Raw genomic sequence first — 72,089 nt, 5'->3', positions numbered from 1 at the left:
CAGCGCAGGAATGCTGAAACAAAGGAACATGCAGAAATTACTTTTAGGGGATTATTTGGGCAAAACCGTTTGAGACATTTTAGAAGATGATTTGGGCAAAACAGTTTGAGGCATTTTAGAAGATGATTTGGGCGAAACAGTTTGAGACATTTTAGAAGATGATTTAGAAGATGATTTGGGGTGAAACTCTGTGGTTGTTATAATACACAAGTTCCATTTGAACAATGTAGTGAGGTCCCCTACCCCCAACCCCAAAGGGCCCCACCCCCTCCGGGCCCCTAAAGGCCCCCGAGCCTCTCAAAGGGGCCCCCTCCCCCCGGGGCACCCAAAGGGCCCCCGGGCCCCCAACCCATTTTTAATACTTTTTTTTGCGCACTTGAGACACAGAAGGGCCCCCACATTTCAAAAGGCTTTATTTTATCTTTTCAGAACAAGTTCCTTTCTTAATATCCCTCTTAAATCCCATTTACAAGTTGAAGCACTCATCTTTTTTCACTCCCAACATTACTTTACAGCTTTTTGAACACCCCAACACCAAGCAATACTTTTCAAAGGCTTTATTATATCTTTTCAGAACAAGTTATTTACGTAATGTCCCTCTTAAACCCATTTTACAAGTTGAAGTACTCATCCTTTTTCACCCACAACTTTACCTTACGGCTTTTTGCATACCCCAACACCAAGCAATACTTTTCAAAACGGTATTATTATAATATTTCAGAACAAGTTCTTTTCTTAATGCCCCTCCTAAACCAATTTACAAGTTGAAGTACCGATCCTTTTCACCAACATATAACCAAAGAAAAACATGCACGTTATAAATTCAAATAAAGAAATAAATGCAAATCAGACATACAAACAGAGAAACATAGCTACTTCTGAAATAAAAAAAGGAATTAAAAACCCTATTAACATAACCACCAGCCAAAACAAACACTTCAGACAATTACAGAAATCAATACTGACGCAACAAACCTGAAAGCGTACAATTAACAATCCTTCAAACATAAAAAACAACAAAGACAAACACTTCAGACATACAAACCAACAAAGACAAACACTACAGACATACAAACAGAGAAAGACATGCACTTTAGACATACAAACCAACAAAGACAGACACTTCAGGCATACAAACCAACAAAGACAAACACTTTAGACATACAAACAGAGAAAGACAGGTACTTCAGACATACAAACCAACAAAACAGACACTTTAGACATACAAACAAACAAAGACACACTTTAGACATACAAACAAACAAAGACAGACACTTCAGACATACAGTCCAACAAAGACAAACACTTACAGACATACAAACTAACAACGACAGACACTTTAGACATAGAAACAGAGAAAGACAAACACATCAGACATGAAAACCAACAAATAGAGGCACTTCAGACATACAAACAGAGAAAGATAGACACTTTAGACATACAAACAGAGAAAGACAAGCACTTCAGACATACAAACAGAGAAAGACAGTCACTTTAGACATAAAAACCAACACAGACAGACACTTTAGACATACAAACAGAAAGAAAAGCACTTTAGACATACAAACAGAGAAAGACAAACACTTCAGACATACAAACAGAGAAAGACAGGCACTTTAGACATACAAACCAACAAAGACAGACACTTCAGACATACAAACCAACAAAGACAAACATTTCAGACATACAAACAGAGAAAGACAAACACTTCAGACATACAAACAGAGAAAGACAAGCACTTTAGACATACAAGCCAACAAAGACAAACACTTCAGACATACAAACAGAGAAAGACAGGCACTTTAGACATACAAACCAACAAAGACAGTCACTTCAGACATATAAACCAACAAAGACAGGCACTTTAGACATACAAACATTCAAAGACAAACACTTCATACATACAAACAAACAAAGACAAACACTTCAGACATACAAACAGACAAAGACAAACACTTAAGACATACACACAAACAAAGACACACACTTCATACATAAAAACCAACAAAGACAGGCACTTAAGACATACAAACATAGAAAGACAGGCACTTTAGACATACAAACCAACAAAGAAAGACACTTCAGACATACAAACCAACAAAGACAAACACTTCAGACATACAAACAGAGATAGACAGGCACTTCAGACATACAAACAAAAAAAGACAGGCACATCAGAAATTCAAGAAAGCAAAGATAGAAATTATTGACATACAAACATGCAAGGAATTAGGCTTCAGACATACAGACAAGCACAAACAAGTCCTTTCGACCAAAAAAAAGACAAAGGTAACCGAGACAAACACGCTAAACTAGAAATAAAGGTGTATTATACATGCAAAAAAATGAAAAAAGACACATTAGATAAACAAATAGAGAATATCAAGCGGTTAAGACGTAATAACCAACAACAATAGACACTATATACATGCAGTGCAGAAAAGACAAACGCTTTAAACTTACAAACATAAAAAGATAGGCACTTTAGACATACGAACCAACAAAGACAGACATTTCAGACATACAAACCAACAAACACAAACTCTTCAGACATACAAACAGAAAAAGACAGGCGCTTTAGACATACAAAACAACAAAGACAGGCACTTCAGACAAACACACCAACACAAAAAGACATTTCAAACATGCCATCAGAGAAAGTAAGTCCCTTCAAACGTACATACAACCAAAGACAGGCATTATAGACAAGAAATCAAGTCGTGAAAGACGCTTCAGCCTTAAAAACACGCAACGACAAAACATTTAGAAATACAAACCAACAGAGACAAACACTTTAGAAATACAAAAAGAGAAAGAAAGATACTTCAGACATACAAACCAACAAAGATAAACACTTCAGACATACAAAAAGATACGGACAAGCACTTTAGAGATACCAAACAACAAAGACAAACAATTCAGAAATTTAAACCAACAAAGACAAACACTTCAGACAATCACATAGAAAAAGACAGGCAATTTCGATATACAAACCAACAAAGACAGACACTTCATACATACAAACCAACAAAGACAAACACTTCAAACATACAAACAGAGAAAGACAAACACTAGAGACATACAAACAGAGAAAGACAGGTACTTTAGACAAACAAACCAACAAAGACATACACTTCTGACATACAAACCAACAAAGACAAACCCTTCAAAAATACAAACAGAGAAAGACATGCACTTTATACATATAAACCAACAAAGACAGACACTTCAGACATAAAAACCAACAAAGACAAACGCTTCAGACATACAAACAGAGAAACACAGACACTTTATACATACAAACCAACAAAGACATACACTTCAGACATACAAACAGTGAAAGACAGACACTTTAGACATACAAACCAATAAAGACAGGCTCTTTCGACATTCAAACATAGAAAGACAGGCACTATAGAAATACAAACCAACAAAGACAGACACTTCATACATACAAACCAACAAAGAAAAACACTTCACACATACAAACAGAGAAAGACAAGCACTTTAGACATACAAACAGAGAAAGACAGACACTTCAGACAAACAAACAAAGAAAGGCAAACACTTTAGACATACATACAGAGAAAGACAAACACTTTAGACATACAAACAGAGAAAGACAAACACTTTAGACATTCAAACAGAGAAAGACATACACTTCAGAGAAACAAAACAAAACAGACAGACATTTCAGACATACAAACCAACATAGACAAACACTTCAGACATACAAACAGACAAATACAAACACTTATGACATACAAACAAACAAAGACAGACACTTCAGACATATAAACCAACAAAGACAGGCACTTAAGACATACAAACAGAGAAAGATAGACACTTTAGACATACAAACCAACAAAGAAAGACACTTCAGACTTACAAACCTACAAAGACAAACACTTCAGACATACAAACCGAGAAAGACAGGCACTTTAGACATACAAACCAACAAAGACAGACACATCAGACATACTAACCAACAAAGACAAACACTTTATACATGCAAACAGACAAAGACAAACACTTCAGATATTCAGACCAACAAGGACATACACTTGAGTCATACAAAACAACATAGACAAACACTAGGAAAAAAAAAAGATAGAAAGACATGAAATTCACATATATAAACAAACAACGCAAAGTACATTAGACATGAAAGCAAACAAAAGAAACAACTTCAGACACGCAAAACTATAAAGAAAGACACATTATACGTGCAAACCGACAAAAAAAGATATTATAGACAATCAAGTCGACAGAAACAGTTGATTTAGACATTCACATAAACACCGAAAAGCACTTTAGACACACAGGCCAAAAAACACAAACACTTCAAACAAACAAACACGGAAAGAATAGGACTTCAGAAATAAAACCAAAAAAGACAGACACTTCAGACATACAAACCAACAAAGACAAACACTTCAGACATACAAACATAGAAAGACAGGCACTTTAGACATACAAACCAACAAAGACAGACATTTCAGACATTCAAACCAACAAAGACAAACACTTCAGATATACAAACAGAAAAAGACAGGCACTTTAGACATCAAACCAACAAAGACAGACGCTTCAGACATACAAACCAACAAAAAAAAACACTTCAAATATAAAAATACAGAAAGACAGGTACTTTAGACATACAAACCAACAAAGACAGACACTTCAGCCATACAAACCAACAAAGACAAACACTTCAGACATACAAACAGACAGACGAACACTTTTGACATACAAACAGAGAAAGACAGATACTTCATACATACACACCAACAAAGACAAACACTTCAGAAATACAAACAGAGAAAGACAGGCACTTTAGACATACAAACCAACAAAGACAGACACTTCAGACATTCAAACAAACACTTCAAACATACAAACAGAGAAAGATAGGCACTTTAGACATGCAAACCAACAAAGACAGACACTTCAAACATACAAACCAACAAAGACAAACACTTCAAACATACAAACAGAGAAAGACAAACACTTCAAACATACAAACAGAGAAAGACATCTACTTTAGACATACAAAACAACAAAGACAGACACTTCAGACATACAAACCAACAAAGACAAACACTTCATACATACAAACAGAGAAAGACAGTCACTTTATACATATAAACCAACAAAGACAAACACTTCAGACATACAAACCAACAAAGACAAACACTTCAGACATACAAACAGAGAAAGACAGACACTTTAGACATACAAACCAACAAAGACAAATACTTCATACATAAAAACAGTGGAAGACAGGCACTTAAGACGTAGAAACCAACAAAGATAGGCACTTCAGACCTGACAACAGACAAAGAAAGGCACTACAGACTCAAAAACCAATAAAGACATAAGCCTCAAACATACAAACCAACAAAGACAGACACTTCAAACACACAAATAGACAAAGACAAGCACTTTAGACATACAAACAGAGAAAGACAAACACTTCAGACAAACAAACAGAGAAAGGCAAACACTTTAGACATACAAACAGAAAAAGACAAACACTTCAGACATACAAACAGAGAAAGACAAACACTTTAGACATACAAACAGAGAAAGACAAACACTTTAGACATACAAACAGCGAAAGACAAGCACGTCAGACATTTGACATACAAGCCAACCAAGAAAAACACTTCAGACATACAAACATAGAAAGACAAGCACTTCAGACATACAAACAGAGAAAGACAGACGCTTAAGACACACAAACCAACAAAGACAAACACTTCACACATACAAACAGAGAAAGACTAGCACTTTAGACATAGACACCATCAAAGACAAATACTTCAGACATACAAACCAACAAAGACAGGCACTTCAGACATACAAACCAACAAAGAAAAACACTTCAGACATACAAACCAACAAAGACAGACAGTTCAGACATACAAACAGACAAAGACAGGCACTGCAGACATACAAACCAACAAAGACAGACACTTCAGACATACAAACCAACAAAGACAGACACTTCAGACATAAAAACAGAGAAAGACATGCACTTTAGACATACAAACCAACCTAGACAGACAGTGGGATGTGCAAACACCCGCCCAGACACACAAGCAAAAAGAGTGAGAGTCACATTAAACATATAGATTCAAACATACAAACCGAGAAAGACAAACACTTCAGATATACAAACCAACAAAGACAAACACTGGGACATGCAAACACCAACCCTGACAAACATACAAATAGAGTGAGAGATACATACAAATACATAAATTCAGACATACAAACCGAGAAAGACAGGCAGTTGGACAAGGAAACACACGCCCAAACACACACAGGCAAATAGAGTGAGAAACACATATAAATACATAGATTCAGACATACAAACCGAGAAAGACAGGCACTGGGATAAGCAAACACCTGTCCGCACACACCGGCAAAGAGAGTGAGAAATATACAAATACATAGATTCAGACACACAAACCGAGAAAGACATGCACTGGAATGCACATGAAACTGCAAAATGTTTGGTTAATTTAAGTTAACATAGGCAAATACAAAAAGTTGGGTTAATTTAGGTTAACTTAGTGTGGCGCGCCACTCTAAGTTAACCTACACTTCAAACAGACACTTCAGACATACAAACAGGGAAAGACAGAGAAAGACAACTTCAGACATACAAACAGAGAAAGACAAGCACTTTAGACATACAAGCCAACAAAGACAAGCACTTCAAACATACAAACAGAGAAAGACAAGCACTTTAGACATACAAACCAACAAAGACAGACACCTCAGACATACAAACCAACAAAGTCAAACACTTCAGACATACAAACAGAGAAAGACAGACACTTTAGACATACAAAACAACAAAGACAGACATTTCAGACATATAAGCCAACAATGACGAACACTTCAGACATACAAACCAACAAAGACAGGCACTTCAGACATACAAACCAACAATGACAAACACTTCAGACATACAAACCAACAAAGACAAACACTTCAGACATACAAACCAACAAAGACACACAGAGAAAGACAAACACTTTAGATATAAAAACCAACAAAGACAGGCACTTCAGACATACAAACCAACAAAGATAGACACTTCAGACATACAAACCAACAAAGATAGACACTTCAGACATACAAACAGAGAAAGACAAGCACTTCAGACATACAAACAGAGAATGACAAGCACTTTAGACATTCAAACAGAGAAAGACAGGCACTTTAGACATACAAACCAACAAAGACGTAAACTTCAGACATACAAACCAACAAAGAAAAACATTTCAGACATGCACACATAGAAAGACAAACACTTCAAACATATAAACCGACGAAAACAAACGCTTCAAACATACAAATAGAGAAAGACAGACACTTTAGACATACAAACAAAGAAGGACAGGCACTTTAGACATACAAACCAACAAAAACAAACACTTCAGACATACAAACAGAGAAAGACAAGCACTTTAGACATACAAACCAACAACATACTTTCCTACTAACGTCCTGCAGAAAAGATTCAACAAAAAAAAATTGTTTCTGAAATGGCCGAGAAGAAGGGCAATGATGTATCTAATCCATTGACTCATAAATGCTGCTACACAGCATGCATACGTGCATCCTTAAGTTGGTATAGCCTGTTCTCAAACTCAAATTAAGTTTAGTGAGAGGGGACTTTTAAATGTTACTGAAGACCTCCGAAAGATCTCGGCTGTATAAAATGCTTTCGAGGTTTATAGGCCATGCTCATATAACAGAGAGTTGGCTTTTTATGCTGATTCCAAATATGTAAGATTCATTTAGTTTTATGTTCCCACCAAAGACATGAGTCTGAGAAACTTTGCATGATTTTTGAAAAAGGGGAGAAAACCCCAAAAAGTCAAGGGATCTTAATGAAAAGTTTACCATCAGTTTAGCATATCATGGAACCCGACTTGCTTAGATTTTAACCTCTCTCTCTGCAAAATTGTGGAATTTTTTTTTTGTCAGAAAAAAGATCTCGGATACGTGTTTATCTATTCTTTTTTTGTTTAATTTTTAGCCTGGATGATCACATCAAAATAATGGCCCAAGAATATTAAAAAAGGGCTCGTTTGAACGAAAATTAAAGTTTTAGTGCCTTCTTAAAGTGACCCAAAATATTGGTGGGAAACTAGCCCCCTCCCACGTCCTTTTCCCCCGAGGTCATCTGATCCAAATTTTGAGATATCTATTTTGTTCACAATTGCTTGAAGATCAAATAACTGTGTCTCCAAAGATAACTTGATCCCCCCCCACAACCTGCGGAAAGGGCTCAAAGTTATCAAATTCATAACGTTCCAAAAAAATTGGGATGTGGTGGTTATATCTCTGAGACTCAAATTCATGGGAATAAGGATTTGGGAATAGGCATGGGAATAGGCAAGGGAGAGATCTGCCTTATTAGCTGGATCAAACAAAAGGTTCACTTCTGGGTAGTGGTTAGCCCAGGATGGTATCTCGGGGTATTTTTGGAATAAAGAAGATGAAGGCATCGGGAAGGTCATCTGGGTGGCTGCAAATTCCCATGCAAGGTGCCTAAAAGCGCCAGGGTTTCTTAGCCAATCATGTAATCTATGGGAGCTATAACCTTCATTTTTGTAAAGTAGTGGGCAAGTAGGTTTTCTCTACATGTAGCAATAGAGGTGAGACCACTTTTGCTGAGGAGGAAGTTGGTTTTGGTGTGATTCCTGAGGCCAAGTATAGCACGGATCATAGTATTTTGGACAGTCTCCAGACTGCATAAGAGGATTTTTGAGGATGAGCTGTAGACAAGTAGTCCATAATCAATCTAAGATCTGATATAAAGTCTTATAGATAGTTATTAGTTTTTTCATGGCAACCCCAAGGTGTATTAAGTTGTCTTTGTAAGATGTGCATTTTTCTGAGGCATTTTATTCTCATATTTTCAATATGGTGCCTGAAAGTTCGTTTTTGATCTAGAGTGAGGCCTAGATATTTGACATGTTGTTGCTCTTGGATGACACCCTATTTAGGGTTAATAGGGTAGATTGGGGCTTTTTCTTATTATGGAACTGTACTATATCTGATTTTGATAGGGTGTTGGGTAGGCATGAATTGTTGGTGAAACGTTCAAAGGAATAAGGCAAATTTTGTAACTTAGATTGAGCTAGTTCTAAGTTATTTGAGGTAGACCATAGGACTATATTATATGCAAACTGAATATTTTTATGGGATAAATTCAGATCCCATAAATATAGCAAAAACAGGAGACAGCTGAGGACAGCACCTTGAGGAAAGACTTTTGAGACAGACTTTTTAGAAGAGATGCAGGAATTTACTTGGAGAATAAAAGAGTGTTTCGATAGGCAACTTTTAAAGAAATTCACTACAGGTAGCAGAAAACCCATTTTTTATAATTTTTGCAGTAGAAGTGGATGTTAAATATTATCATATCCATTTTGGAAGTCCAAGAAGGCAGCAACTAGGATTCGGTTATCTTTCAGACACTCAGGTATCGCATTGGTTAAGCAAACAAATGCGTAAGTGGAAGATTGATATTTCCTAAATATCAATTTAGTTTGGGTATGTGGGATAAGGTGGTTAGACTCAGCAAACCAATACAATTGGGAGTGAATTATCTTCTCTTATAATTTTCCCAGAACTGGGGTAATCATAAAGGGTCTAAAAGAGTGGGGTCATCTTTAGGTTTATTTTGCTTTAATATAGGGACAATGAGTAATGTTTTCCAGGTGGATGGGGAGGAGGAATTACTCCAAGCATTGTTGAAGAGAGAAAAAGTGCTTTTTTAAAGTCAATTGGAAGGTGTTGGAGCAAAGATGGATAGATCTGGTTTGGGCTACAAAATAATTTGGGTTTAATTGAATTGATTGCTTTATCTAGCTCAAGAATTTAAACTTACCTCCTATTTACATATGAAATAAAGTTTTGTCCCCCCCCCCTTATGTGGAAATATATACCCTGAATTGGTATATATATAGGGATGGGGGTTATACTCATTTTTAACAAAAATGATTATTATATTTGGCAAGAACATAAAAAAAGACATCAGGTAGCATGTTTACTTTCTTTGTAAGTCAATAATATGATTTTCAAAAAATTTACACAGAGTTGTTTTTGCATCTTCACAGCCTGCTTGAATAGATATTAAAATTGAACCATCTCTATTGATGTTGAGGTTGAAATAAATTTTCAGAATTCTGAAGAGGTAAAGTCAAATTGTTTGGATGGTTTTTATTTGGAAAGTGGTTTCAGGAGAAATGGGCAGAATGTGGATGAAGTGCTCTTCTTCCAAAATAGGGTAAAAATTTAGGATTGTGGCCCCTGATAAGGAGACATGTTAAGAAAACAATTCTTACTTTAAAATATATATAATGATCCTAGTTAACATATTATCCATGGGGAGAGCTTTTATCATCAAATCTTTCCTCTGTTTTCCTTCTTTTTCTAACTTAAAAGAAAAAATTACAATTTACGCCACACTCTCAATGTAATTTTTCAATCTTTTGAAACTACTGCTGCAAATTGTTCTTATAGATAGCATTCATCCTGGTCATTGTTAATTACATTTTTTTAATGACAGATAAAGCAGTGGCAAAAATACAAAATATTGCTATAAATATCCATATATATATACAGAGTATATACCCCCACCCTCCCCAATGTGCAAATATATAACAAAAATTGCATTCTGAACCTAAATATAACCAAATGACCTGTACCCCAACCCCAAAATATATCAGAATTTGGGAGGTTTTGCTGCACTTATTTGATGTTAGCGTTTTAACAAAAAGGGTGGCAAATAACTTAGCTTTTTCATTATCATTGTCATAATGGGTATTATTATGTATAAGCTGATACAGGAGTGGGTTGGGGGAAGTTTTTTTCCCACAGATGGGGCTTATGACTTTATGTATAATTGGCTCATTTGTTTTTCTGGAGAGATTATTTGCAAAGTTATTCCAGTAGTTATATTTAGCATTTATTATAGTCCTTTTTAGATTAGATTCTGCTTGTAATTTTCTTAAATACGTAGTAGGTGATGGTTTTTTGTAGAAATGTTCTCCTAGCTAATTTTTTCGTTCTCCATTGCTTTTGACACTCATTTGTCCACCATGCTTTGGGAATGTGTTTGGGGAACGTTTTCCTGGGTGTTGTCCTGGGGATAGCATGATTAGCTGTATTTAATACTAAGGATGCCAAAACTTCAGCATTTGTGTCAGCTGTTGCATTTGAAATGCATGAATTTTGGGTGAAACTTGTAATTTCATCATTTTGCTTATTTTGAAACATAGGCCAATTTGCTTTAGTGTTAATATATTTGGACGTATGTGATAGAGTATCAGCAGGTTCATTTAGGGAGCAAACTATGGTAAAGTGGTCTGTACATAGACTATCAATTTTATTTATATGTATTTTATTTAAAATATTTAATGACACAATTTGTAGGTCAATTGTAGAGAAACTGCCACTTTTGGGGTTGAAATATGTATTCAGGTTTGTAGGGGTAACAACAGCTAATTCATTATTATTTGAAATCATATGCTCAATGAACTTACCAGCTTTATCTGCTGGTTGCTTCCACCACAAAAGGCTGTGGGCATTAAAGTCTCCACAAATAATGATATATTTCAACATATTAGAATTATTTATGTAACTGAAGAAATCCATGGCATCTGTAGTTTGGCCATTGGGGTTATACAAGCTTATTATGAAAGTTATAAAAGCTTATTATGTAAGCTTCCATAGCTGCAAAAGGGTATGCTATTTGGAGTGTTAGTGCTCTTTTCTTATTTATTGGTAGATTCATGTGGGCCTTTGCAATTGATAAATGTAGGCTGAGTGTTGTTGCAAGTTGTCAACTCTTTAGCATGGGATTCTTTACAATTACTACAGGCTAGGAGAATTTCGCTGCATTTCTTTGTTGTGTGTCCCAGTTTGAGACACTTCTGGCATTGAATAGGCTTTGGCTTGTAAGCCTTGTGTGGTTTGATTCGCCCCAACAGGAATAACTTTTCTGGGATAATAATTTTTTCCTTCAGTGTAAATAACAAAGATCTACTTGTTTTTACGCCATTAGAGTTGGGTGACATCTTCAACAGGGATTGTGTTGCCAGCCCTATCTGAGAGCCCTTCTTTTAACTCCTGAATAGGTATTTCTGGGGGAACATTGTACACTACTATCTTTGTTGGGAATTGTTGTGGGTTCCATTTAGAAGAATTAATTGGGATATTCAGTAGAGGTTTTAGATTAATTATTGTATCTGCTGCTTTTTGATATGGGACTGCTATTTGCAAAGATCTATCACGGTGAATGTTAAGAGAGAACGCTGATTTTAACAGTTTGAAGATTGCAACCCAATTTGAAGCTTGACCAGCCAGGATGTGGCATAAATGGATCAATTTCATTAGTATTTGGGGTGGAATCCAGGGAGACTTTTTTTAGGGGGAGTTCTTTGCATTGTCTATTGGAATAAGCTTCAAGCCAAACTAGAAAAAGATACCACTATGATAACAGACCGTCTGCACTCTACTGTGGTGAAAACTTGACCATCCACAAAGAAAACCCCACCGTATGGCCCTGAGGAGGGTTTTGAGCACGATTGGTTTGGTTAACTGCTGATATACCAAGAAAAATAATTCACAGGAAATTTAATTTTAAATTCCTTGAAATGTTGCTGCTGTGGTTTTATACAACCACCCTTGAAAAAATACATTTTCTTCCTTAAAATTGTAACCTATTTAGATTGTTTGTGGCCAGAAATGTCAATATACTAGTTTTACAAAGAAACAAAAACTAAGTAGCCAATATTCAGGCCAAGCTTTGGTACAGCTGCACAGCAAATTTGTTTGTAGTGATTCTCTTTGTTGCTTGTCTTCAAACTAAAGACAATTTGAGACTCTTCTTAATGTCTTTGGATAACTGTTCAATACAACCACCCAGGGGGATTCCACCCTATATCCCACCCTGGGGAAAATAGCCTGCAACATTTTGTTAGTGTGGAAGATTGTGATTGTGTTCTTATGTAATATTTCTCTCTTCTTCAGTTTTGTTTTTGACTTGTTCTGATGTTTGCTGTAGCTTGTCTTCTAACAGCAAAATTCTTTCTTCCCTTCACTTTTATATGTTCTGATACTTGCTTTCTTGATATTGTTTGTAATTCTTATGGCCCCTTATCTTCTTACCACATATTACTTTGTTCTTGCTGTGGCATATATTTTAACCACATATTCTTTTGTGCTTCAGTTTCGTTTTCAATTTTTTTTAGTTCTCACTCTCACATGTCTTTTAAAAAAATATATCTTTGTTGTTCACTTTTTTTTACTTTTTGTAATTGTTGCCAACACAAGTATTCTAACTGCCTATTTCTTTGTGTTTCATTCTTGTTTATCATTACTTTAGACATTTTCCCATACCTTTTACCTTAACTGTTGGGATTAGTCTTATCACATTTAATGATTAAGGCTGTTGCTTTGTTCTCTAGGAATTATGAAAATTGCTTAAAACCTCTTCTGTAAATAGACTCATTACGCTTCGTGTTTTATTCTTAGCTATTTTCCTTTTCTGATGTTGCATGCATCAGATATTTCAAACTTACTTTACTTACTTTTAGTGGAAACCAGAGTATGATCCATCCTGCCCAGCACCAATGGACAATGGAATGACTGACATAGTCCAACACAATCTGTCAGCAGAAGCCTATCCTGCAATCTTCAGCCAATCTTTATCCCAACGACGTCTGTCGGCAGAAGCCACTCCAAGGATACAGGTGATTCTTGAATGTCTGCCAGAGATTCTTTCTTTTCCACCTGGTCTCCATTTCAAAGTTGAAAGGGGGTTGAAGGTGAGGACATTGCGGGATATGGTTCTAGCTGGTTTTTGTAGTGTGTGTCCCAGGAATTTCAGTTGTTGTTGTTTTATGATTACCAAAAGAGGGGCCTTCTGGGCACAGCGCCTTGAAACCTCAGCGTTTCAGATATGAAACCATTGGTTGATCCGTAGTTTATGTCTCATGCAGCAATGGTTGAAGACTTCTAGTTGAATACTTTTGGTGAATATGTTTCTTTGGCCTTTAAAAGCCAAGTTTCACTGGTGTACAGCAGGATCAATCATATAGCTGCCTCGTAGGCATTCATCTTTGTTTTGATACTAATTTCACGTCTATTCCAAAGCGACTTTTTCATGCTTGTGAAGACACCCCATGTCTTTTCTATTTGAGCTCTAATGTCAGGTTTTGGATCTCCAATTTGTGTTAGAATAGAACCAAGGTAGCAGAACTCTTCAACAGTCTCAGTGGTTTTGCCCTCTAGTTTGATATCTGCATGGTTTGGGGTGTCTACTTTCATGACTTTTGTTATAGACATACTGATCATGAGGCGCATCATGTGGGTGCAAAGCAAGTCAGTCATTATCCAGTCTATTATGTAATTGAACAGCTTGCAAAAGCAGGCCCTCCTGTTTGACCCCTGACTCAACGTCAAATTCCGTTGTTTTGCTGCTGGTAGTTTGGACTCTTATAATTGTAGACTCATAGACTTCTTTGAGTATCTCTATCAGTTTTGCTGGGACACTGTTTTCCACCATGATTTGCCAAGGCTTGATACTGATGAGGGAGTCAAGAGTGGCAACAAAATTAATGAAGGCAATGAAAGCAGACAGTTGAAATCTCTTGCTCTGCTGTAGGATGAGGCGGAGGGTAAGAATATGTTCTTACCGTTCTTACGTTCCGGGTAAACCGGGGTCCAGGAGGGGCAGTTGCTCCCCCTCCCTTTTGCCCCATAGCAAATAATGCTCCTGGTTTACACATAAACTGAACTGTGACGAAATCAAGAACCAGAATTTTTTTTATCTGAGGCTGTGGATGATAATTATCCGGCGGCAATTATATCTTTTTACATTAAAAAAGCTTTTGATGCAATAGACCTTGCAATTCTTCTTGACACTTTGGAAAATATAGAAATTTGTGAAATAGCCCCTGATTTATGAGATTGTATTTATCTGAAAGAAGTTTCAACGTCCAAGTTGGCAAGGAATCATCTCATATTTTCCCACTAGAAAATTTAGGGGTACCCTAGGGGCTGTTATTAGGCCAAAGTTATTTTCCATGAATTAATTAAAAAAAACTTTTTCCACAAAATAAGTTTTTCAAAGAAAAGTTAAGAACTCCATTTAACAAAAATGAGCAAAAATAAAGTCAAATAATCTACCAAGCTTGAAACTATCACAAATCAGCAACGATGAATAAATGAAATTCAAAACGAGAAGAAATTAGCCTAAGTTGGGCTTAAAACCCCTATGCCTTCCCAAGGCCAAAACATAATTTGCACTTTACTGAAAAATATATAAATGTTTTTACTTATATAACTTTAATAAATCAAATAATATTAACATTTTGATTGCTAAATATCCGTATATGTGTATCAAACTGACAATGCACATTCATTTGAATTTTTTTCAGTAAAGCGCAAATTATGTTCTGGCCTTGAGAAGGCATAGGGTTTTTGAACCCAACTTATGTTAATTTCTGCTCGTTTTGAGTTTGACTCGGTTATTTAATGTAATTTCTGTTCTTTTTGGGTTTCATTTATTTATTTTTTGGGTTCACGGTTGGTAGATTATTTTATTTTATTTTTGCTCATTTTTTTTTTAATGCAGCTATTTACTTTTCTTTGAAAAACTTATTTTGTAGAAACATTTTTTTAAATTAATTTGTGTTCGCTTTATATTGACTTAGTCTTTTCAGGGAAAAGAAAATAATACTTTAAATCCTTTCGTTTTTTTTAAGACTTTATAGTTTTGCCTGCTGTTTGTATACTGGAGAAAAATTTTCAGCAATTTTTAACAACTTACACCGTTTTAAAAATCTGGACACAAATAGTAGTGTTTAATTTAGTTTAATACCTTCTCTAGTTGACCTTAAATGGAAAACTTGATACTATTTGCAAAAAAATCTGTATAGTTTCTTTGGTACCTTGGATACACTTACGCTATTTTGATTTGGTTAAATTTTAGGAGCAGAAGTAGTCCCGAAAGTTTGAACATAATACCCTCTGTCGTTCTTGGGATACTTCTGACATGCCTTATTGGGAATTAGCATTAACACAGTACATTTTGATTTAATCTTAACGCAACATTTAGTTTTTAAACATAAAGGCAAATGGAAGGGTGGGAGTGGGAGGAGGATTGGTTTCCCTCAAATCACTTTTGACTATTAAAAAGGGCATCAGCCATTTTCTATTTTCAATCAAATGAGCCTTTTTCGAAGTTCCTACGACTAATCCTTCGATACGAAGTGCCCTGGTCTAAACAACAACAACAAAAAATAATACATTATACCCAAATCGATCTTTACTATAAAAATGTCCAGCCTTCCTTTCACTTTTGACTATTAAAAATGGCACTAGGCCTTTCGATTTCCAATTGAACGAGCCCTTTTTGAGTTTCTACAACAACGCTTTCTATAAACACCTTATATGCCCCCAGGGCATAAATTAAAACCCTTACATTAAGGGCTGTGAGGGTGGTTGACATCCTCTAGAACCTAGCTTCCAGAACTTTCAACTACGTTAAACAAAATGGCTATCTCAAAATTTTGGTTGGATGTGTTTGGGAAAATGGTGGGCGTGAGAGGGGCTTTAGTTGCTCTCCAATCACTTCCAACTATTAAAAAAGACCATAGCCCTTTCAAGTTCCGATCAAATGAGCCCTTTTGAAGTTTCTACGACAACGCTTTCAATAAAAACCTTATATGCCCCCAGGGTATAATTTACAACCCTTTCTCTAAGGACTGTGGAAGGGGGGGTGTCATCCTCAAAGACCTAATTTCCACAACTTTCTGCTACGTTGAACGAAATGGCATCTGAAAATTTTGATTGGATGTGTTTGGGGGAATAATGGGCGTGAGAGGGGGATTAGTTACCATCCAATCACTTTCGACTATTAAAAAGGGCACTAGCCCTCTCAATTTCCAATCAAATGAGCCCTTTTTGAAATTTCTACAACAACTTTCTATATAAACCTTTATTCCCTAGGGCATAACTTACAACCCTTGCACTGACGGCTCTGATGGGGTAATCTTCCTAAAAGACCTAATTTCCAGAACTTTTGACTACGTTGAGCAAAATGGATATCTCAAAATTTTGTTTGGAGGTTTTTGGGAAATAATGGGTGTAAGAGGAGGGTCAGTTGCCCTTCAATCACTTTCGACTATTAAAAGGGCAATAGTCCTTTCAATTTCCAATTGAATGGACCCTTTTTGAAGTTTCTACAAAATCGCTTTCTATAAAAACCTTATACACCCCCAGGGCATAACTTACAACCCTTGCTCTGGGGATTCTGGGGGGGGGGGGTTGTGATCTTTAAAGACGTAATTTCCAAATTTTAACTACGTTGAATAAAATGGGTATCTAAAAATTTTGATTGGATGTGTCTGGGGAAAAGGGGGTTTAGTTGCCCTCAAATTACTTTTGACTATTAACAAGGGCACCAGCCCTTTGAATTTCCAGTTGAATGTTTCAAGTTCCAGTTTCAAGTTTCTACAACAAGGATTTCCATAAAAACTTATATGCCCCCAAGGCATAACTTATAACCCTTTCCCTGAAGACTTCGGGGGGCGGGGATGTTCATATCAAAGGTATAATTTTCTGTACTTTAAACTACCTGGAAGAAAATTGCTATCTCAAAATTTTGATTGGATGTACTTGGGGAAATGGTGGGCGCGGAAGGGATGTTAGTTGCCTTCCAATAACTTTCGACTATTAAAAAGGGCACTAGCCATTTCAATTTACAATTGAATGAGCCCTTTATGAAATTTCTACGACAATACTTTCTATAAAAACTTATATGCCCCCAGGGCATAACTTACAACCCTTGCCCTGAGGGCTTTGGGGGGGTGTCTTCCTCAAAGACCTAATTTCCAGAACTTTCAACTATGTTGTAAAAAATGCCTATCTTAAAATTTTCATTGGATGTGTATAGGCAAAAGGTGGGCGTGGGAGGGGAGTTAGTTGCCCTCCGAACATTTTCGAATCTTAAAAAGGGCACTAGCCCATTCAATTTCCAATCAAAAGAGCCTTTTTTGAAGATCCTGTGACAATGCTATCTATAAAAACCTTATAATGCCCTCAGGGAATAACTTACAAATCTTGCCCTGAGGGCTTTGGGGGGTTGTCATCCTCAAATACCTAATTTCCAGAACTTTCAACTACGTTGAACAAAATGCCTATCCTAAAATTTTGATTGGATGTGTTTAGGAAAATGGTGGGCGTAAGAGGGGAGTTAGTTACCCTCCAATCACTATCGACTATTAAAAAGGGCACTAGCCCTGTGAATTTCCAATCGAAAGAGCCTTTTTTAAGTTTCTACGACAAAGATTTCAATAAAAACTTATATGCCCCCAGGGCATAACTAATAATTCGTGCCCTGAAGACCGTTGGGAGAATCTCCTGCTCAAAGGTATAATATCCTAAACTCTAGACTGCGTGAAACAAAATGGCTATCTAAAAATTTTGATTGGATGTGTTTGGGGTGAAAGACTTGTCTTTCACCCCAAACACATGGTGGGCGTGGAAGGGGTGTTAGTTTGCCCTTTTTGAAGAGGTGAGCCCTTTTTGAAGTTTCTACGACAACGCGTTCTATAAAAAACCTCATATGGCCCCAGGGCATAACTTACAACCCTTGCCCTGAGGGGTAATGGGGTTGTCATTCCAAAAACTCAATTTCCAGAACTTTCAACTACGTTGAACGAAATGGCTATCTCAAGATATTGATTGGATGTGTTTGGGGAAAGGTTGGCGTGAGAGGTGGGTTAGTTGCCCTCCAATCACTTTCGAATATTAAAAAGGGCACTAGCCCTTTGAATTTCCAATCGAATGAGCTTTCTCTGAAGTTTCTACGACAACACTTTCTATAAAAACCTTATATGCCCCCATGGCATAACTTACAAGCCTTGCCCTGAGGGCTGTGGGGAGTTTCCTCCTCAAACATAATTTCTATCTGAAAATTAACTACGCTGAACAAAATGGCTGTCACAAAATTTTGATTGGATGTGTTTCGGGAAATGGTGGACTCGGAAGGGGTGTTAGTTGCCTTCCAATCACTTTCAACTATTAAAAAGGGCACAAGCCACTCCGATTTCCAATTGAATGAGCCCTTTTCGAAGTTTCCACGACAACGTCTTCGACACGAAGTACCCTGGTCTAAATGAAAAAAAAATGATACATTGTGCCAACATCGTTCTTATATGCCCCAAGGGCATAACTTAAAACCCTTGCCCCTACATCTATCTCAAAATTTCGATTGGATGTGTTTAAGGAAATGGTAGTCGTGGAAGGGGTGTAAGGTGCCTTTCAATAATTTTCGACTATTAAAAAGGGCACAAGTCACTCCAATTTCCAATTGAATGAGCCCTTTTCGAAGTTTCTGCGACAACTTCTTCGATGCGAAGTGCCCTGGTCTAAAGGAAAAAAATAATAAATAATACATGGTGCCAACATCGTTCTTATGGCCTCAGGGCATAACCTAAAAGCCTTGCCCTGGGGGTTGTGAGGAGTGACCTACTCAAAAACATATTTTCTGTCTGGAAATAAACTACACTGAACAAAATGGCTGTCTCAAAATTTTGATTGGATGTGTTTGGGGAAATGGTGGGCGTGGAAGCGGTGTTATTTGCCTTCCAATCACTTTTTTGACTATTAAAAAGGGCACTAGCCATTTCAATTTTCTATCGAATGAGCCCTTTTCAAACTTCTTCGATACGAAGTACCCTGGTATGGAAAAAAAAAAAAAAAATAATACATTGTGCCAACATTGTTCTTGACTTAGTCGCTGCCTATGATATAAATGATCTTCCGAATTGCATGCCTTTGGAAGAAGAATGACCGTTATTGTTTGCAAATGACACAACAATTAGTTTGAAGGTGGGAAATGAGAAGGACCTATGGTTGTCCCTCAAAATTGTTGCTTTGAATGTAAATTCTTCGTTTCATGCTAATTGACCAATACTTAACCTACAGAAGTAAGAATTTATTGTTTTTGAGAAAGCTTCGAGGTCAGTGAGGCATGTGTCATTTTGAACTTTAAAAACTGGAATTTCCGCCATAGGAAGAGCGAATTATTTAGATATTTAGGAATTTTATATATTCAGTTTTGTCGTTTAAAGCCCATATTAATAAACACGTGGCAACAGTGTCCAGGAATCTGGGTTGTTTGCATAGATTAAAGTTTCTGTTTCCAAACCAAATCTCGAGTGTTTTATATTTTTCATTAGTTGAATTTTTTTTCAACATTTCCCGCGTGTTTGGGATATTGATTTTTCCCTCACATTTACGAGGGCTCCATATAGTTCAAAATAAATCAATAACAATCCCGGACCCTTTTTTAACAGACCCTAGTAAGACTGAAAGTTTATCTGGAACTAAAACGTCTTTTTTATTTTTGTATATTCTTAATTTGCAACACAATTTTCACCTTAATTTGGGCATATGGTTCTTAAAAATGAAACCTATAGATTATTATTTTCATAGCATGACACTTCTGGTTGAAACTAAGCATCGCCATTTATCAAGGGCTACGAATAAATTGCTTTTTCTGTTTGTTAAAAATAAGATCTCAAGACTCAGATTAAGATCTCAACTTCCCCAGATTGCCAACAAATAAAAGCTTTTGTATTTAGCAAACGAATCATCATTACTATACACATAAAAAGAGATAAATAATTTCTGAGACCACACTGGCTAATCATGATAAACAAAAAATCGCGAAGAAAGGAAACGAGGACAATTAACAGCCAGTGAAAAAATTGAAAAAATTATGCAAATATTTCGGTCAAGACCTCCGCTTGACCGTCCTCAGTGCAGAATAAAACTGATAAAAATATAAAACCAAACCTTAAAATAAAAACACCAAACTAAAATTGGACGACCCTTTCCTAGTAACGGTGAAAGGGTAACTGAATAAAAAAAACAAGTCTAAATGGCATTTCAGAATTTCATTTTGCGTAAAGCACTTTTAAAGGCTGATCGCTTTCCAGTTTGATTGTTATCGGAGACTCTATTCGATTGCACAATATAACTTTGTGGATGTATGTAAAAACGATCAGAATTAATAATTTTGTCATAAATGGGACTTAGAAAAATTTCTCCAGTGTCTCTATTGAGAGCTACCTTTTGGTGAATGTGCTTTTTTATTTCAACTGCCTCCCTGAAAACTTGCGTGAGACCTTTAACGGGGGCAACGATCGAGGCCTCGTCAAACAAAATGAAATGGTGTGGATTCTCGTACACATGTTCCGCCAAGGCGGAATCAAAAACCTCAGGCCTTTGGCGTAACCTCATTGCCTTGTCGATTGAGGACTTGTGCTCAGATAACCTCTCCCCCAATTGCTGTTGGGTTCTGCCAACATAAAAACAGCCACAAGAACAAGGAATTCTATAAACACCACTGCCCAGAATGGGGCTGGTTTTATCTTTGCCGTTGTTAAAAAAGTTCTTTGTAATATTTGAATTTTTAAAGGCGACGCTCAGTTTTTGTTTTTCAAGGATTCTTTTCAATTTATCACTCAATTTTTGAATGTAGGGTAGAACAGTGAAAAGTTTCTTATCGTCCACCAATGGGACGGTATCTGCTGGGGCTTGTGGACCTGATGCACTCCCCTCTGCCTTTTTTCGTCTTCTGTCTATAATGGGCTCAAGTAATTTTATAGGGTAGCCATTGCAAAATAAAATGTCCTTAATATAGTTCAATTATGAGTCTATGTGAGACTCTGAGCATATTCTTATTACTCGGTCAACCAAAGAAATAACAACTCCTCTTTTTATGCAAGGAGAGTGGTTGGAGGAAAAATGCAAATACCTATCGTTATGCGTAGGCTTTCTATAAATAGAAAATTCAAGGCCAGGAGACTTATTGAAAATTAAAACATCTAGGAAAGGAAGTTTGTGGTTATGTTCTAGTTCTAAAGTGAACTGAAGGTTAGAGTCCAAAGTGTTTAGATGAGTTAAAAAGAAGTTAAGTGACTCTCCTCCATGCTCCCACAGAGAAATAACATCATCCACAAACCTACCCCAGAAACGGTGTTTCATGGGAAAATTTTCCAGAGCAGAGATTTCTATGAATTCCATATAAAAAGTTGCCAAAAATGGTGAAAGACTTGTACCCATGGGTAAACCCCTAATTTGGGTGAAAAATTGATTATTATATCGGAAATACGAGGAGGAACTATTGCAAAGGCGGACGAGGCGCATAATAGTTTCTATATCCAGTGTTTTGTAGTCTATTTGATCAATATTGTCTTCTAATTTCCTTTGAAGAGCTAGTTCACATTTTTTAATGTCGCAAGACGTATATATAGAAATGGCATCGAAACTGGCCAAAATTGTATCTTTTTTTATTTCAATGTCTTTTAATTTTTCAACAAGGTGAACTGAGTTTCTCATGTATGAAGTTTGTGTTTGCATAAGGGGGCGAAAAAGGGTTGACAACCATTTCCCCAATCTGGAAGTCGGAGAGCTATAAGAAGCCACAATTGGGCGTAGAGGGACTCCATCTTTGTGGATTTTTGGGAGCCCGTAAAATTTAGGAGCTGAACAACCTTTAGGGTAAAATAATTTATACATTTGTGGAGTAATAAGTCTTTCAGTTTGCAAAATTCCTAGCTCCTTTCGTACTAGACGTGTGAACTTATCGGTGGGGTCTGAATCTATGGGCTTGTAAGTATGGGTGTCTGATAAAATATCTGTAACTTTTGTATTATATGAAGTTTTATCAAGGATAACAATTTTATTTCCTTTATCAGCCCTGGTGATAATGATGTTTGGGTCTTTTTTTAAATTTTTGAGAGTTTGTGTTTCCTGATTTTTTAACCTTGGGGAATATGGAATGAAATCAAGAATATTCTTAACCACCTCTCCTCGAAGTAAATCTGGATTTTCCACAGCACCACGTGAACCAAATATAACGGGCTCCCAAAAATTGCATAATTTTTTTAATTTTTTCACTGGCTGTTAATTGTCCTCGTTTCCTTTCTTCGCGATTTTTTGTTTATAAAAAGAGATGGAAAGAGTTAGTCCTTTTTGCCTAAAGTAGTGGGGATTTAAAGCATATGTGACTTTTTATCACAATTTATTTAGTCACAATTTATCAATATTTTGTTGAAAGAAAAAAGAAAATTAAATTAGGGTGTGTGTGTATCTTCAACTTTAATTGCCACCGTGGCTTTAATTGCCACCGGCACATTCTTCTTCTAAAGGTTAAAAAAAAAAAAAATCAGATTTGTAATGCCCTTGACTGCTGACGGAGCTGGGCCTTTTCTTTCAATTATTTTTGTATAAAATCTGCTCTGCAGTGGTTAAAAGTCATTATTAGTAATCAATTCTTATTTCTTTTTTGTTTTAGGGCTCTCCTGACTAAAATCTGTGTTGTATCCAAGTTTTGATGATAGTATTATACTTCTCATAATTTGCATTAACTTTGTTACAAGGTCTTTCATGGACTTGCCACAAATTCCGAAAATGGCTGATCCCATCACAGTTTCTGAGAATTCTTTTATTAAAATCGGTAAGTTGAACAGTTAAATTTTCTGTTACAGAATTACAGAAAAGCTAAAGCCTTATTTTTAATAGACCGAAGATGGGGCATTTACAAGAATTATCTGAGTGAAAGATCATATGAAAACAAAACGAATGTAAAGGAAGCGGTGAAAGCGTTCGAATATGAACTAAGGAGGTGTGAAGTGGAGGCCATGAATAAAATTGCTGAGGGTTTAGAAGATGCAGCTAGACGGTATAATAGCAAAATGTTGTACTGGCATGTTAATAAATTGAGAGGGAGTAGTCAATCTGGACTTGTCCCAGTCAAGGATCGGAACAGGACCACAATTAGTGATAAGGAAAGGGTTAAAAAAAACATGTTGAGTTTGTGCTAAACCAAGATAGAGTTGCAGGAAAAGATAAAAAGGAAATTGAAATTTTTTTTATGCCTTAAACGTGAAGGAAGATTTCTTTTTGAGCAAGAGTTAGCGACAGTAGTAAAAGGATTAAAAAATAATAAAGCTCCGGATGCTGATACTTTGGTAAATGAGTTTCTTAAATATAGTGGCTCTGAGGTTAGAAATAAGGTACTGACGATTATGAATATGATGTTTTTTTAAATGGAAGTACCTAGCGAATTTAGGAAAATCTTAATTCACTGTTTAAGAAAGATGATAAGAATGACTTTGGTACTTATCAAGGCATTAGTCTAGCCTCTGTATGTAGCACTTAGTAATATGATAATTTGTAGACTTAGAGATCCTATAGACAAAGTTATAAGAGAAGAACGGTTTGGTTTTCGAAAGGGTAAGATGTGTTGACCAAATTTTTACTCTTAAGTTAATAATTGAGAAGTGCCTGAGTTATCAAACACCTTTGGTCCTCAGTTTTATAGATTATCAGCAATCGTTCCATTCTATTGATAGAAGAGCTTTAGCGAAGATCTTGTCTTTCTATGGTATACAAGACGAATACACAAAAGTGATCAGTGCTATATACGAAAGTAACACTGCTGTTGTCAAGATACGAAATGATGTTAGCCACTGGTTTTATGTTCAATCAGGAGTTAAGCAGAGTTGTGTTTTATCCTCCTTCATATGGATCATTTTGATGGACTTTGTCTTAAGAAGCATAGGAAAGAGAATGGGATAGCACGGAATCTAACGGGGAGGGAAAAAATCCATGGACTTAGATTAAGTTGACGATTTAAGCATCCTAGATGAAACTTTCAGCAAAATGAGTGAACTTTTAGAGATTTTGCGAGCTCAGGGATCAAAAATAGGTTCAAAAATTAATGTTAAAAAGGTTACTAACGCTTGGAATAAGTGAAAATGGAAAAGTGACGTTGAGTAACGAAAAGATTGTTCTCCTGGACAGCTTCACTTACCTTGGTAGTATTATTAGTAAAGACGGTGTTAAAAATAGAATAGCCAAGGCTAAGGATGTTTTTTCACAGTTAAAAAAAGTTTGGAAGAACAGGAAGATAAGTGCAAATAAGATTAGAACTTTGAAATCTACTGTGACGACAGTTGTCAGATATGGCTCTGAAGCATGGGTGCTCTGAAAAGTGGATGAAGATTTGCTAGATGTTGTCCAGAGAAATTACTTACTGATTGCTCTGAGTACCAGGCTGGCTCACTGTATTTCAAACCCTAGGCTGTACGAAAAGTGATTCTGATTTCTAGGTTTATAATTCGAGAAAGGTTGAGATGGCTAGGGCACGTTTTGCAGATGGATGACAGATTGCCGAAGATTGTTTTTTTGGCCAATCGTCTAAGGCTAAACAGAAAGCAGGTCGTCCGCGGTTAGGGTGAGGGGATGTCATAAAAAATATTTAAAGGAAATGGAAACTTCCAGGGAGGTTGTAAAGAGGGAAGCATTGAATAGATTGAGATCGAGGAGGAGCTTGTGAAGCTGTGTTGGTCTCTGGCGGCTAGGTGCTGCGGTGAGTTGTTAGTAGTAGTACGAGTTTATGCACTTAGATCTAACAATTAAGAGCTTAGGGATGATAAAAGCGACTTCTTTGTGACACAAAACACATTTTAATTTTTAAGTTTAGTAAGACAAGTAATCATCAGGTGGAGAAACTTTCTGTCAATCTTTTCTCTGTGCTGGTATGATGAGCAAAATATTTTTACCAAAACAGGGGTAGTTATGTGGGTTGAAATGGGAATATCTAAATATAATACATGTAAGAGAGGAATAAAGTCAGTTTAATTCAGCTGCTAAACTTTGGGAGGCTATATTTTGTATTTTATGTTTGCGGAACTAACACAGATCGATTGGTATTTTTTTTACTTTTAATTTTTTTTTTCATTGTCTAGCTGTAAAATGTTTTGTTTTTTTTATTCAATACGTTATCGTTCTGTAATCGTTCAGCAACTCGTTCTGTGCTATGAATATCAGGTTTTTCAATTCGTTCCATGTTAATGAATTTTTTGAATGTTTCTGGTTTTCTTCTGCTTTATAAAAAGTAAATCTTAAAAAAGATTTGTGAACCAAGATGCATATACATCTGATTTAATGTACACATGTAATTTTTACACGTAACTAAAAAGAAAAAGCTGTCAGCTTTGTTTAGTAAGCTTTACTATTAAATTTTTCTATGTATGTTAAATTTAGAATTTCCTTTTAGAAGTTGAAGATGCTTTACCAGGTGACTGCGTGAAGCCCTTTCATTTTCCAAACCATCATTTGTCACCAAAGCGGGAAGATGTTCCTTTGCTTAATTTACATAGCATTTCAGGACCACGTAAATTTGAATACGACACCCCGGAATCCAAATATTCTAACAATGAAGGTACATCTGAAATATTGTGTTTTTGTTGATTGAAATGTATTGGATAATATTTTATTAGACAAAAATATGGCATGGGACCTAATATTAAGATGGAACTTTTGTTTTATCCTATTCCAATATGCATATGTTTGCCAAACCGTTTAATATTCTTTCAAGAACATTTTCAAATTTTCACTCGAAAATTGTTTGGTAGGTTTCATTATTTTTCAATAAGCTTTGCCAGGTTTTTATTTTTCAATGTGTTTATTAATGCTTATTATTTTTCAATTTGTCATTTTGCCAGAAGAAAGATTACGGATGCTTGTTTATTTGTTTTCTTGTTTTTTTTTGTTTTGTTTTTCCCGGGGTGATCATATCGAACCATTGTTCTAAAAATATCTGGAGAGGGATCATTTGAATGGAAAAGTTCTAGGGCGCTTTTTGAGTGACCAAAAAGATTAGAGTGCAACTAATTCCCTTCCAAACCATTTTTTTCCGAAAGTGTCCGATCAAAATCTTGAGAAAGTCATTTTTTTAGCATAGTAGAGAGGTCCAGTAAATTTTCCTTTGGGGATGACTTGACCCCCACAGGTCCTGAGGGAAGGGCTGGAAGTTATGAATTTGGCCCATTGTTCTCATCTAATATTTGTTATTGGGATGCGTACAGACATTTTTTGAAGGATTTATGCTTGGTGGGATTTTCCACAGGGAGAATTTTCCGTGGGGAAGGAAGTTACTGGGGTTCAAATTCCCAGGGGGAATTCTGCAATGAAATCCATTTTATTTGTCTAAATTTTTTTTTATACCGACTCAACTTTACACACGGAGATGATTCGGAGGAATTTTACGGGGTAAATTTTCAGTGGGTTTGGAATTGTTTGAAACAAGTTTTTCAACTGAAATTAAGGGGCAACATTAAAACTTGATACTACTACTACTACTAACAACTCATCGCAGCACCAAGCCGCCTGAGGCCAACACCGATCCGCACGCTCCTCCACCACCCCACTCGCGTCACCGCCGCACTATTTACACCCGACCACAAAGGTCCCAGTTCCTTTAAATCTTTCTTTATGACGTCCGCCCACCCCAAACGGGGACGACCTGCCTTCCGTTTAGCCCTAGATGGTTGGCCGAAAAGAACAATCTTCGGCAATCTGTCATCCTTCATCCGAACAACATGCCCTAACCACCTCAACCTTTCTTTCATTATAGACCTAGAGAGCGGTATTGAACCACATTCTTCGTATAGCCTATTGTTTGAAATACGGTCAGTCAGCCGGGTACCCAGAACAATCCTTAAGCAATTTCTCTGGAAAACATCTAGCAAATCTTCATCCGCTTTTCGGAGCGTCTATGCTTCAGAGCCATATTTGACAACTGTCATCACTGTAGCTTCTAATATTCTAATCTTGGTTTGCAGACTTATCTTCCTATTCTTCCAGACTTTTTTTAACTGTGAAAAAACACCCTAAGCCTTGGCTATTCTATTTTTAACATCTTCACTGCTCCCACCATCTTTACTAATAATACTACCAAGGTAAGTGAAGCTTCCCACCTGATCGATCTTTTCATTACCCAACGTCACCTTTTCATCTTCACTTATTCCTAGCCTTAGTGACTTGGTCTTCCTAACATTAATTTTCAAACCAATACTAGCACCCTGAACTCGCAAAACTTCTAAAACTTCATTCATTTTGCTCACACTTTCATCTAGGATGCTTAAATCATCAGCATAATCCAAGTCCAGGAGACTTTTTCCTCCCCATTTGATTCCGTGGTCTCCCATTGCCTTTCCTGTGCTCCTTAAAACAAAGTCCATCAAAATAATCCATATAAAGGGGGATAGAACACAACCCTGCTTAACTCCTGATTTAATACAAAACCAGCTGCTAACTTCATTTACTACCTTAACCTCAGCAGTGTTATTCTCGTACATAACACTAATCAATTTAATGTATTTGTCTGGTATACCATACAAGTATAAAACCTTTACTAAAGCTCCTCTATCAACAGAATCGAACGCTTGCTAATAATATATAAAAATGATTACCAAAGGTTTTTGAAAACTTAGGCACTTCTCAATTATTAACCTACGAGTGAAAATTTGGTCAACACATCCTCTACATTGTCTAAAACCGCTCTGCTCTTCTCTTAAAACTTTGTCTACGGCATCTCTCAGTCTAAACAGTATCATATTACTAAGCAATTTGCTACCTACAGAGACCAGACTAGTGCCTCGATAATTACTACACTCACTTTTATCACCTTTTTTATAAAGTGGCTTAATTAAGGTTTTCCTAAAATCGTTAGGTACTTCCTCTTTTTCAAAAATCATATTCATAATCTCCAATAACTTATTTCTAACCACAGAGCCACCATATTTAAGAAACTCATTTACTACCCTATCAGCACCTGGAGCCTTATTATTCTTTAATTCTTTTAGTATTGTTTCTAATTCCGCCTCATAAAACAAATCTTCCTTCACATCCAAGGTATCACAAACTATTTCATTTTCCTCTATATTTTTTCCTGCAACTCTATCTCAGTTAAGCAAATTCTCAAAATGTTCGGCCCATCTCGCTTTAACTTTTGTCTTATCGCTAATTGCCACCCCATTCCTATCTTTAACTGGGACAAGTCCAGATTGACTACTACCTCTCAATTTGTTAACGTGCCAGTACAATATTTTACTATTATGTCGTCTAGCTGCATCTTCTAAATCCTCGGCAATTTTATCCATGGCCTCCACTTCACACCTCCTTAGTTCATATTTCAATGCTTTCTCCACTATCTTTACATTTCTTTTGTTTTCATGAGATCTATCACTCAGATAATTCTTGTATACAAGTCCTTTCTCCTTTCTATTAAACATAAAGCTTTTTCACTAATATTCTTAGCTGCAGTTCTAGCTTTCTTCCCTAATACACCTTCAGCAACTTCACAAATTATTTTTCTAAAATTATTCCAACCATCTTCCACATTATCAAATTTTAAACTCTCAAGTTTATTATTCAACTGTTCCTGGAAAGTTTCTCTCAAATTCTCATCCTGGAGTCTACTAACATCATAACTTCCCGGGAGGTAATTACCCTTCCGATATTTCAGCTTTAAATTAACCCTTGACACTACTAGATGGTGATCTTGACTTTTAACATCAATAACAGCACTCCTGTATACCCTAGTATCTTGTATTGATCCTACCAGTCTTCGATTTACTATAACATAATCAATAAGGTTTGCTGTCTTACCATCACGTGAATACCATGTTAGCTTATGAGCCATTTTATGACCAAACACCGTATTGGTTATAACTAGATTGTTATACCTACAAAATTGCAAAAGTCTGTATCCATTACTGTTTTCTTTTCCTACACCAAATTTACCTAAGCGGGGATACCATCTATCCTTATTTCTACCAGCCTGGGCGTTAAAATCTCCCAGCAATAACATCATATGTCTTTCTGGGACCTTGTCTTTGTGATCCTGTAACTGTAAGTAAAATTCATCTGAGTCACTACTATCTCCATCAGTCGTGTCTACAGGGGTGTACACTACTCTAACTGATACCTTAAACAATCTAGTCATAAAATTAGGACTTAGTATTATATTATTAATACCTTGCCAGCCTAAACAAGACTTAGCCACTTCCTTATTCATCATGAGCCCTACTCCCTGTCTATGTAACCCGCCCTTCCTGCCTGAGTAAACAAATTCTATATCACCTAACTTCACGCTTCCTACCCCTGGGATATGAGTTTCTGAAACTCCTAAAAGATCCAGGTCGCATTGTCTGAATTTATCAGTCAAAATGTCGATACGGTCGTTATTTTTTAATGTCGTAACATTCCAAGTTCCAATTTTCTTGTTATTTAAATCATTGAAATTTTTTTTCGCCTCAGAAAAATCAAGAATCCCGGATACCAGTGCAGGACGGGATCACTTATCTTCTCAAGTCTACACCAAATTGCTTAAGCCGGCGTAGAACCGGAGAGCAAGAAGTCCCTGGGACCTCCAAGAATGGAGGCTTTGTGCAATCCTGGGCACATCTTTGTCACAACATGGTTTTCAGCGCTTGGCGATGCTCTTCTATCAACAAGAGTCGAAATCCTGCACAGACAATCTCAATCCTATTACCTCCGACTCATTATATATTCATGCCTACAAATTTTATGCTACTACAGGGAGGCAACCCGTAATAGATAAATCAGCTAGGAAGAGGTTAAAACTTGATAAAACAGCATTAAAGCTTAATATTAAGCCTTAGAACTACCTGACTATATAGATTATACAATTCATATTTATAGTGTATATATTTCTTTATAAATTAATAGATAATTCTGACTAGACCCCGACACCGTGCCGGCGGATCGACCGAACGCCGCCGACAAGAGACCCGATCGAACGCCGCCGAAGTGTTGCAACTCTACCAGCGTGCCGCAAGCGCGCCGCCGCCGGCAAAGGTGGCGGTGTTCGGTCGACTTATAGATTAGTTTTGCGGCAATTCTTAATTGCGTCAACCGCAAAGTCGGAGTTTTTCCTTCTCGGATGGTTTAGTATTTCGATTTTCCTGATTAGAAATCAAGCAGGGCTTGCACTATCCCCGACTTTTCGAGTATTTTCCCGAAAATCTATGCGTCACCCCGAAAAAAAATTGGTTTCTCGAATCCCCGAAAATCACCCAATCACGATGTCAACCCTAGCGATTTATCACCAGTAACTTTCCCTGCTAAAAATTACTTTACATACCATAATTCTTCACTGCTCTCTTGTTAGTTGATTTTCGTCTCTTGTTACTTTGCATAAAAACCAGACAGATGCAATATGCAATTGCATTGCAAATATTGCAATATACACAGTTCTTCATATGTTGACAAAAAAAATATTGTCTTTATGAAATGAGTTTAAATCATTTCGAATCCAGTTTCCCACTTGCAATTCCTTACATTATTCGTTGTCAAGATTTTAGTTTCAAGTTGAATAGAATAATAGAACGCAACATTCACTACAGTTTGATTTTGAAGATCGAAGATCGTTTCTACAAGTGAATTGTATGTTTGCAGAATTTTTTTTTCTTTTGCTGTTTTTAGATAAGAATTTCTTAATGTTTAATACTAAATTTTTGAACGCCTGATAGATTAATGAAAATACAATCTTATGTCTGAAAATATTTTACCCCCCCCCCCCCAAAAAAAAAAAAAAACAACCTTCTATTGAGACAAAATTTAGCTATAGACTAAGCTATGTACAAGGTTGGGGAATTAAAGATTGAAAGGGAAGTTACCCCAAAAATATGATTCATAAAAAATTTTTAAATTATTGCCCATAGGGGGGGGGGATAGGAGGCTATCATTTTAAAATGATAATACCTCATTTTTTATATTGAAAGCAGGGATGCCAAAAAGATATTTATTTTTTTCATTTAAAGCGGAGATGGGAAAAATACTATCAAATTCCCTGCGAAACCATTGAAATATTTTGATAGACCCGGGGCCCCCCATTGGGACTTGTTCATTGTCTTTGGTATTTTGCTATTTCTCATAGGCTACTGGCCTAAATTGGCTTTTGTGTGTGCTCCCTTTTAATTAGATTCTTTGGATTTTATTGAATGCCACGGCGAATCTATGACTCATTTTTCCAATAGTTTGAGGTATATCTGAATAATTTCGCCTTTTTTGTTGTCACCTTCCTACCCCTTTACTCATACCCTCAATTTTTTTTCAAGGAGCACTAAGCTGTTTAACGTTATTTTGCGTGTTTGTTTGAACCATATAGTGACTTAGTTAATTATTAAATAAATTATTTTTTTTTATGTAAAGCTGAGACGGTATCCTAGCAAGGTGGTATCCAGAGGGGGGGGGGAGGTATTACATTTAAATAATAATAATATCTCGAATTTTTTTTAATGAAAGCAGGGATGCAGAAAAGTTATTTTTTTTTTATTTAAAGCAGAGACGGCATCCTATCAAGATGATGGTATCCATAGGGGGGGGGCATAGGGAGTTATTATATTTAAGTGATAGTACCTTCATATTTTTTTATTAAAAGTAGGGATGCCAAAAAGTTAATTATTTTTTTAATTTGAAGCAGAGAAGGTACCCTATCAAGTTGCATGGTATCCAGGGGGGGGGGGGGTAGAAAAGTATTATATTTAAATAATAATACCTTGGATTTTTTTTATTGAAAGCAGGGATGCCAAAAAGTTTTTTTTTTAATTTAAAGCAGAGACGGTATCCTATCAAGGTGGTATCCAGAGGGGGGGGGGGCAAAGGGAGGTATTATATTTAAGTGATAGTACTTTGATTTTTTTTTGTTGAAAGCAGGGATGCAAAAAAGTTTTGTTTTTTTTTATTTAAAGCAGAGACGGTATCCTACCAAGGTGGTATCCAGAGGGGGGGGGGGGTAGGGAATTATTATATTAAAATAATAAAATATTTAATTTTATTATTTAAAGCAGCCTCAGTTCAAACAAAGTTGAATAGTTGATTTTTATTCATGACAATTATAGCCACATCCTGCAGTTAGAATAGACTTCCAAGTTTTACTGAAGGAATTTTTTTCGACCAGTTGACCCCTAGATTTTTTGTCCCTCCACACTATCTTGAAAAATGCCTTTTTTTTACACTTACTAATATTTGGACTTTCATTAGTGTACCAGCTTACCCGTCACGCGTTGCCACGATCTCAAAAGAAAGGAAATTCAATGAGAATACCTCTGAAGAAAATTTCTAAACGTTCACTGTCTTAGTGAAAAGTTTCTAACGTCATAATTTTTTCATTTTAGTTTAATTATAACTGAGAAACATATTCGAATCATACAAGATGACGTTGAATTGCTATGCATGCTCTTCGAAAAGTGTTCAATTTTCTGGTATCGTCCATTATATAAATTCATTTAGGTTCGACCAAGCTAATTGGTTGAGACTAACACATTGATTGGAAATTAACTTCCATTTTCTTTCCAGTACTGAGGTTGTCGCCCATTTCAACTGTTTTAAAGGTGACAAAGCAGATATTGGCAAGGGGCATTATGAAAAAATTAAGCTTCTAAGTTCAAACTTATATTCAAAGTTTTTACCCAGATAACTGACGAATTTTGTGATACGGCATTTGAAGTTTTGTATGCAGTAATGCTCGATGAAAAAAACTACTAATTTTGATGATTATTTGTGTTAAGAATACATAGCTAATAGATACTTCAACTATTATGCAAAGGTTCTGAAACGCCACAGCCATTTTGTTTCTACCAGATTTCTACTTCTCTTGATGAATAACAAAGAAGACCAGTTTCCAGCCAGCGACTTGTGAAGTTTTGAACTCATGAATAGGCTCGAATCTGTTGTAAATTTAAGCTGTGATTTGAGAAAGACTGATGAAAACGTTAATGTTTGCGGTCAACATTGATCGTGCTGAAGGCGCTTCGCCCTGTTTTTGGCCCCGCCACCTCCGGTCTTCCCTCATCGCCGCGGCGCCGGGGTCTAATTCTGTCTATTATTTTGATTTCAAGTTGAATTTGAAAGAAGCAGAAAATTGGCTTTTTTATCTGAACTGTCTAGAAGCTAGATTGAACTGCCTATATAGCTAGAAGAAAATAGCCAGTCTGATTGGATTAAAAAAAAAAAAAAAAAAAAAAATGGCGAAAATACTGTTTTTCACAGGTCGTAAAAAATAGTTCAAATAGGGATAAATCCTTTTAATATACACTGAAAAACAATGAAAAAAAAACCTGATATTTGCTGACGACGCTATCACTGAATATGTGACTGAAATATCCAGAATTTTTTGTCATTTCTTTTCACTTTTTATTAAAAGGATTTATCCCTATTTAAACTGGTATTTTTAAGACCGGAGGAAAGAGTAACTTTCATTGTTTCTTTAATCCAAAGCTTTGCGGCTACCTTTCAAAAAATTACCTTCAACAAATGATGTGTATTATATTAGCTCTTCCTCATTTAGTTAAAATAAGTCCTAATATTTGTTGTAATATTTTCTGTCCTTCACTTATGATTTGGTTTACCCCTGGGTATACTTTTGATCGTTTATGGTTTCATTTTACTCATTTTGTTAAATTAGAAAAACTAATTTTAAAAGCTAGTTATAATATCACCTTGAGGGAGAGAAGAGGAATCGAAAATAAAATTAGTTGTTAAAACCTATTGAAAGATATACTGTTTTTTTTTAACTCTGTAGGCTGTTAGTTGTTAAAAGATATTGAAACACTTATGTTTTGTTTCGATTTTTTTTAGTTTAGTTATTTGATTTTATTCGTTTTTGTTTTACTGTGTAGACTTTTAAACGTATTGAAAGATGTGTTTTTTTTTTCTTTTCCGTATTTTGAGTTCTGATTTATTGTTTCATTTGTTTTTTTTAAATTCTATAGACTTTTTAATTTTAGGTCAAATTTCACCACACGAATTTGGGCTACACTTACAGGGAAATACCTCACTAGTTGTTTCAAAGAATCCCTCTTCAAGCGGTTTTTCAAATGGATGTGCATCAGAATCGGAAGGAAAAGGCTTAGAAAATCAGAAAAGAGGTTTGATAAGTTGCCTACAAAGTAAAAAGTATGATGTTTGTGACCAAACTTTTTCTCTAGCAGAACAGTTGAAACCACATCAAAGAATTCATAAGGGTGAGAAACTGTTTAGATGTGATATATGTGACAAGACCTTTTCTCAAGTGCATGATTTAAAACGACACCAAAGATTGCATACAGGTGAGAAACCGTTTAAGTGTGATGTTTGTGACCAAAGTTTTTCTCAAGCATGACATTTGAAACCACATCAAAGAATTCATACGGGTGAGAAACCGTTTACGTGTGATGTATGTTACAATACCTTTTCTCTCGCTCATAATTTGAACGTACATCAAATAATTCATACGGGTGAAAAACCATTTAAATGTGAGTTATGTGACAAGACCTTTTCACGAGTGGACACTTTGAACCGGCACCAGAGAGTACATACGGGAGAGAAACCATTCAAGTGTTATGTTTGTAACAAAACTTTTTCTGACTCATCAAGTTTGAATAAACACCAAAGCGTTCATACGAGTGAGAAACCGTTTAAGTGTGAAGTATGTGACAAGACCTTTTCTCAGTCATCACATTTGAACACACATCGAAGAATTCATACGGGTGAGAAACCGTATAAGTGTGCTGTTTGTGACAAGACCTTTGCTCAGTCATCAGATTTGAACAAACATCAAAGAATTCATACGGGTTAGAAACCGTTTAAGTGTGATGTTTGTGACAAGACCTTTTCTAACTCGTCAAATTTCAACACCCATCAAAGAATGCATATGTGACCAAACTAATTTTTTCATAATGCCCCTTGCCAATATCTGCTTTTTCACCTTTAAAACAGTTGAAATGGGCGACAACCTCAGTACTGGAAGGAAAATGGAAGTTAATTTCCAATCAATGTATTAGTCTCAACCAATTAGCTTGGTCGAACTTAAATGAATTTATATAATGGACGATATCAGAAAATTGAACACTTTTCGAAGAGCATGCATAGCAATTCAACGTCATCTTGTATGATTCGAATATGTTTCTCAGTTATAATTAAACTAAAATGAAAACATTATGACGTTAGAAACTTTTCACTAAGACAGTGAACGTTTAGAAATTTTCCTCAGAGGTATTCTCATTGAAGTTCCTTTCTTTTAATATCGTGGCAACGCGTGACGTGTAAGCTGGTACACTAATGAAAGTCCAAATATTAGTAAGTGTAAAAAAAAAGGCATTTTTCAAGATAGTGTGGAGGGACAAAAAATCTAGGGGTCAACTGGTCGAAAAAAATTCCTTCAGTAAAACTTGGAAGTCTATTCTAACTGCAGGATGTGGCTATAATTGTCATGAATAAAAATCAACTATTCCACTTTGTGTTAACTGAGGCTGCTTTCAATAAGAAAATTCAAGATATTATTATTTGAATATAATAATTTCCTACCCCCCCCCCTCTGGACACCACCTTGATAGGATACCGTCTCTGCTTTAAATAAAAAAAACAAAACTTTTTGGCATCCCTGCTTTCAACAAAAAAAATCAAAGTACAATCACTTAAATATAATATCTCCCTATGCCCCCCCCCCTCTGGATACCATCTTGATAGGCTAGCGTCTCTGCTTTAAATTAAAAAAAAAACTTTTTGGCATCCCTGCTTTCAATAAAAAAAATCCAAGGTATTATTATTTAAATATAATACTTTTCTACCCCCCCCCCCCTGGATACCATGCAACTTGATAGGGTACCTTCTCTGCTTCAAATTAAAAAAGTAATTAACTTTTTGGCATCCCTGCTTTTAATAGAAAAAATATGAAGGTACTATCACTTAAATATAATAACTCCCTATGCCCCCCCCCCCCTATGGATACCATCATCTTGATAGGATGCCGTCTCTGCTTTAAATAAAAAAAATTAACTTTTCTGCATCCCTGCTTTCATTAAAAAAAATTCGAGATATTATTATTTAAATGTAATACCTCCCCCCCCCCCTCTGGATACCACCTTGCTAGGATACCGTCTCAGCTTTACATAAAAAAAATAATTTATTTAATAATTAACTAAGTCACTATATGGTTCAAACAAATACGCAAAATAACGTTAAACAGCTTAGTGCTCCTTGAAAAAAAATTGAGGGTATGAGTAAAGGGGTAGGAAGGTGACAACAAAAAAGGCGAAATTATTCAGATATACCTCAAACTATTGGAAAAATGAGTCATAGATTCGCCGTGGCATTCAATAAAATCCAAAGAATCTAATTAAAAGGGAGCACACACAAAAGCCAAATTAGGCCAGTAGCCTATGAGAAATCGCAAAATACCAAAGACAATGAACAAGTCCCAATGGGGGGCCCTGGGTCTATCAAAATATTTCAATGGTTTCGCAGGGAATTTGATAGTATTTTTTCCCATCTCCGCTTTAAATAAAAAAAAATAAATATCTTTTTGGCATCCCTGCTTTCAATATAAAAAATGAGGTATTATCATTTAAAAATGATAGCCCCCTATCCCCCCCCCCCCTATGGGCAATAATTTACAATTTTTTCCGTGAATCTACAGAGTTTAAACTTTGTTCATTTTAAGCCTTTTTTCATATTTTTGCGGATCGAGTTCAGAGGTGCTTATTTTTATCTTTCTTTTGACTTTGATTTCTTTCAAATAGAATTGATAGCAAAGCCTAGCAACAAACACGATACACCTGACCAAACCCCTGCTAAAGTTTAATCAGCTCTTATTTTATTGTGTATTTTCTTTTGAGCCTATTATTATCTTTCTTTCGACTCTGATTTTATGCAAATAGTAATGATAGCTAAGCCTAAAAAGAAGCACGATACACCTGTGCACACCGCTGTTACATTCTAATCAGCTCTTATTTATTATTTATTTTCTTTTGAGCCAATTATTATCTTTCTTTCTTTCGACTCTGATGTTATTAGAAGTCGACTGAATACTCCAGTAACTAAATTGGTTCAAAATTCTCTTCATCTTTCTCAATCTCACTTAATCTCTCTCGCCCTAATAATCCCCTAAAATTTCTCACTCTGTTTCACCCAAATAATCCACTAAAATGTCTCAATCTGTTTCACCCAAATAATCCCCCAAAATGTCAATTAATTTATGACAGTTCCTTTGTTTTGGCAACTGTGCATTGACACATTTAAAATTCCCGTGTTGAATACCTTCGGAATAAATATATTCTTTGTGTTATCCATGTGCACGATAGAATCTCATGCCAACTTCCTTAGAAGAAGAAACAATTTGATGTTCATCCAGGATCATAGACTATTTTTAGATCTACTTCTCTTGTACGAGTATCTGTAATATGACAATTGATTTTCTAAAATTCCTGGAAAGGTGGATTCCCGTCAGTATTAATTAGGCTTAGAAACATCTCTGATTGGCCTTAAAATGGGCGTATGGCTGTGACGTCACTTCGCCCCGTGGTAATACCTTTCCCTCTGCTAATAAACTTTCTGTCTTCCTAGGGTGTGTTAAAAAATTGGCCAATATTCTCGCTCATTTATTTTGAACAATTTGAGGCAATATTGGAAATAGCATTCAACCAACAAATATCTAGTATCATCGTAATCTGGTATATAAACATAAGCTTTAATCAAAGCAAATGACAGAAATTCCCAAATATTGTGGATATGTGTTTAATAATATGTGCTTTAAACGGGAAAACTGAATGATTATAAACCTAAATATCTAAATACATCCACCTTATTTCATGGAAGAAATTTCAATAGTAATTGTTTAAAATGATAAACCCCTCACTGATATCAAATTTCTTCCAAAAACAATAAATTCTAACTTCTCAAAGAGCTATTTTAGCTAACCTTAATACTTCCTTTAGATAAATACAATTTCACTAAGTTGAGAGCTAATCCACCCATTTCTATTTTTTCCAGCATATAAAGAAGAATAGAAGGTCTATTATATCAAAAGCTTTTAAATGTAAAAAAATATAGTTGACGCCAGATAATTATCATCCATAGTCTCTGATAAGAAATGATGTAAAGTTCTGATGCTTGCTCTGATGAACTACCACTCAAGAAACCCAACTGATAGGAAGAAAAAATTATTCTTTGCAAGAAATGAAGTAAAAGAACTCTTTACTATCATTTCAAAACTTAAGAAACAGGTGATATTATTGTAACAGGCATATAATTGATTGGAATACCCCTATTTCTTGAACCATAGTTCAATAAATTTTGGCTTTCCCAAAGTTAAACAAAAATTGGGTAGGTTAAGCTCAAGAATATGGATGTATAAAATCAGACAATAACCGATTTATTACTGTTTGTATACGGAGACAATTAGTTTCAGATCAGTGGTAAACTACATTCTAATTATATTCTAATAAATATTTGGTTGAAATTTAGGTTACATTTTGCATGCAGCACTGCTTTACTTACACCCCCCCCTCCCCACCAAATATGCAAATATACAGCCCAACCTATATATATAATATCTAGCATCGCAGCTGTTTCAACCCTGTACCTGTAGATCGAAATTCTCAAGTGTGTATTAGCTAGCCGATAAGTACCAAAAACTGTAATAAAAGTTTATTTTGTACAATTTTTTTCAATTTTTTAATAATATAAAATCAAGCAATAAGAACGAACTTCGATTACATAAATGAATATAACAAAAAATCTAGATTTGAAATTACTCGGGCTTAGGATAAAGAAAGGTAGCCTACTGGCTACTTTTGGCTATTCAAACTCAGCAACTTTTCAGTGCTTTTACCTGAGAATATGTTCTATTTTTCCGTAATTAAAAAAAAAAACATTTTTTTTCAATAGAAAGTAAAATTAAGCATTAACACTTCAACCGAACAGAAGTTATTCCATATATAAGAGGGTTACCCCTCATATACGTTTTTTCTAGCATTTTAAAAAGCTCCTTATTCTAATTAAATAGCCCTTGTGTTTCAGGAGATCTTCCTACAGAATTAGGACAAAAGTCAAACTAGCGTATAGAGCGAGGTATTAAGGAAGGGGTATCTCCCCACATAAAGAAAGAAAAACGAGCAAAAATGGGGTTTTTATAGGCCAAATGACGATACTGAAAAAACAAAGCGAATATTTCGAGAGGAAAAACGCCTCTCTTCTTCAGCGCGAAACTAAACGATTTATCAATAAAAGCCAAAAATTAAAAGAATTAAAACCAACTCCCCAACAACCATAAAATCGAGTTATTCGCCAATATCAGCGATTTGCACAAAATCCAAAAAAACATGAACTGCCATCGACGGATACTAGCGAGCAACTGATAAATGAAAGGAATCAATTCATTCACTCGAAAAAACAAAACGAACCAGCAATTAAATAAGTCAACACGTTTCTTGGATTTAGAACTCAACCACCTTAGAGATATTTTATTTGGGAATGGTTATCCAATTAGTTTAATAAATTCTGTAATTACAAAACGCATTAAAAGATTATCAGATAGTTCCACAGAAAACACAAATCAAAGGGAAAATTCAGTTTATCTTGGCCTCACATACATTAAAGGGATTTCAGACCACATTTCAAAAAATCTAAGGAAAAATAACATTTACACTTATTATAGACCCAGAAAAACTATCAGGTCCCAAATTTATCAAGGTAAAGACCCTATACCGATAGGTGAAAACTCCGGTGTCTACAGAATTCCTTGTTTGTGTGGTCTTTGGTATATCGGAAGAACAAATCAGCGACTAACAGATAGATTAACCCAGCATTCTAGTTCAATTAATAATACACTTAAAAAGCGGAAAAAACCAGAAAATTTTGACTCTGCCCTTGCAGAGCACATTTTTGAAAAACCAGATCATACTATTTTGTTTAGTCAAGCTAGTCTTATTTCGCATGATAAAGGTATTCTCCAGCACTACAGAGAAGCTGTTGAAATTTATAAATACCAACATTTAGGTCTAGCTTTAAACAGAGATTCCGGTGATTTAAGAATAAACGAGTCATATTTCGGTTTTCTCAAAAGAGAAGCTGATACTTTAGTAATCCCTGAAATAAACCTTGAACCACTTTCCCAGTCATCTAATCAAACACATGAACAACCCCTTAGGTCTCAAAGGGTGTCTGCAAGAAATGCCTTAATTAAAATCCGAAATCAAATGACATAGTTTTCCAACTTATTTAATTGCAGGTTCGTTTTATTTTTTCGAGTGAATGAATTGATTCCTTTCATTTATCAGTTGCTCGCTAGTATCCGTCGATGGCAGTTCATATTTTTTTAGATTTTGTGCAAATCGCGGATATTGGCGGATAACTCGCTTTTATGGTTGTTAGGTAGTTGGTTTTAATTCTTTTAATTTTTGGCTTTTATTGATACATCGTTTCGTTATGCTCTGAAGAAGAGTGGCGTTTGTCCTCTCGAAATATTAGCTTTGTATTTTCAGTATCTTCATTTGGCCTATAAAACCCCCATTTTTGCTCGTTTTTCTTTCTTTATGTGATGTCAGGCCAATGTGGTTTAAGAAATTATCATCTCCCCACATGTACGGTAACGAACTGTAAGTAAGTAGTGCCTCATTCTTATAATTAAAAAAGTAAAAAAAAAAAACAAGTTTTGATAATATTCAAGAGTTTTGACAATAAGAAATGCTTCAAAAGAAACAGCCATTTAATATTTATTTTGTATTTGCTTCTATATTCACAACGTTCATGGTTCACTTCACCGTTTAAATAAAAGTGCGATTTCTCTGCGTATAGAGAAAACAACTTTTGAAAATCCTACTCTGCATAAAAACTTTGATTATGAATCGAAATAACAGTCCAAAAATTCTTGGTGACGAACTGTAAATAAGTAGTGGCTCATTTTATAACTAAAGAAGTCAAAGAAACAAGTTTTGATAATCTTCAAAATTTTTGACAATAATCAATGCTTCAAAAGAAACAGATGTATTTTTTATTTTGTATTTGCCCTATATTCACAACGTTCACGGTCCACTTTACGGTTTAACTTAAAGTATGATTTCTCTTCGCATACAGAAAACCAAGTTTGAAAATCATACTTTGCATCAAGACTTTTGATTTATGAATTAAAATAATAGTCCAACAATTCATGGTGACGGGCTCATTCATATAGTAAAAAAAAACAAGTTTTGATGATATTCAAAAGTTTTGACAACAAGAATTGCTTCAAAGAAACGGCAATTTCATATTTATTTTGAATTTGCTTCTGTGTTCACAACGGTCATGGTACACTTTACCGTTTGAGTAAAAGTGCAATTTCTCTGCGTATAGAGAAAACCAAGTTCAAAATCCTACTCTGAATAGAGACTTTTGATTTATGAATCGAAATAACAGTTCAACAAATCGTGGTGACGAACTGTGAGTAAGTAATGGCTCATTCTTATAGTTAAAAAGTCAAAGAAACAAGTTTTGATAATCTTCTAAATTTTTGAAAACAAGCAATGTTTAAAAAGAAACAGCTGTAAATTTTATTTTGTATTTGCTTCTATACTCGCAAAGTTCATGGTTCACTTTACCGTTTAAGTTAAAGTACAATTTCTCTGCGTATACAGAAAACCAAGTTTAAAAATCTTACTCTGCATCAAGACTTTTGATTTACGAATCACCATAGTAGTCCAAAAATTCTTGGTGAAAAACTTTAAGTAAGTAGTGGCTTATTCTTATAATGAAAAAAGGAAAAGAAACAAGTTTTGATAATCTTCTAAAGTTTTGAAAACAAGCAATGTTTAAAATGAAATAGTCGTATAGTTTTTATTTTGTAGGCTATTTACTTGTATGTTCACAACGTTCATGGTTCACTTTACCGTTTAGGTAAAATTGCAATTTTACCTGCGTATAGAGAAAACCACGTTTTAACATCCTATACTGCATCAAGACTTGATTTATGAAACGAAATAATAGTCAAACTATTCATGGTGACAAACTGTAAGTAAGTAGTGGCTGATTCTTACAGTTAAAAAAGTAAAAAAAACAAGTTTTGATAATCTTCAAACTATTCATAATAGTCAAACTATTCATGGTGACGTACTGTAAGTAAGTAGTGGCTCATTCTTATAGTTTTAAAAGTTAAAGAAACAAGTTTTGATTATCTTCTATAGTTTTGTTTTCCTTATATTACGTAATTTCTTTTTAACATATTTTCTTTTGCGTTATATTTTCTATTGTATTTATATTTTGAGGTGGGTGTGTCAACTAAATCCTTTGTAATTGATTTTATCTTTCTCATTTACTCTTCCTAATCAAAGTAGTTACTAATCAATACTCTGTGTCTTCCTATCTGTTTACCATTTTGTGTCTCCCTCTCTCTCTCGTACTCTCTATTCCTCTCTCTATGTCTTTCTGTAAAACAAACTATTATAAGGTTAAAAAAATGGAGTTTCCATCCCATTTTGGTAGAATTAATAATAGATAGATGTTCTACCTGCCATCCATGAAGAAAATAAGTTAAAAACAGTTTTTTTTTATGAACAATAAATAATTAAAATAATGCTCGGCTTGTTATTGATATACTACTCTAGTATTGCATTAAACACAATTTCTTATGGTTTTTGTTTTGTATTTGCTTCTATATTCGTAACATTCTTGGTCCACTTTACTGTTTTAAGAAAAAGTAAGTGGTCCCAGCGTATACAGAAATAGAATTTTGAAAATCTTACTCTGCATCAAGACTTTTGATTTATGAATTGAAATAATAGTCCAACAATTCGTGGTGACGAACTGTAAGTAAATAGCAGCTCATTCGTATAGTTAAAAAAGTCAACGAAACAAGTTTTTATAATCTTTTAAAGTTTTGACAACAAGAAATGCTTCAAAAGAAACAGCGGTATAGTTTTTATTTTGTATTTGTTTCTATAAGTAAAAGTCAGATTTCTCTGTGTATAGAGAAAACCAAGTTCTTATAGTTCTTATAGTTACAAAGTCAAAGAAACAAGTTTTGATAATCTTCTAAAGTTTTGACAAAAATCCATGCTTCAAAAGAAACAGCCGTAGTTTTTATTTTGTATTTGCTTTATACTCGCAACGTTCATGGTCCACTTTACCGTTTAAGTTAAAGTATGATTTCTCTGTGTATAGAGAAAACCAAGTTCTTATAGTTCTTATAGTTACAAAGTCAAAGAAATAAGTTTTGATAATCTTCTAAAGTTTTGACAACAATCAATTCTTCAAAAGAAACAGCCGTATAGTTTTTATTTTGTATTTGCTTCTATATTCACAACGATCATGGTCCGCTTTACCGTTTAAGTTAGAGTACAATTTCTCTGCGTATACAGAAAACCAAGTTTGAAAATCCCATTCTGCATCATGGCTTTTGAATTGTGAATCAAAATAATAGTCCAAAAATTCGTGGTGGAAAACTTTGAGTAAGTAGTGGCTTATTCTTATAATGAAAAAAGGAAAAGAAACAGGTTTTGATAATCTTCTAACGTTTTGACAAGAGGGAATGCTTCAATAGAAACAGCCGTTTAGTTTTTATTTTGTATTTGCTTTTATGTCACAAAGTTCATGGTCCACTTTACCGTTAAAGTAAAAGTGCGCTTTTTCTACGTATAAAGAAAACCAAGTTTGAAAATCCTACTCTCAATCAAGACTTTTGATTTATGAATCGAAATAATAGTCCAACAATTTGTGGTGACTAACTGTAAGTTAATAAAAAAAGCTACTTTCTTATAGTTCTTTCTTATAGTAAGTAAAAAGCTTCTTTCTTATAGTTAAAACAGCCAAAGAAACAAGTTTTGATGATCTTCTAGAGTTTTGACACCAAGAAACGTTTCAAAAGAAATAACCATTTAGTATTTATTTTGTATTTGCTTCTACTTTCACAACGTTCATGGTCCACTTTACTGTTTAAGTAAAAGTAGGATTTCTCTGCATGTAAAAAAAAAACAAGTATAGAAATCATACTCTGCATCAAGGCATAGGATCAACAAGTGTTGACGAACTATAAGTGAGTAGTGGCTCATTCTTGTAGTTAAAAAGTCAAAGAAACAAATTTTGAAATTTTTTCAAAATATTTTTTATATATTTTTTATTTAGTGAACTATGAACGCTGTGAACATAGAAGCAAACACAAACTAAACACTATACGGCTGTTTCTTTTGAAATCCTGCTTGTTTTCAAAACTTTAGAAGACTATCAAAACTTGTTTCTTTTCCTTTTTTCATTACAAGAATAAGCCACTACTAACTTAAAGTTTTTCACCAAGAATTTTTGGACTACTATGGTGATTCGGAAAAAATGAATGTGTTCGGAAAATGAAATGAATTCGGAAAAATCCCCCACAACCTGAGGGTTGTGGGGGACAGTCCTCAAACATATATTTTCTATCTAAAAATCAACTACGCTGAACAAAATGGCTATCTCAAAATTTTGATTGGATGTGTTTGGGGGAATGATGGGCGTGGGGGGGGGGGCTAGTTGCCCTCTAATTATTTTCGACTATTAAAAAGGGCACTAGAACTCTCTGGGAAAAAAATAATAATAAATAAATAATAAAACAATGGAGCCGTATGGCCTTTACTATAGGCAACGCTACAGCATTGCCTCTGATTAAACAGTTTCAATCAAATAAACGAGAATATTCCAAAAAAATCATTTAACAGAAATCTCCTGAAACCTAGAACTTTTATAACCTTATACCCACCATACTGCTTAAGATCTCTGGGCTGCATTCTCTAAAGTATATATTTCCTCGCTAAAGATATCTAAATAATATATGAATCATTTATACCAAACTTCCTTAACAACTCTCTGAAAGTGTAACTAGTGGAGAAAATAGTACCCTTAATTTTATTATTATTAAACAGTTTCAATCAAATAACAGGGAATATTCAAAAAAGAAGCGGGGCTAACAAGTCTCTGAAACTATACCTAGTTGAGAAAAATAGTAAGCTTATGCCCAACATGCTGCCTCAGATCTCTGAACTGTATTCTATAAAATATATATTTCCTTGCTAAAGATATCTCAATAATATAGGATTCACCTATGCCAAACTTCCTTAACAACTCTCTGAAACTATACCAGGGGAGAAAAATGCCAACCGTATGCTCATCATACTGCCTCAAATCTCGGGGCTGTATTCACTTTAAATATATATTTCCTTGGTAAAGATATCTCAATAATACAGGATTCACCTATGGAAAACTTCCTTAACAACTCTCTAAAATTATATCAAGGGGAGAGAATTGGCAACCTTATATACTGCCTCATATCTCTGGGCTGTATTCACTAAAATACACATTTCCTCGCTAAAGATATCTCAACAATATAGGATTCACCTATGCCAAACTTTCTTAACAACTGTCTGAAACTATACCTAGTTGAGAAAAATAGCAAGCTTATGCCCAAACATGCTGTCTCAGACCTCTGAGTTGTATTTGTGGAAATATATATTTCGTCGCTAAAGATCCCAATAATATTGGATTCACCTATACCAAACTTCCTTAACAACTCTCCGAAACTATACCTAGTCGAGGAAAATAGTGCTATTATTTTGAATTATTAAACAGTTTCAATTATTTAAAAGAGAATATTAAATAAGACAGTCATCTCGCTACCCAAAATTTACATAAGGAGAAAAATAAGGCCTTTTTGGTGTAACTTATAAGCTCAAACTCATTAAATCACTAAATCCAGTGACTAAATTTGTCCAACATTCTCTTCGTCTCTCTCAAACTCTCTTAATCTCTCCCGCCCAAATGGTCCCCTAAAATGTCTCACTGTTTCTCCCAAATAATCCACAAAATTGTCTCAATCTGTTTCACCCAAATAATCGCCTAAAATGTCAATTAATTTATGACAGTTTCTTTGTTTCGGCAACTGTGCATTGACACATTTAACATTCCCGCGTTGAATATATTCAGAATAAATATATTCTTTGTGTTATCCATCTGCACAATAGAATCTCATGCCAAATTCGTTGGAAGAAGAAACAATTCGATGTTCACCCAGCGTCATAGACTATTTTTAGATCTACTTCTCTTGTACGAGTATCTGCAATCTGACAATTGATTTTCTTAAAATTTGGGGAAGGGGGATTTTCTTCAGTATTCATTAGGCTTAGAAACGTCTCTGCTTGGCCTAGAAATGGGCGTATGGCTGTGACGTCTCTTCGCCCCGTGGTATTACCTTTCCCTCTGCTAATGAATTTTCTGTCTTCCTAGGTTGTGTTAAAAAATTTGCCAATGTTCTCGTTTATTTATTTTGAACAATTTGGGGCAATATTGAAAATAGCATTCAACCAATAAAAATCTAAAGTCCTCGTAATCTGGTATGGAAACATAAGCTTTAATCAAAGCAAATGATAGAAATTCCTAAACACTGTTGATATGTGTTGAATAATATGTACTTTATATACCTTTTTTATGGAGGAAATTTCAATATTAAAAGTTTAAAATGGCAAACCCCTCACTGACCTCGAATTTCTTCCAAAAACAATCAATTCTAACTTCTCAAAGAGCTATTTTAGCTGAACCTTAATACTTCTTCTAGATAAATACAATTTCACTAAGTTGAGAACTAATCCACCAATTTATATTTTTCCAGCATATAAAGAAGAATTGCAACGTCCATTATATCAAAAGCTTTTTTACTGTAAAAAATATAGTTGACGCCATGTAATTATCGTCCATATTCTCTGATAAGAAATGATGTAAAGCAGCTACTGCTTGCTCTGATGAACTACCACTCAAGAAATCAAACTAATAGGGAGAAAAAAATTATTCTTTACGAGAAATGAAGTAAAAGAACTCTTTACTACCATTTCAAAACATAAGAAACAGATGATACTATTGTAACAGGCCTATAATTGTTTGGAATACCCCCATTTTTTGAACCAAAGTTCAAATAATTTTGGCTTTCCCAAAGTTAAACAAAAATTGAGTAGGTTAAGCTCAAGAATATGGATCTATAAAATCAGACAGTAACCAATTTATTGCTGTTTGTATACGGAGACAATTAGTTTCTGATCAGTGGAAAACTACATTGTAGCTATATTCTAATAAATATTTAGTTAAAATTTAGGTTATATTATGTTTCATTTTGCATGCAGACTGCTTTACTTACAACCCCCCCCCTTCCGCCGAATATGCAAATATACAGCCCAAACTATATATATCATATCTAGCATCTCAGTTTTTTCAACCCCGTACCTGTAGATCCAAATTCTCGAGTGTTTATAAGCTAGCAGATAAGTACCAAAAATTGTAATAAAAGTGTATTTTTTACAATTTTTTTCAAACTTTGAATAATATAAAATCAAGCAATAAAAACAAACTTCGATTACATAAATGAATATAACAAAAATCAAGATTTGAAATTACTTTGGCTCAGGATAAAGAAAGGTAGCCTACAGGCTACTTTTGGCTACTCAAACTCAGCAACACTTCAGTGTTTTTTCCTGAGAATATGTTCAATTTTTTCGTAATTAAAAAAAAGGAAAAAAAAGCAGTTTTTTCAACAGAAAGTAAAATCCAGCATTAACACATCAAACGAACAGAAATTATTCCATATATAAGTAGGTTGCCCCTCATACACGTTTCTTATAGCATTTTAAAATAGTTCCTTATTCTAATTAAATAGACCTTGTGTTTCAGGAGTTGTTTTTACAGAATTAGGACAAAAGTCAAACAAGTGTATAGAGCGAGGTATTAAGAAAGGGTTATCTCCCCGCATATACGGTATGATATCTTTTTGTCTGAAGTTTCAATATTCCTCCCTAGTTTCAGTGGAAAAAAGCTCGTTTTTTTTTTAACTTTTGATCGTTGTCAAATAATGCCGGCAGACCTGCCTCTGTCCTTCGTGGAAAATTCCCCTCCCACCGAAAACCCTAATGCATGGCAAGTTCATCCTTCATAAAATCTCCCTCCCTCACAAAAAATCCGTCCCTGCTGAAAATTCCGCCCAAGGTTTTTCTTGTCGACAATATCGCCAAGGTCATTTTATTTGGCCTACTTTTATCTATAAGAAAATCGTTTTTCATTTAATTTCTAATCTTTTTTAAAATCATGCCTGAAAAACCCCTGGAAGGGAAATTTTCCATTGAAATTTATCTTCTGAATGGAAATTTTCTTGCGGAAAATTCTGCCCTGAAGAATATCTCCAGCTGAAAACTTCCCCATGGAGAATTACTCCCGTGGGAGAAACTCCCCTTCTACGAAAAAAATCTCCCTGACAATTTTAACCTCTCTGAAAATTTCCCTCACAGACAATTTCCCTGGAACATTTCAAGATATAACATTGAATCGGCAAAAAGAAAATAAGATAAATTTCGTATGGAAGTTCTGGAAAATTCTCCGGTGTAATATTTCCCCTTGTAGGCTTATATCTTGGAACGTCCCTGTCCATAGAAAATTTTCACCGTGGAGAATCCTCCTGCAGATAATTCCCCTTCCTAAGAAATGTCTGTTAATTTCCAATTAACAAATAGTATATGTAGACAATAGGCAAAATTCATAGCCATCCCCCCAGGTATTTTAAGGGATTCATGAGAGTTTCCTCGGATTATCTCTACGTGAAAAATTGAATCGGCCAATAGAGTATGACAAATCCCCCTGTCCATGGAAAATCCTACCTGTGGAAAATCCACCAACGGAAAATTCCCCCTCTCCAAAAAATGCATCTTTATTAACAAAAAATAAAAAATACTATACGTAAACAATTGGCAAAATTCTTAACTTAGAGCCCTTTCCGCAGGTTGTGGGGGGGAGGGGTCTGGTTATCTCTGAAGACACAGTTATTTGATCTTCAAGCTATTGTCAACAAAATGGATATTTCAAAATTTGGATCTGATGACCTCAGGTAAAAAAAATGTGGAAGGGTAGCTAGTTTCCCGCGAATATTTTGGATCACTTTAAAAGGGCACTAGAGCTTATATTTTCGTTCGAACGAGCCGGTTCATAATATTCTTGGTCCATTGTTTTGATACGATCACCTAGGCGAAAAAGAATAAATAAAAACGCATCTGTGATGTTTTTTCTGAAAAAATAAATTCTACATTTTGCAGAGGGCGGGGGGGGATGAAATCTTAACAAGTAGGGCTCCATGATATGCTGAAACTGTAAGTGCACTTTTCATTAAGATTCCTTGACGTTTTGGGATTTTCTCCCTTTTTTCAAAAATCACAAGTTTCTCAGGCTTGTATCTTTTGATGAAAACACTAAACTAAATAAATCTTATACATATTTGAAATCAGCATAACAAGCTAACTCTCTGTTACATGAGCAAGGCCTATAAGCCTAAAAGTCATTTTATACAGCCGAACCCCTTCGGAAGTCCTCAGTAACATTTGACAGACCCCAATCATGAAACTTAATTTGAGTTTGAGAACAGGCTATACCAACTTAAGGATGCAGGTATGCGTGCTGTTTTCCAATATCTATGAGTCAATGGATTAGATACATCATAGCTCTTATTTTCGCCTATTTTCGAAACAATTTTTTATGTTGGATCTTTTCTGCAGGATGTTTACCGGTAGATAGAAGAAAAAGCCGTAAATAGTCAAACATTTTCAAATACCGTTTTCGATATCGATATTTGCCCCAATATATCAATATTGATATTGAATATCACCCGGCACTGTGTATTACCCTTTGTTTGCACAAGCTGTAATATATGGAAAAGTACAAGCTGTGAAAAAATTCATTATTCTGCAAAATTGATGCGTTTTCTGCAAAACACAATATTTTCTAACTTTGGGTTACACCAAGAGTGATTATTTATATAATCCTCTATTGCTCACATCTTCATGTGACCTTTGTCATAGTTTTTTGTGTCTCGCTAAATATTTATTCCCAATTCAAATTTTTGAGTTGTTTGTAGAACCCTTTAGAGAGCAAGTGGTATTTCACTGCCGACGTTATCATCTCCCACTTATACTACACCTCTCATGTCACTCCACAATGCCGAACTAGAGTCCAGCTCGACAGGGTCCTTTTTCCCTGCAGACATTACCAGGCCCGTTCCCCTGGCAGCCGGTTTGCTAGACAGTAGATAGGGACAGTGGGAATCTCATAAATCCATTCGGGTTCGTCAAAAGGTTACGCCGATTCATTTGAAAATTACGAAGATGGCAATGCAATTCGACAAAGCAAACAGTAACCTCCAAATGAATCACCTTTGTCGGCTACTCTTTCCTTGGGAAAACGCAGGACTCCACAGTGAATACTTACAAATCTCAATGGTCCCAGTTACTTTTGATTACCACTTGCATAATCTACTGCATCTTAATAGTTTTGTCCTGAGTTATCCACCAGAGTTTGCTGGTGTTGATGATTGTGATGGCGTTGTTCATCAAACGTAATATTAGGGAAGTTTTTTCACTCATCAATGGGCTAAGATCTTACATATTTTGTTAGAAAACCATTAAAAGTGAAATCTTTGAACTAAGATCTTACATCTTTGGTCGTTTTTGTGCAAACGTCTTTCATCATTCTGCTCTGATCAGCGGTATGAGAACAATGATGAGTAGATCATCAAAGTTCTCTCATGATTGTTCTATGTGGCAAAGCAGTGGCAGTCTTCACACTTTTTGCTAACATCAGTGATCTGTAAAATCTTAGAACAAAGATTAGTTAAAAACGATAATCTTTGCAGAAAGATGTAAGATCTTAGATGCAAAGGGCTGGACACACGTAGCTGATTTTGGGAACTGATTTCCAAAGCAGGGCCAATTTTAAAGGAAATCGGTGTCGATTAGAGCTTGAAAAATTTTCTAGTTTTCGGCGCCGATTTACAAAATCAGCGCTGATTTTCATCATGATCATCGCAAAAAATAGAGATCACCACAAAATCTCACTATCAGCCAAGAGCCTAGCCGACTATTACTGCACACAGAGCACAGAAATCGATATCTATCATCTTATATTTGAACTCCTTGAGTCGAAAGATCTACTGAAAGATATTTGAGAATATTTAATAAATAAGAGACAACCAAGCCAGTAGCTCTGTAGCCCACAGAGTGAAGCAAGAGGAAAAGGGCTAAATAGTATCAACTGAAAAGCCCGCCTGCTGTGAAATAGAAGAAGAAAAAGAAGAAGAGATGAAAATAAATAGTCAGCCAGAGGTATCTGTGGTGAAAGACCCCTTGACTGAGCTTAGAATTAAACTGAGAACTAAGCTGAGGTCAATCAAGTAACTATCAATAAACTTCAGTTGACTATTTGTGTCCATGATTTTTTGTTTTGAAAATTTTACGTAATAAATGTTTCTTTCAACAACATTTTTCTTACCGCAATTGTTTGTCCACTGATGCTGAAATCAGTTCCCGAAATCAGCTACGTGTGCCTAGCCCTTTAGTGCTAAAAAACGGGCCTATTTTTGCTACTTCATTTTTGATTCACACGGATGGGAAAATGATTAGGGAAAACTATCAAGGACCGACGGGAATGTGTTCATACGCATGGGAAAGTGTTCGAACGCATCAACCGTCATGAAGGGAAGCAAAAATTTTAAATCAATAGAGCATGAATGATCCAGACTCGGAATGAATAGCAGAGAAGAAAAGATTAACTGTAGGATATAAAATCTTTTGCTTCAAGTTTTCAATGTTTCTGTGAGGCAGGTGACTAGAATGAAATTTCATAAGTTTTGAAGGATAAATTTTGAAAATCGATTTTGTGCTCTAGAAGAAATGAATATTCAACCTGGCCCCCAAAGGGGTCATGGTGAAGGTGGAAGTGGTACATGTCAAGGTCCATCATTTTTGCAAGAGACCCCACAGTTTTATGGAGCTAATAATAATGTAAGACAGAACCAAATTATAGTTCCATGGTCCCACGATGTGGGAGTAAGCTGGCAACCAGGTTCATATAACCCAAATGCATTTTATGGTCAACAACAAATTGTCCAGCAGGTGCAAAGAGCACCAGTTCAGTTTGTGGGAAGTGGTTTATCCACCAAATTATAATGTGCCAGGGATACAGCCCATTCCTTTAGCTAATAGGTACTCTGTGTTAAGTGAGGAAGGAAGTTACCCACCATTACCATCTGAGAGTGATGAAGATATGAGACCTGTCAACCCTTGTGTAGTAGAAGGGTTGATTCAAGAAGACCTGCAAATGCCAAAACTGGGACTGAACCCCAGCCTGGGACGTAAAAGGAGAGACATTTCTCCAAATAGTGAAATTGCCCCACAACAAGCTAAGAGGCAAAATGCACACCAAAACCAATCAGTACCATCTCAGAAAGTGTCCATTAAAAATCAAACCATTGATATACCACAGACCGAATTATTATCTTCAATGATTGATGTTACAGTAAGTGATGAAAATAAACAACTGCCTGATGACTACCAAATAGTGAAATCTCTGAAAGAAGTACTGAAATCTAGAAAATTTGAATTTGAAGTAAACAGAGAAAGAGACAAAATGACAGTATACCTCATGGATGAAGAATCATCAAAAATTGTCCAACAAATGAACATTGTTGCTGGAGTGAATGTTACTGGAAGTGTTAAGCAGAGATTAAGCCGAGGGATCATAAAAGGAGTCCAACTAAGCATGACCGATGAAGAGATTCTAGAGTGTATGGAGTCACCTATTAAAATAAAAGAAGTTCACCAGCAAAAATGGTACAACAAAGACACGAAAAAGCTATCTGACAGTTAGACAATAATGGTGGTATTTGAAAGTAATTGTCCTCCCCGATGTGTGTGGTTTTGTGGAAGAAAAAGAGAAGTCGAGGTGCCAAACAAGAGATTATTGCAGTGCCATAAGTGTCAAAAATATGGCCATAAACAGGATATTTGTAGAGATCAAGCTCATACATGCCTAAGATGCTCAGGAAATCATTCATCTGATATGTGCCATCTCAAAAACACTGATAGTACCTCAAGGCCCAAATCATATGTATGTGCCAATTGCCAAGGCAATCATTTTTATACATCATTTGCTTATCCTGTTAGAATACAGAAAAGAGAACTCCTACATGCGTCAGATAAACATCACATTTGCTTTAAGAGAGCCCATGTAAAATATAGCAGCTATGCAGTTGTGGCAAACAAAAACTTACTGTTTTTATTTCTTATTTCAATCAACGTCATAATAAGATCAAAATAAATATGAATCAAGAAATTGAACAGAAGGCAGCAGAATCCCAAATAATTGGATTACTTCTAAGACCAGAAATGCTTAAATTGAGTGAACTATCATTAATAGAACGTATAAGTAAATTTTGTACCCTTGTGCATGAATTGCAGCTTGGACAGCTAAACAAAGATGAAATTAGAAGTGTTTTTTTAACTAATGAGACAGCAGCACAACAATATGGACCTTAAAATATTATCATGGAACTCACAATCAGTGAGGAATGACAAGAAAGATCTTGTTGTTGAATTGTATTAATGTCTTATGTCTCCAAGAAACCTGGCTAAAACCCTATATAAATATGAATTTCCAGGGATACAATATTTTGAGGAAAGACAGAATTGAAACAGGAAAAGGCGGGGTGTTGATAGGTATTAGCAAAAAGTACCACTACACCGAAGTGCATATTGAATTAGGTGACAATTATGAAGAGTATGTTGAAATAGTTGGATGCAAGCTCCATTTGGGAAATGGTAAAATCCTCAATGTTATAAATGTTTACAACTCGAATGGGAATAATAAAGACATTGGTGGAATTATAAATGAACTACTTGATAAAATACCAAATGCAGAACAGGTGGTTTTAATAGGGGATTTTAATGCCCATAGTAAAGTCTGGTGTAATTGTGATTTTATTAATGCTTCAGGTTAAAGCCTTGAAGATATGTTACTGGATAATAATACATGCTCAATTACACCAAAAGGGCTTCCAACCCGAAAAAATCCTATCACAGGAGTTTCCACCACTATAGACTTGACTTTCACTAGCCCAGATCTAGTGGCATCAGCAACGATGTCAACCTTAGTAAATACATCTTTATTTAGTGACCATGCCCCAATTTTATTAAATGTTTGTGATGGTCGGTTTGAGATTTCTGATAAATTTGAGACAAACAAGATTACTAAGTTTCAAACCAAGAAGGCAGATTGGAGAAAGTTTAAAGAACTTCTTGAACAAAAAGACATTTTGGCTGTAGTAGAAAGGGAGCAACATGTTGATGACAAAGTGAAGGTTTTCCAGGACAGCATAATTGAAGCAGCAACAAAATCTGTTTCACTGAAGGCCAAATATAAGGGACAAAGAAATTCATGTATATGGTGGAACAAAGATTGTGATGCAGCTAAAAAGAAATATCTAAGAAGAAAAAATGAGTATGAACAAGCAACAACAATATACAACTATATTGAGGTGAAAAGAGCGTATGCAGCATTTAAGAGAACGATTTCACAAGCCAAGAAAAAGAGCTGGGAAGAGTTTATTGATAATTTGGATTTCCGGAAACCAGTAAGTAAGGTCTATGTTTTCATCAAACAAATGCAAAACAAGCCCCCACCCAGAAAATCCCACCCCCCTGGAATGTCCAAAAATCAGTTACTAGTGACAGATCAAGATAAGGCAAATGCAAGTGCTAATTATCTAAATAAGACCATAGGAAATACTGATACAAATGCTACAGAAGTGGCCAGAATGACAGCTAAAGTTAAAAGAATGGCAAATCAGGATTTGCAGAGCCCTTATAATCAGCCATTTACTAATGTTGAAACTGACAGTGTAATAAGAAATCTCCCTATTACCTCACCAGGGGAAGATATGATTTATCCACAGTTTGTTCAAGCTTTGCCAAAGCAGTGGATTATGGCGTTGCTTTCCATCATCAATTTGGCTTGGAATGATGGATATTTTCCTAGTGCATGGAAAAGGGGCCAAGCAATTATGATCCCAAAACCAGTATAGGACAATTCAAAACTGGAAGACCAGCGTTTCATAACTTTGCTCCCATTTTTAGGGAAATTATATGAACGACTTGTTAAGAAAAGACTTAACTATGAAGTAGAAAAAAGGGGCGGTCTTAAAGATATACAATACGGCTTCAGGAAAAACATAAGTACCACAGATAATTTGCTTTGCTTTAAACAGGATTCCTTATATGCTCTCCAGAATGGACTTTTAATGATTGCAGTTTTCCTTGACGTAAAGGGCGCATTTGATAACAGTGTACACGAACAAATATTGTCAAGAATAATTAAGGCTGAACTTAGAGGTAGAAGGTCGCTGCTATGTAAAAACTATCTTGAAGACCGAGTAGTTACAGTGAGAGTAGGAAATACAATCTCAGCAGCCCTAGTAAGAGGAAGAAGGGGAGTTCCTCAAGGGTCAGCCTTAGGACCTGATTTTTACAATATGGGAGAGTATAATATCCCTATTAGAGAAGAAGATTCAAACGCGGGAATTTTTGCTGATGATAAAACTTTGTGGGTTATGGCAAGGACATTGGAAGAGGGAATCAAAGCTATTTCAGAAGTATTAGTGCAATTTGAAAACTGGACAACTGATATTGATCTCAAATTTTCAACACATAAAACAAAAGCCATGTTAATAACTCGGAAGAAAATGAAAATCACCCCAATAATTAGATTTTATGGCCAGCAGATTGAGTTTGTGAGTGAAACAAAGTTCCTGGGTGTGAATATAGAGAAAAATTTGAATTGGAAACCACATATTGAAATCACCATGGCTGCTTGCGTTAAAAGGCTGAATCTTATGAAGATGCTTACAACTGTTAGCTGGGGGCAAAAACCCAGTTTTATGATGGAGTTTTATATAAAATATATTAGGTCTAAGATAGAATATGCTTCCGTGATTTATTCCTCAGGCAGTGACACAGCCCTAGCAAAGTTGAATTCCGTACAGAATGCAGCTATACGCATTGCCTTTGCAGCTAGAAAGACTACCCCTATTGTTTTTTATGTCAGATTCAGGACTTGAAAGCTTTTTAACCAGGATAAATGTAAATGTCTTGAAGTATGGAAAAAAATTGTTGAAAACAGATAGTACAAACCTAATTACATAAAGAATATTTAAACCAGGAAAATTATTAAATCAAATAAGTTTAAAAAGAAACACCAAGAAAATATCTTTGAAATGTCTTGCCATATCAGTGAACAGTTCGGAGTGACACTAAAAATGACAGATATGTTAAAAGTTCCAGAAATTGCTTTACCTGATCCTCGGGAGACAATTAAGCTACAGTGCAATCTTAAGTTTAAAACGAATGGATACCATGATTCCAGGATAAACTTTAAATTAATGATGGCAGAGAAATACAGGGGATTCCTTGATATATATACAGACGGATCTAAGAAAAGTAACCTAATTTCTGCAGTAGGGGCTGCCTTTGTCATTCCATTGATACAAGTGTCAAAGTCATTTAAACTGCATCCAGAGGCAACAATCTTCCAGGCTGAAGTAATAGCCATAAAGGAAGCAATTGTATTTGCTAAAGAAAATCTTAGCAACCAAAGAAACATTGTATTGTTGTCAGATTCAAAAAGTGCATTGGAGGCACTCGCCAATTTTGATCATAATGGGAAAATTTCAAGAGAAGTTGTATTGTGCTACACGGAAATAGTATCATTAATGTTAACAGCAGACATATGTCTTCAATGGATCCCAGCCCATGTTCAGATTTTGGGGAATGAGAGTGCTGACACAGCTGCTAAAATGGCATGCGAAACAGTAAATGTATTTACTAGTGGTTCAACTCCTAGATCTGCAATGCAATTAGATCAATTGATACAATCAGTAAGAACGTATGATTTTGAGGATAGCAGAAATCAATCAAGAAATTGGTTTGTTACCCGAAAAGTAGCAAGAAAGTTTGAGAGGCATGTGTACCAAGGATTAAGTAGGAAAGAGGGAAGATTAGCATTTCGTCTTAGATCAGGCCATGCAGATACAAAATTATACAGGCCAAAGTTTTATGGAGAGTCAAGTAACTGTGAGTTTTGTGACAAAGAAGAAAGTCTGGTACATCTTCTTATAGATTGTGATAAGTACACTCTCCAAAGACAGCATATCAAGGCCTTTTTTCATGAAAGAAGAAAACAGTTGAGTGGAAATTTGATTTTGGGAGGATTTGCAAATGATAGTGACAATATACAAATCCTAAAGCTGGTTGTACAGTTTATAACTGCCATTGGGAGAGATAAGACGATGTGATGGGAAGAATAATTATGATTAATTAATGTGACAGAGCAGATTATTGATGATTGACTAACTAATGTGGGATCCAGATTTATTGAAAGAAGACCCAAGTGACCGAGCAGTCAAGAGGGGTCTTTAATTCGTTCATCATCATCATCACCAGACTCGGAATCCTTAGCCTTGGTAGCATTTTCAGTAGCTTTAGCTAGCTCCAGTTTGCTAGAATCAGAGGAGTTAGTTAATCCAGAAAAAAAAAAATAAAAGGAGATGGCATGTCCGCCCATCATGGCCCAAAATGATATGTTTACATATTGGTTAGGCCTACTTAACTGAATTGACAGACTGAACTGAAAAAAAAACTCAAATCCAATTTCATCAGGCAGAAACTTTTGATGACTGATAAGTCTGTGCTTCCAACAGGAATATAACCATTTGCTTATAGCCTAGCATGTTGAGTGAACCTACCTGGTTCATTGAGAAAAAGCGATATTTCCTGCCATGTCTGCTGCTTTTTCTTAATGTTTTTATACTCTTTGTGACTGGTGTCAAATACATACAAGTAACCTTCAACCATAGCTATAAGATTATGAGTCTTTGGATGGTATATTCTTGACATTATTCTAACTTTTAAATATTTTGCCTTGAAATTCCCATGAAACCCATCGGTTTCCAAGGGAAAAAGTTGAAAAAAATCCAACTGAAAGACATGACGCGAAAACAATCAATCCTGTTAGGAATTCCTTTGAGGATTGATGGGAATCCTATCCATGTGAACTAACTATTAGTCTTTGGTCTTCTAATAGCACAGTTCTTTGTTCTTCACTTTCAGTTTTAACACTTTCTGATATTTGCTTTTGCGTGACTGCTGACCAATTGCATACCAAAGAGCATGCTTGATCCTCATTGATAACTATAACTGCAAAAAGCACAACTAGATGTTCTGGGAGAATCATCATGATTTGCAGTCACATATATTCTTATGCTGTGACATTAGTTTTGCACTAACGTAAAAAAAAGAAACACAAGTGTAGCTTCATTGTAATAGCCTATGGTTGGTTTAGGCTACTAATCTTACACATTTCAGCTTTTCCATTACCTGCATTAACTATAGGTACACCTTGATAGCCAATAACCAATTTTAGACTCTTTCTATATGACAAATAAACAGTTTTGAGAGAATTTGCCCTAGACTTGAGCAAATATTAACTTGCAGTTTAAAAGAAATCAAGTAAGTAAAAACCTATCAATAACAATGTCTTAAAACAAAATTTTACATATCTTCATTGAAAGTGAATGAACTTTAAGTTTGAACAAGTCTTATAAAGCAGCAGTATGAGAGCTTTGGCTCTATGTTGGAAGTTTTCAAACCCTACTGCCAAAACTTTCCATTCCCACATATCTCAAACAAAACTTTTCAAAAATATCAGCCCTCCCCTTCTCTCACATATTAAGATATAAAACCTATTTTTGAATTTAACCTGAACTTCATAATAAGTAGTCTATTGAGTTACTGTTTCAATTTAAATTAGGAAGTAATGTACTTTTTTCATAGTATTGTAATATTTTTTATTGAATGTATTTTTTCAATAGTTTGGCTGTATTTTAATAAGATATATCACTAAGCAAAACAAAGCATCACAAACGAAAACAGCTCTTTTTTTCATTTTATGTTTTTTTTTTAGTTTTGGTTATGTTGAGTCAAGCTTTTCATTACTTAAAGTTCATTACCATCAACTGTTTGATTGATCTTCTAAAACGGGTATAAGAAAGCAGAGTACAAAATAAAAACAAAAAGCAGGAGAAATAAATCTGAAAATAATTTAAAACAACCAAGTACTAGAATTCAATTCTTTAATTTAGGCTATAATAGATAAATGTTCAGGAAGAAGGGGGATACATTTAAAAATAAAAGTTGGTATGAAAAATAGTATTCTCAAGGAAAAAAAATATCTAATTTTCACATTAAAAATGAAGCAAAATTTTTAACTCTGAGGTATTCCGGCAAAAATATCAATCCTTTTATTATTTGTACATTCAAATGTAATGTATTTAAAATTAATATATTAAGTCCAAAAATCAGAGTAAAAGAAAATCTGACTCAAACTAAGCTTAAATAAAACATTTTTCTTTCCAAGATAAAAGAGGTAGAGACTTGTCTTCCTGCAGTTTCTGAAGCCTTAGGAACGGAGGTATGGAAGAAGTAAGGGTAGAAGCTTGAAAATACTTTCCATGGAAATATTTTAAGCTCTGAATTCAGTTTAAGGACCTTAAATTACCTGTCTTAGACAAACAACTTTGTAAAAGCTGAGAATTAGGGTCATTGAGAAGAAATCATACTAAGAGATTAATTCTTACTTCATAACATGCAAAATTATTGTAGTTGAAAACAATTCTAATTTCATAACATGCATATTAATTGTAGTTACAAATTTAGACAGCAGCTAAACAATGCTTTACCGTCCCTTCCCTAAAATTCCAATATATAGCCCAAATTATATATTTCCTGTGAGCCTTTCTGTTTCTTGATTTTGTCAGAGTTAGTTCAGTATACAGGTACATGGGTTGAATCAACAGTGATGCTAATAACTTAAAGTAAATATGAAAAATTTTAAAGCGATATTTTATTTTAAAGCAGTAAGTTTTTAAGCAATATTTTAGTGCTTCTCTATAGCCAAAAATAAGAGAAAAGGGTATCAGCTTAAAGAGTCCATTTAGTTTCCAAGTAAAACAACAATTATATTTTGAAAGAACATAAAAAAGGGATTGAGTGGTATGTTCACCTAATTCATAGCTCAGTTATAAAAAAAAAATCTAATTTTACCATAAAACCCCCCTCTTCTTTTCTAAATAGGTATCACCCTTTGATTTTACAATAGTAATGTAAAGTACACTTCTTTCATTTGGAAATGATTTTTTATTATTTTTTATATTTTCAGAAATTTGAAAATTAAAAAGAAATTGCAAAAGAAGAAAAAATTAAAACTCACAATGCAGCTCTCTAAATAACCCTCTTAGCATCAGTCTTCAGAGTTAAAATGAACATACTTTCAAATAAAATTCCAATATAAAAAAATGTGGTTTTCAAATAAAACTAAAAGTCTCAAGAGAATGTAAAATAAAATGGAATAATCTTATGAACATTATGCTTTTACTGACATAGGAAGAAAGGTCTATATTTCCATGCTCTTTTTCTGGTTTTTGATGGTTAGACAATAATGGGGACAAAAATTTTGGAAAGTAATGAAAAATTATGTCAAGTAAAGTAAAAGTGATAGTCACTAGGGGTGGATAGTAGCTAGTAATAAATCATTAGGGGTGGCTACCAAGGGCAAAAAATTGTTTCCAGACAGCAAATTTTTTTGTGGGTGGGAAATACGAGATTTTAATAGGAAATCCCTGGAAATCTGTGGATTGCATAACTTGACAAAATCTGCTGACAAATTTCACTAGGCTATGAAAACTGCCAATTAGAATTTCTATCATACTACACAGCTTTTGTCAAGTGTGGTCCCAAGTTTGAGAAAATATAGTCTTATATAGTCTTATAAAATTAGAAAAAATTAGAACTTGATTTCTAATGCAAAAGGTATTTGGTTCAGATATGCAGTTTCAACACCTTTTGAGTACTTAGTTCGATGGCGGATCTAGAGCAAAATCTTGAGGGGAAGGGTAATAAACTAGGACGCCAATAATTGACCAAACCATTTTGTTTTCGAAACTCAATTTTAAACATTAATAACAACGGCGTTTAGTTTATTTTTTGTCGGTTTCCAAAGGTGGTTAGATGGGGCAACATTAAATAGGTTGGATGGCCAATTTTTGTTACTTTTTGTTTCAAATCCATCCATTTACAGTGTTTATTCTGTCTTATCTGCAACCCCTTAGTTTTTTGGGGTTTATGGGGACTAAAAGGTACCTAGGTTGGGTTAGTTTAGGCTATGTATTTAGGTTGTCTACTTATGCACTATCTATAACACACGCGAAAAGTGAAGTTTGGTTAATTGTAATGAAATAAAACAAAATAGGTTGAAAATATAATAGTTTAGAAACAAGTTTCGGCTATATATTTGCACATTAGGGTGGTGGTGGGGAGGAGGGGGGGGGGGTGGGGTTGGGTAAAGCGTAGCATATATTAAATTCGTAACTTAACCTAACCTAGGTACCTGTTTGCCTCCTAAACCACCCCCCCCCCCACCCGAAACCCCCCAAAAAAGTTTAAACATTGTAAACTCAATGACAGACCACGATTTCCAATCCATTTCTCTATTGAAAGAAAGCCCTTTGACTAGTTTCTTAAGAATATTCCCTATATATTATGACGCTTGTGTTACATATAGTACAACAATACCCGTATTTAATATATGCTATGCTTTAACCCCCCCCCAGGGGGATTTAAAGGATTTATCTCCTTCCAAGATATATAGAAAATCTATTCAATTGGAATATTTTTGTTTCTATTTTACATTAGTATATCCTATTAAAGTGTGATTAAAGAATTTTAGTAAAAAAGTGAAATTGATTTCATAATAACATTAGCATAGATGCTGAAACAATATTTAGATAAACAAGTCATTGAAGACAAATTTAGACCTTGTCATTAATGGGTCCCAGGAAGATTGTTCTCCTAAGTTAAACTAAACAATTTTCCTTAGTTAAACTAAACAACCCTATTAAATTTTTCAGAATTATTTTTGATGAACATTATTATATTTTAGTAGATATTATAAAATACATTTATTTTTCTGGAAATATTTCTTAAATTGCTTGAGTTTCACGTTAGATTCGAATTTTAATTTGCTTAAAAGTTAGTTGCTGAATTTTGAAAAAATTAATTCTGATCAATACAATGGTTTCACATATCTTTTTGGATCTAGTTTTAGATGTATTTTCGTATTTTTGAAGCCCTAAAAGTAAGAACAGCTGGATATACCCTCTTGGAAATACATTATGGCCCATATATAATAGGCGTACACTTTCTAGTGTTTTAAGCATTAAAACAATGAATAAAGCTTTCATTTCAGGAGTTAAACCACATCTTCCAACCTAATAGTTTGCAGCTCGGAAAATTTACTAATAAAATGGAGCTAACAGCCACAACAGCTAACAGAATAAGCTAGCAGCTGTATTTTGCTTTTTACCGTGAAAGTTTATCTTAACTTTAAATCAACAACTGCACTTTGAATATAGTTACATCAAAAAGAGAGTTTTTGAACTTTAGCACCCTTTCCTTAAAAAAATCAGGTTTCTAATGCCTTTGACTCCTGAAGGAGTTAAGCTTTTTTTTCAGCTTTATTAAAATAAAAAAGGCTTTGCAGTGGTTAAAAGTCATTATCAGTCATCAATCATTATATCTATTGTATTTCAGGCCTCTGTTGACGAAAATCTGTTTCGTATCCAAGTGTTGATGATAGTATTATGCTTCTCATAATTTGCATTAATTCCATTCTGAGACCTTTATGGACTTGCCACAAATTCTGAAAATGTCTGATCTCGTCACGGTTACTCAGGATTCTTTCATTAAAAACGGTAAGATACACAGTTTATTTTCTGTCACAGACTACAAGAAAAGCTACTTTGCTCTTTACAATAATTGTCATTTTTTTGCCTCCCTGCTCAGTAAGTGGTCTTAAGAAAAAAAGTTAACTCTATATGTTCTTGGATCTAATGATTAAGAGCTGAGGGGTGATAAACGTGCCATCGATGTTAAATCCAGAGCTATTGCGGCTGAGTTTGTTTCTTTGCTGTTAATGGAATAAAGCTACTGCATTACTTTGAGGTTATTTTCATGTTGATCTCTACCCTCTAAAGATAGGTTTTTAGTTAAGTAATATTTGAAGGATCTTCATTAATTACTAGTATAATTTTTTCTTTGTGGGTATTTTCACCAGCGCCATCTTTTTTCTCAGGTAAACTGGACCCCCATCTATATTGCCAATTTCATATTTCTGTATTTTTGTTTCCATATCATTAAGGTGCATCTGATTTTTTTTTACTGAGAACAACCAAAAGAGGGGATGGAGGCAAGTACCGTATTATACCAGCCGTTACTCAGTTACCCGTAAATTGCAGGGAATAGATGAGGGGGTCCTTACACTTCACTTTTTCTTGGTTGATTTTAGTGTTCTCTGACGACTATTTGCTCCGCCTCTGGCCACTTTGATTATAATATTGCTGTGTGATTTTGCATCTCAATTGGACTGCCCAGTGATTTTGCTTAATGCGCCAGAAGCCATTTCATTCCGAAAGGGAAATGAGTAGTTTGAAGCCAGACTTGGTTTTGAGCCCTGTTTTGAACTTTTTCTTCCAAGCAAACAAAGCGGGTAACAAGTATGATGAAATGGTGGTGAAGGCAGTACAGTTTATCAAAGCTGATATGCTGACTAAGGCAAAAGATGAATTGCGGCACTTGGCCCTTATGTCTAATCGTTCTACAGATCGTGTTAAGCCCCAGGACATATTTGCTAATTTGATAATAGGCATTCGGACTTGTGACGAGAAGAATGTAGTCCTCCCCAAGTTTTTAATCTGTGAGCCTGACGAGGTACTCATACTCTTAGGGTAGGTTACAGCCACACTCACCCTCAGGTCAATGAGCTTCATTCTACAGTGGACGATCGTACTGACCACCCGAGCTTGTTCAGATCAGCACAAAATATGGCTAGTGCGACTGCGGGTCGCACTAAGGAGTATCTTAAGGGCCTCGTTGGTGATTGTTGTAACCATATAGTGAACCTGAGGCCTCAGCAAAGAGTGGTGCGTGATACTTGATGACCAAGATGCACTTTAGTCTTTTATTGAAGTCCTCAACAGTGCTATAGACACTGATGCTTGACTGAATACCCCCTCTTATTTTGTTATTATAAGACATGTTCCCAAGAGAATTTGACAAACTTGCTTTTCCAAGCTTGTCTTTGAAAGTAAGGACGATTTACAACTAGCAATGGAAAACCTTATAACTTTGGGCTATGAGTGCTTCCGAATAGACATTTTTCGGTATTGCCAATGAGGTGTTTTCAGTGCCAAGAGTAGGCTAAAGGTAACGATGATTTGACAGTTTTTGTAAAAAAAAAAAAAACAGTTTCTTTACTCCAGAAGTCTTAATTTAAAGACTTTTGGTTGGAAAAGGGTTTCAGTATGTAGAAAGACATCTAGGAATCTAGTTGCTTGATAAGAAGTTGGAAGTTTTATCTGAAAAGGGTTCAAAACTCCGAATTTTTAAAATTAGAGCATTTTCACCCACAAATTCAACACAACAAAAAGTTACATGTTTTCAACGCAAGTCGGAACCCAATTTGACACGTGTCGAAATACTTGGGGAATACCTCTTGGTGGAACCTTGTGTATTCAACACGTGTCGAAATACTTGGAGAATACCTGTGGGTGGAACCAGAATATTTGACTTGTGTATTCTTTTCTTTTTGTTTTTCTTCAACTTCATTTAGTGTGTAAAAGTACAAAACAGTTGAAAAAGTAGAAGTAATAAAACTAACAAAAATGTTTCAAGTATATAGTATTTAGTGTAACAAAATTGGTTAATCATAAGGAGTGTATTTAGTATAACAAAATTGATTAATCATAAGAAGTGTGATATTGTGACCTAGATCTCATAAGTCTATCCTTTTCTAAGTATTGTATATATGCCACAGAAATTGCATCTACGAACGCTATCATGAATGGCCCACTTCCTGTTAGTTTTAATGGCCCAGCAAAGACTTGTTTATTGTTGACAGCATAATTGTCATCAACATTTGGCCATTTCGAAGTGTGATCTGTGATTCTAATCCACTTAAAAATTTTTAGTTTGGACTGTCCTTTGTAAGGAAAGTTCAGAATCACACCAACAAAATATGGAACCTCACTTTTTTGTCACTAAAGAAAACGGCATAGTATTTGTCAAGCTGCGGTTCATTTTCCGACACAAATTTGAGAATTTTTTTTTTAGTTTCATTGATAAGCGCTAAGGAAATTGGAAAATATCTTCCATGTGAACAGGGCCTGTTGCTGTTTGTCGAAAATTTCGACAAGGTTGCTACAAGATATTGGCAAAAGAAATAAAACAGTTTATAGAAGTCATTATCTATGTTTGAATTTGACTAAAGGAACATTTTTAGTGCGCCTGGTATTCTACTACATTAAACAAGAATTTTTGGCACTTGGAACGTAGTTTGGACAATGTAATATTTGTGGCCATTTAAATTTAATTTTATGAAGAAAAAGCTAATGTGACTAGAATTCAGATAAAATCAGATTTATCTTGATACATTGGTGCCAGTCCCAATTTTTTTTGCAATAAATAACCAAGCAACAGAAGTTTGAACATTACTTACCTGAAAAATTGTCGGGAGCTCCATTTTTGTCGAAAACAGAAAACTTACTGAATTAAATGTTCTTTTATTATCTGGGTGTACCGGATTTTGTGTCAATGTTACGTATCATTGAAATACAAAAACGTCTTTAAAAGATGGCGCTCTTAGTCACGACTAAGCTGAGTTATTCCGTTTTGAAGGAAAACTTTGACAGGGGTTCTAAAATTGTACTATCGAATCATCGGTACTTTTACCCTACGGTCACGCTGCTAACTACTGTAAATACGCTAATTGCTGTTCCCATTGAAGTGGTAATCATGCAAACAATGAAGATAGACCCTGCAATGCTGCACTGAAGTGTGCTCTCTGCAAATAGACAGACCATCCGTGCTACAGTCTTTAGTGCCTCGTAGGCAGAAAGTTCATGACGAAGTCATGACCAACTCGGAGCTAAAAGTGTCTTTGTAGAATGTGAATGGTGGTGTAATAAGAAAACTACCACTGATTGAAAGCTTGATGTCTTGCAACGATGTTATGTGTCTAGAATAATATTTCCTATTAGAAGATTTGCTTTCCCTGTTAAAAGTGAATAACAAAAATCTCCTTTACGCAGTGCCTACTAAGCATTCGGGCAGAGGAAGACCTTCCGCCGGACAGGCGGTTCTAATCAGTTCTTACCTTTCGGTATCAGTAATTGTTGAAAACGAATGTTTCCTTGGTATGAAAGCTGCAAATCTGATAGTCTGTTGCTGCTACTTACCAGCTGATTACAAGAACTTGGCTTCTGATGAAAAGTTCTCCCATCTAATAATGAAGCTTGCTAAATCTTTGCATTCTAGTGTGCCTATGCGTCTCATCGTGGTATCCTTGCTGGGGATGGGAACTGCGACCTCTCAGTGCCAGCTCAGTCAAGATCTCAATTACTTCTGTCTGCTCTTTCTAATCTGTATGTTGTCCCAAATGACCATTCGTATACGTATATCCATAACTCCAGAGTGACAAGTTTGCTTGTCTTCATGCTCTGCTCGAACGGTGTGACTGTGAATGGCTCAAGCCATGTTGACTTTAGCGTATTGGTATCGGATCATTTAGCAATCTCCAATTGTTTTGTTACTGATAGTTTTCTCTTTAAAAAAGACCAAAAGAAACGGAAGTGGGAATTCAAATGTGACTGAAAGAAATTAAATTTTGTTGTATATATAGCAGAGCTTGATGCCACACTTGACCAAATCAGATCCCTCTCCAGCTGCTGCAACAATCTTAGGAACCCACCAAGTCGAAAAAAAATTCGAATCAACATTTACTATAGTGAATTCACCCATGCAATGCGTTGTTTTATGCGTTTTGTCGTTCCGGTACGTAAAGTTTATCCGGGTTCAGAAATACTTTGTCAATAAATCTGCTTTTACAGCAAAGTTTCAAATATTCAAAGGTTTTGGCACCGAATGTGGAATGTTTGTGACCGGCCGAAATCTGGTATCGTTAATGACATACGGTTATATACCAAATGTTGATTTGCTTAGTTTTTTTGCCAATCACAAAGCTGAGATTATTGACTGCTGGAGCGAGCGTCTTGCAAATACCTTAAATTAAACCCGGAGATTCATCGGGGGAAAAATTCAAAAGGTGTTGCTTCAGAACCTCCGTCAGAGAGTGACTGGATCAGCTATTTCACCCGCAAATTTCCCCCCCTGATCCAGTGTTAGAAACCTGCTATGAATACCTATTAGTGGATAGTCTAGTTGATACTAAATAAAATATTGGTTTCGTTGTTATGGCCTCTGATATTTACAGTGCTATCATTCGCCTTTGAAAAAAGATACTGCAGTATCTACATTTGTTCTACCAAATTATTTTTATTTCTAGTACCCAATTCTTTTTGTGTTGGTCGTTGAATCCTGTTCTACAAAAAAAAGAAGATAGCTGGCAATGTTGTTCCAATAGGCCCATAATAGTTTCTTCTGTTGTAGGATAATTGCTGGTGTTACTAGTGACGTAAATAAGGCTTGTCCAACTCTTGACAACCAATTTCGATATAAGGAAGGCTATAGTCAGGAATACATGCATGGTATACTTGCCAACGGCCTGATGAACACAGAGAATAGTAATGTTTCTCTTCCTTGCGCCTCACGATGTCTCTGTTGCTTTCGATTCTGGTGTGCATTCTCATTTGTTGTATAGTGCGCAGCCGTGAAGTCTCAATCGTTCAGTTCTGCAGGTATTTAAAAATCTGTATACGAGATTATGTGTTGTTGTGAAAGTGTCTACTCGTCATGGTTAAGTAATGTGTTAAGCCGCAATTCGAGTTAGGAAAGGAATCCGTTAGGGTGGGTTAACTTCGCCACCATTGTATTATAATAGTGTGGTTGCACCCCAGAAGAAGGTTAGAATTAATTTTTTTTTTTTATGGTTTGGACCTATCCATGCTCAATTACGCCGAAGACATCCTGAATTTAAGTAGAACCGCACTGTCTGTTCAGGGGTATTTTTCTGTGCTCAGTAGGGAATATGCAAAAAATTGGTCTCACTGGTCTCAATTTAATAATTTGAAGAGTGAAATCCTTGCTATTGGCAATTATGTAAGTTATCTTGGATGCGTACAGTTAGGAAATCAGATTCTTCAGTTATCTGCTTGTATTAAGTATCTCGGTATTCTGATAGGGGAAATTGTAAAAACGACAAATGCTCTCCTTATCTCTCATTTAAGAGAGAAGCTTATAAAAGCGTTAGGTATGCTAGTTAGCTGTAAAGCTTGCTACAGCAGGCGTAATCTTGCCCGTGTTTGTAACGCTTCTGCGATGTCTCACGTCTTTGCAGTGACTCCATTTTGGAATGTGTTTACGGCTACTGATATAAAGACTTTTAGAACTATGTATTTTCTTTTCGCAAAATTTCTCTTGTGTATACCCCTATGGACTAGAAACAAAAGAATAGTGTCAGCCTACGGTTTAACTGAGCAACTAACAGTGGCTGAGCAGCGTCGCGGTCGCTATTTTTCTAAGCTTGATAGGAAAAACAGCCTACATCCTGCTATGTGTTAGTAAAAATATTTGAATCTATTCTTGGTTGTAAAGTCTCTTATGGGATTGTGTTCTAATTTCTTTTTTTCTTTTTCTTTTTTGTTTTACTTTTCATCTACTCCTTAATGAACCCCCCCCCCTTTTTGGGCTATAAGGATATTGGTTGATTGACTGATTGAAAATCGGCTTCTTTAACATAAAACACATTTAAATTCGAATTATTAGCTTTTATTTTTAAGCTTGGTGACACAAGTAATCCTCCGGTAGAGACATTTTCTGTCTTTCCTTAAAATGTTTTTCTTTTGGTTACATTTTTTTTTTCATTCAATATTCTTTTTTTAATTCAGTACGTTATCCTAAATTTCCATTTTTCAAACGATCAGTTCTATATTATGAATTTTGCTTTATGAATTTCAGGTTTTTATAAGTTCTATGCTAGTGAATTTCGTTAAATGTTTCAGGTTTTCTTTTGCTTTATAAAAAGCAGATTTTAAAAACTATTTGAAAAAACATGCGTATACATTCGATTTTTTGTAAATATATAAAGGTTACATATTTACACGTAATTAAAAAGGAAAAGCAGTTCGATTTGCTTAGTAAACTTTACTGTTAAATTGTTCTATATCTGTTCGGGCGTGCACCCACGGAGGAGAGGGGGTGTTGTGCTAAAAGGGTTTTAGCAACCTCCCCCCCCCTGAAAAAATTATATTGCTTTTAAAATATTATTTATTGTGCTAAGTTTTATCATTCATTCCTTAGTCCCAACTCAAAACTTGCGTTCAAAGAGCTAAAATAAACTTTCAGAAATGCCTTAAAATACCGTTTTTTTCTAAGAAATTTTTTTAATTTTTCCGTTAGTGGACCCAAGGACCACCAGTCTGCCCTCTCACCATATAGTTATTGTATGAGAGCGCCACTGCGTGTGTTTAATTATTATTTATTTTAGAAGTTGAAGATGTTTTACGAGACGACACTGAAAAGCCCTTTCACTTTCCAAACCATCTTTCGTCCCCGAAACCTGAAGATGTTCCCTTGCCTAATTTACCTGGCATTTCAGGACCTTGTAAACTTGAATACAACACCCAGGAATTGGAACCCAAATGTTCTAACAATGAAGGTATATCTGAAACATTGTCTTTTTGTTGATTGAAATGTATTGGGTAATATTTTATTCGATAAATATAAGACTAAGGGACTGAATCTTAAAATGAAACTCTTTTTTATCTTACTCCAAGGTGCAGGTGTTTGCCTAACTGTTTCTGTATTCTTTCCTGAACATTTTAAATTTTCACATTAAAGTAGTTTGGCTGGTTCTATTTTATTTTAGAAGTCTTGGTCATCAGCCTTAAAACTTCATCTCTATATAGATTTTATAATGCATATTTATAGTGTACATTTGTAGTAATGATATTGTGGGTACAAGCGCTGCCCTCACAACTGCACACCCTAAGGGCATCAATTCTGCAACACTCCTATTCTCCTTGCACCTGCTGCCAGCCTTGATACATCAGGGTCAAATAAAACGGGTTTACATTATCAGAAGACGGGATTTTAAATTTAGTTTATAATGAGAATAGAATTTTAATGATTCAAAAAGTGACGAAGTGTGCTACCCTTTTTTTCTTATGAGGCGTGCTAGAATAAATATTATATTTGATATTGAAAATATCAAATATGTTCTTATGACTGTTTTATTTCTGCTGCTTAAAATATGATAAGGAAATTTGCGATAGTGTCACTAAAAATGTATTGTTTCTGCAAATAGATGGAAAAAAAAGCATGTTTTACAAAATGTTTTGCGGCTTAAAATATGACGAGGAAAATATGTGATGGTGTTGTTCAATATTTCGTATTTTGAATAACTTCCTTTATTTACTTCCTTATAATTTATTTACTTCCATTTCATTTCAAGAAACAATACATTTTGAATAATACCATCGCATATTTCCCTATCTTATTTTAAGCAGCAAAAGAAAAAAAAATTGTAGAAATATATTTTATATTTTTGAATAATGCATTTGCTTATTTTCTGTCTTATTTCAAGAAATAGTAGATTTTAAGCAATACCATCGAATATTTTTTGGATCTAATTTCAAGCAACAAAATATTTTGAAGAAAACATTTGATATTTTGAATAATACATTCGCTTATTTCAATCTTGTTTCAAGGAACGATACATTTTGAGCAACACCATCACACATTTCCTCATTATGTCTGAAACATCAAATCATTTTGATGACCATATTTGATATTTTGAACAATGCATTTCCTTTTTTAATTTCTTTGTTTTCTTTTATGAAGTATTATTTTTTTTTTTTTTTATGTCATCCACAATCCTACGTTGATAGAATCGACCACACATGGTAATGTTGATTCAAGCGGTCATACCAGCACACTCTTATTATTACTTAAATTTTGTTCCAACTCATCTTATCACAATTAATAGAAACTACAAAAAAATAAATAAATAAAATCAAGATAAGAAATCCCTTTTTCCAAATACCTTACAATACCCTAAATATTCTCACAACAAAACACACGCTCTCCTCTCACCCAAAAACTAAAAAAAAACTAACTCTCAAAAACACCCAAAAAACTTATCTTTAGACGCGCAAGGCTTTCAGCCACACATCCATGCTGGCAACCCTGCGCACTAAGTACACAAATGACACGTCACCAATGACTCATTTTCTATTTCAATATCACACACAAAAATGCATTCATACAAATTTAAAACACAAATCACTCTACTCACGACAATTTTCTCTCTCCTTTAAACCCATACAAAACCAATTTATCGAACTTTTTCCGACCAAAAATTACAAAAATTGTTGAATTGGTTTTTGAAAATTCCACCATTAACAAGCGTTGCAAGTTATACTGAGCTTTCTG

The 72,089-nt window shown here is 35.1% G+C and overlaps 2 long non-coding RNA genes across 2 annotated transcripts in view; both read left to right on the top strand.

Moving 5' to 3' along the window:
- The window catches only part of LOC148947758 (uncharacterized), a 35,504-nt gene extending 9,203 nt beyond the window's left edge, over positions 1 to 26,301 (top strand). The window contains exons 2-3 of the long non-coding RNA XR_016142304.1: positions 13,632 to 13,862; positions 26,180 to 26,301. This is a non-coding gene — a long non-coding RNA (uncharacterized LOC148947758). The remainder of the gene's footprint in view (positions 1 to 13,631; positions 13,863 to 26,179) is intronic.
- Positions 26,302 to 46,681: 20,380 nt separating this feature from the next.
- Positions 46,682 to 70,450, top strand: LOC148947757 (uncharacterized). The gene is made up of 3 exons (XR_016142302.1): positions 46,682 to 46,788; positions 63,237 to 63,397; positions 70,144 to 70,450. It is a non-coding gene; the product is annotated as an uncharacterized LOC148947757 (long non-coding RNA).
- The last annotated feature ends 1,639 nt before the right edge of the window (positions 70,451 to 72,089 follow it).

This window comes from Artemia sp. Qi Xiang Cuo, chromosome 10 (assembly GCF_049724085.1).
Source record: "Artemia sp. Qi Xiang Cuo chromosome 10, ASM4972408v1, whole genome shotgun sequence".
In the NCBI taxonomy this organism is placed as follows: Eukaryota; Metazoa; Arthropoda; class Branchiopoda; order Anostraca; family Artemiidae; genus Artemia; species Artemia sp. Qi Xiang Cuo.
This window is presented reverse-complemented; position numbering and strand designations above follow the sequence as displayed.